The 71698-nt window shown below is 41.5% G+C and overlaps 3 protein-coding genes across 12 annotated transcripts; 1 reads left to right on the forward strand and 2 right to left on the reverse strand.

Moving 5' to 3' along the window:
* Positions 1 to 418: 418 nt before the first annotated feature.
* Positions 419 to 6928, reverse strand: ZFAND1 (zinc finger AN1-type containing 1). Its single transcript, XM_035125034.3, has 8 exons — positions 6866 to 6928; positions 5745 to 5787; positions 4495 to 4534; positions 3471 to 3598; positions 3293 to 3384; positions 2219 to 2340; positions 816 to 971; positions 419 to 714 (listed from the first exon to the last, which is right to left on the reverse strand). The coding sequence occupies exons 1-8, from the start codon at positions 6918 to 6920 to the stop codon at positions 544 to 546; spliced, it is 807 nt and encodes a 268-aa protein (XP_034980925.3). The 5' UTR covers positions 6921 to 6928; the 3' UTR covers positions 419 to 543.
* A 1927-nt stretch (positions 6929 to 8855) lies between these two features.
* On the forward strand, positions 8856 to 28271 carry CHMP4C (charged multivesicular body protein 4C). Its single transcript, XM_035125035.3, has 5 exons — positions 8856 to 9377; positions 23026 to 23203; positions 24688 to 24796; positions 25918 to 26026; positions 26436 to 28271. The coding sequence occupies exons 1-5, from the start codon at positions 9182 to 9184 to the stop codon at positions 26498 to 26500; spliced, it is 657 nt and encodes a 218-aa protein (XP_034980926.2). The 5' UTR covers positions 8856 to 9181; the 3' UTR covers positions 26501 to 28271.
* A 7088-nt stretch (positions 28272 to 35359) lies between these two features.
* SNX16 (sorting nexin 16) lies at positions 35360 to 59628 on the reverse strand. Of its 10 annotated transcripts, none has more exons than XM_035125813.3 (8): positions 59379 to 59628; positions 54242 to 54694; positions 49190 to 49276; positions 48155 to 48303; positions 41840 to 41909; positions 38712 to 38848; positions 37379 to 37498; positions 35360 to 36820 (listed from the first exon to the last, which is right to left on the reverse strand). In XM_035125813.3, the coding sequence occupies exons 2-8, from the start codon at positions 54611 to 54613 to the stop codon at positions 36712 to 36714; spliced, it is 1044 nt and encodes a 347-aa protein (XP_034981704.3). In that variant the 5' UTR covers positions 54614 to 54694; positions 59379 to 59628; the 3' UTR covers positions 35360 to 36711. The 10 variants fall into 10 exon arrangements, with proteins under 10 accessions (XP_034981704.3, XP_088531766.1, XP_034981703.3 ...); XM_088675640.1 differs by having other exon boundaries at positions 37379 to 37567; positions 59379 to 59615; XM_035125812.3 differs by lacking the exon at positions 59379 to 59628 and adding an exon at positions 58737 to 58838.
* Positions 59629 to 71698: the final 12070 nt, after the last annotated feature.

Genomic DNA, 71698 nt, shown 5'->3' on the forward strand with positions numbered 1-71698 from the left:
AGCCGACGTGTCCTATTGGCTCTTGCACGTCCTGATGTTTCTTGGGGGCGGGAGCTTATAGATTATGTCTTTAGACGCCAGCTGGGAGGGAGAGCGGGACAAACACCAGCTGCATCTGGAGTGCAGCCAAAGGCGATTGTGTGGCGGGTGGGTGTGTGTAGCTGTTTGTGGCACCAGTGCGAAAACCTGACTCTTATGACATTCTCTTTGCTTTTAGTGAGAATCTCGATATCCGAACGTACTGCCAGTGACATAACAGCTGTAATTAAAGCATCCTTTGACAATCTAGTGTCATTTCAGTAGTTTAATTCGGTTGGGGGGGGGGGCGGGCTTGCACAAGCTCTAGTTCACCCATTGCCCTAAAAGGCATCAGCTGAGGAGCATGCATTTATGAGTAATTCCTTGGACTACTTTGAAATGGACATAAACCAGAATTTATTAAATTTCTTCATGTAGGTGATAGAAATAACACATGATGAAACTATAAACAGACACCGTGTCTTTTGTTAGGCCTGACAATCACATGCAGAGTGTTTTTCACGACTACTCTATATATGAAGTTGCATTTTCTAGAAATTGGACTTCATTATCAAGATATTCCAAGATCACATTTCCACCATTATTTAGTGGGGATTCTCTGCTGCTTATCCAAGATTCTAGTGTCTGGTCCAAAGGCAAAGCTTCTCCAGATGTCGGGTGGCAGAGTCGTAATTTCTGAAAATCCAGAAAAAAAGGGGGGGGGAATACCCTGTTGTTATATCACAGCTCTCAAAAGAAACTAAAAATATTTGAACGATAAAAAATAGTTGATTTACCTTAGCTGTGGTTTTGTTGTTATCATTCTTAAGGTTTGCTAAGGAAGCTGCAAAATCTATCACTTTACCAATGCTCCAGTTACTACTAAAGAACATGGGTTTGCTTTTCTCCTTACTCTCTTTAGGTAAAAACACTTGGAAGTAGATTCTCTCTGTCTGCAATAGAAAATGGCATTGATGTGGCTTTAGAAAGGAACATACTCCTCAGAAAGGAACTCTACAAAGAATCAGGGTCAGGTAAACCAGAGAGAAAAGGTAAAAAAACGAAAAAACCCACATATCCTCCCAATTGTAAAAAAAGAAGAAGAAGCATACACAGAACGTCCCCTCCCCAGTGCCACTACCACCAGCTGTTCATGAGGCAGGCAGGCAAAGAAAACATCAAGTCCCTACTCTTGCTCTAGCTGGGATGGTTTCGTTTCATTTTTATTAGCTTTAAAAATGTGTTGTAGAAAGGGGGTTATTGGGATGTTTTTGTTTTTATTATGTATTTTCTGTTTTTTATATTGTGATTTTATGTTGCGAACCACCCTGAGATCTACAGGTATAGGGGTGTGTTAATAGGGATAATGCTTCTCTTTTCATTGTCCTATATGGAAATACTTTTGGCAGAAGGTAACTAACGATCAACAGAACTATACGGAACAACCTTACATTTACAGAGCAAAATATCCTCTTGAACCCAGCACATGGAACCTCACAAAAGGACAATACAAATGGACTCTCGGTGCAAAAAGACTGATACTAATGAATTGGAAAAATAAAAATGTGGCTCCCTTCTACGATTGGATCGAAGACTTACACAAACTCGTAACATATGAACAACTTGCATATAAACGCAGACTTGCCATGGGCAAATTCAATGATATTTGGAATCCATACTTACAAATACTGTACCGGTAATAGGTTAAGATCTGGTGAAATACAATAACAAACCTTGTAAAATATACAATTTTGGGTTCCCCCTTCCCCCCTTTGTTTTCTCTTCTGCAAGGATTCTGTTTCACTTTTTCTTTTTTGTTTGCGTTTCACCATGTTTAGTGCATGTATGGTTATGTAACTTTTGAACAATTCCAGGTGTTTCCATCCTATACCATATTTTACATTTGGACAGAGTTTAATATACAAAGTTGCTGCATGTACAGTCCCTGTGGGAAGAAGATTTTACTAATGGGGCTTCATTGCTCTTTCCTTCAGGTCCTGCAGTTATTTAAATTGCTCTACAAGGACAGTGTAGTAGACAACACTCTCCTACACTTGCATTCTATCGAGGGCAGGAGGTAACCCCTGCCCCCACTTTAGAAAACCCTGAACAAACACAATAGCAGAAGTACAGAAATCACGTTTGCTTCACTAAATATGGCAGGAACTACAATATTTGGAGACAAATGAATGTGACTTACCTGCACCAAGGACTTATCCCCAGATGCATGCATTTTCAGTTTCATTAGGGCCACCTTTGCTGCTGTTTCGCTGTTCTTTGCTCCTCTGCCTCTTTTACTCACTGTGGCTTTTTTCTTAGAATCTGAGATTTATGCATGGACTCATTTTAGTAGCTATCACCAGTCCCTCTCATTTTGCTAAAAATGAAATATGCACCAGCATGAATGTTAAAGCTTCTTCAGAACGCGTGCACTAGAGCAATGTGCAGCCTCCTCTTGCTTGTGTACATAGGATGGAACCTTTTCTCCGACTATATGCTTGCCAGTAATCAACATGTGTCACGGAGAATAGGCCGCACCAATATATAGAACTAGAGATGTTCAGGGGAGCTCAGATACGAAGGAACCAACTTGATCCCACAGGCCTGTCTGAGGGATAGTTTCACGCAATAAAAAAAATTACTTCTCAATTACAGTTGAGAACTTGTGGGAATGAAAGTGGTTCCGCTCCTTCATTATATCTTGCTAGCACTCAAGCTACAGTGTTTTAGCATTAGGAACGACTTATTCCTGCATAGGATTTCCACTTAAGTCTCATAGGAAGTAGACCCAGACATAGCTCAAGTACACAGAACAATAGGACAAGTCTATTGCTTTTAGGAATCGTAGAAAGGAGATGGAAGTTGCATAACCCAGCCTTACTTTCAGGAAACAATATGAAATATGAAAAACATAGCCTCTCTTATCCTCTTTCTGTATCAGAAACCTTATTCACAATCCTATGGCCCCTGAAAGGGCATCCTAGGGACCGTAGTAGATCTCTGCCTTGGCCATGGAGAGGGAGGTCCATGAACAAAGGAAGTCTGCTCTAAGAAGACTTACCACCGTGGGTGTGGAAATCTGTGCTCTCAGTGCTCCAATAGCAATAAAAGTGGGGGGGGGGGCATTCCAGGGGCACTTTATCTGCTGGAGCCAAAGCTACTGTTTCTCCAATATGTTCCCACAACAGGAAAGGAGGAGTACATCCTAGTCTACGTACAGTCACAAACATTATGCAGCAGAAAACTGTATTTTAGCAAGTCTTACTGTACCTACCTACAATATCTTTAACAAGCTGCTGGGTAACAGCCATGCGAGGTTTAGGGATTTCCAATTTTTCACATTCGTGGTCCAGCTCATGGCGGTGACTGAAAACAAAAGATGAAGAAACTCTCACTAGTTAGGCTACAGGCTAATGAAAAGTGAGGTTGCTTAGATTAATTAATTTGCTCACCGAAAGCAAAACTGCTTTTCACAGGAAGGGCACAGCACAGGTACAAGTTCTTTTCCATCGCAACCTTTATATGTGCACAAGAAAGATTTATGGTGATCTGGTTTCACCTCCCCACTTTTTAGATTAGCCTAAGACAATTTCAAAGGAAATTCATGTTACTTACAAATACACATCCTAAATTCTATTGAAACATAACCAGACATTTTCTCCATCATGCATCACAGCTATTTAGTAGCTCTCTCTTAATAAAGAGAGGATATTATGTTCTTAATACAAGACCACTTTTGCCAAATGCCAGGTAGAAAGAGACTGAGTAAAATAAAATATGTCCAGGAAGTTACTTCTAATGAACTAATAGAAGCCATTAATCTAAAAGAAGTGCTCATATACACTAAAATGCCTATGATTTACCAGTAACTTATAGGCAAGAAAAAGGACACCATAAAAGAAGAACAGCAACTTAAAGCAACCAATTCACAACTTAAGGTAAATAATAAATATTATCTAAGCAACCTAGGGGGGAAAGGGAGAGAGTGGTCTGGTTTGCATGACATGCTAAGACATATTATGGGTTAGGGTGAACATGAGAGCTTGCAGACTCTGGAAGAGATCACAGCTGCTTTGTTCCAACACACTTTGGTGCTGCCCTGCACTTAGATAAGCCATGTCTTGCCTTAGCATGCCATCTGAAACCAGGCTTGCAGTTTAGCTGTTTTCAGATGAACCACAAGCTGTAACCAAGGTTTGCCTTGTGCGTTATGACTTGTGGTTTGTCTGGGAGAGCTAAACCATGAACTCTGGCTTGAATGATGTGCTAAGCCAAGCCATTCACCTAAGTCTCAAGGTGATTTACAATCATACAATTAAAACATAATTTGGCAATAAGATAATGTGAATTGCTTAACGAAAACTTACAAAGCATTGCTTGCAAAATCATTCAGAATGAGCTTAAGGGAACTTGACTGTTAACTAAAACACTCCAGAGGTGTTGAATGCTACAGGTGATTAAAAATTATCTACTTACCTCAGAACAACCATGTTCAGCCCGACTTCTGTGCTGAAGACTTAAAATTACAAAAAATAAAGACCAGCACATCATTAGTGTGTGAATTAACGGAGAACAAAAAAAGATTTGGCACATTTTTTCTGAAAATTGGGTTAAACCACAGAGCCTAGGGCTTGCCGATCAGAAGGTCAGCGGTTTGAATCCCCGTGACGGAGTGAGCTCCCGTTGCTCGGTCCCAGCTCCTGCCAACCTAGCAGTTTAAAAGCACGTCAAAGTGCAAGTAGACAAATAGGTACCGCTCTGGCGGGAAGGTAAACGGTGTTTCTGTGTGCTGCTCTGGTTCGCCAGAAGCGGCTTTGTCATGCTGGCCACATGACCTGGAAGCTGTACGCCGGCTCCCTCAGCCAATAACGCAAGATGAGCGCCGCAACCCCAGAGTCGGTCATGACTGGACCTAATGGTCAGGGGTCCCTTTACCTTTACCTTTATGTTGTTTCCCAGCCCATCCATCCAAATGTCTGAATCAGGGATGGGGAACTCGTAGCCTTCCAGATGTACCCTAGATTATAACTTCCACCAGCCCTGACCAGAGGTCATGTTGGCTGGGCTGATGGGAGCTGAGAATCCAACAGCATCTCAAAGGTGACAGGTTCTCCATCCCTGGTTCCACTACAGATTTTAACCTCAGAGTTGGGACTATTTCACATATATATTATTGTTCTTCTGTTTCTTTTAAGCGCTACAAAAACTGATGGTGCTATACAAATAAGAAGAGCAGAGCAATCCTAAACAGACAGATATTCCAGAAGGCAGTTAAGCCAGTGTATTTCCTGCATCCTAACTGCTCCTGGCCTGTGGATCAAGACCAGATTGTGGGTGACAGTGTAAGCTTTTATTTTCTGCCCTTCCATTGTCTCCCATGGGGTGAATTTAGTTACACCTGCATTTTTTGATATGTTATATTGAGCTTTGTGGGCAGGACCAGTGAACAAAGTGAGTTAGGATGCAGTGCAACTTTGTCTATCCTTCTCACCCCACCCCACCACTCCCATTCTCACCCTTGACATGCCCTTTGGGGCATTTACTCTGACATTGCTTTTGCTGGTTTGACTTAAGCCAGCAGAGCTATCCCTCAGCACCCATAAATAAATATGGCTGGGTCAAATCATCTATGTCAGTTTAAAGTGTGGGGAAGGATATGCCTGCAGGGAGAGATTAGGATGTGGTATATCTGAGGAGTTGGGATTGCAGCATAAATTCTTTCTTACCAGAAGACTCCTGAGCAGCCATCACAGACAAAAGGGAGAAAATCTAAAATGAAAAAGATAACACTCAAGTGAATTTTTGATATTTTTACTTTTCTGTTTAGGTTACTTGTGTCATTTTAAACGTGGTTCTTTCATTTTTAATTTTTGTGCATGGGTATTTTGTAATATTTCATTTGCTCTTTTAAGAGAGGTTGTAGAGAGCTGTTTTTGGAAATGTAAAGCATTGTAGAAGTGATTTAAATGAGTTCATAGCCATATACATTTTACAGGTGCAATTACCAGTGAAAAAAATAAGATAGATAATCTCAAATGTCAATCAACACCTGTGCTGAACCGAAGCTGACCTGTTCTGGAAGCTTTGCTAATGCCATCTTGATAGTCACAATAACCCCACAGTTAACTGGTAGTTGTTGTAGTAATGAGCTCATATATGTTTATATTCACTTGCTTTTATATAAGCTAATTGGCTTGCTTTGCTGTTATCCTTATCTGTGGGCTTGGAGTGCTGGGCTCTGAGCCCAGAAAGGGGAGCTAAGTAAGTATCCAACTTTCTTTAATAAAGCACTAGAACTGGCCATTCTTGATTAAAGGGTTTTATATTGAGTGCAAGCTACGTTTTGTGATAAGACCATAAAATAAAACTTAAATAAAAGAGAACTACTCTCCTACACATATATGCACACACACTTGGCCTGGCAGACGTGAGATCTAGCGCATGTCCTTTTCTATCTAAGCAAATCAGCCTTAGGATAAACACCTTTTTGCCTTCAGTGATAACCAGAGTCCTGGCTAAACTCCACTGGCTACCAAGCAACAGTCCACGCCCACTTCTGGAAAGAGCCACGCCCCTTAATTTGGTTACTGTCAACTATCTCCTCCCCTTTGCCTTTGCCTTCCACACCTATAGAAGCAAAAAGTACAGAAGAGTACATTAGTCTACACTTCCGGAAGGGCAGGAGCAGGAAGCCGCTCTACCCTCGAATCTTCGTCCAATTCCAACTCGCCCAGTCGCCCCTCAGAACTTAAACCTGAGACTCAGAAGTGGTACCATGAAGGTGCACTTCCTCCTACCCCGCCACAAAGAGTCCCATGCTCTGCCCTGCCGCTCAAGGGCTCCTTACCAAGCTGCCCGCAGCCCTCCACTTCACAGTGCTGCCCAATCTCCAATTCCGCCATGTTGGCGTACGGCGCATGCGCGCGCCGCTACCATGTTCCGGCGGCTCTAGAAAGGATAAAATCGGCTCCTCCCGAGCCGCGGCATTCCAAAGACCGCCCATTGGGCGTCATCAAAGAGGACGAGCTTGAGAGATTGGTGGGCCGGGCTCTGTGTAGGAGGGGCGCCTACCCGCTGTCACGTGACGTCTGCCCTCTTTCTGATGCCGGTGTGTGTGTGTGCGCGCGCACAGCCCATTTATTCCTATTTAAGTCTTGCCCGTTTCCATGGAACTTACTCCCAGGTAAACGTGCGTAGATTTGCAACCGCATTTTTTAAAAAATGTTTTATATTCTACTTTTTATTTTATTTTAAAGTTCTTAAAAACTTCCAGAGACCTTAAAAAAAATCCAGAGACATACAAAAGTCATACAAATTCTAGAGCTTTCCCACTCGCCTAGACAGTATAAATTACTACTATTTCACTTACCCAGGAGTAAACAATGGGCTTTACCTCTGAGTAGGTATGTCTAGAGTTGCATTATTAGGCATTAAATCAGTTTACTAGAGAGTAAGAGCCCAATTATTTCATGAGGGTTGTTTCCTGTTAAGTAACTATAATTTACAGTCCATCTTAAACCCCACTGGATGTGAGGGATTTACTTCTGAGCAAGCATACTTTGCACTTTGCTGTCAATCATTGAAGGTACACGCGGTGACTCGTGTGCGGTTCATAACTGCTCTCATGATGACCACCGCTGATCAGTAGGAATCTTCCTTGCCATTACAATTTAAAATGACACATTAATCACCTAGGGATCTCTTTGATTTTTGAATCTATACATGTAAAGCGAAGGATTAATCAAAGCACGCTGTTTGGTAGTCACGCCTATTGTAAGCTTTATGACTAAAGCAAGATGTCATGGCACGAATGCTTAGCTCTCCGTATCTTGGTATCCTTAATAATGCTGGATATTTACGTTCATTTTCAGTTTTTTCAAACATAACGGTGGATTCTTTGTACCCCTCAACGAAGCAAGAATCGTGTAAACTAGGTATTCTGTATAAAGCAATATTAAACCATCATGCTGGATTTCCACCTCGGGTTCCCGAATCCAGATCCTTCCTAATACAACAATTTGGGGGGTTGGGTGGGGTCAAACCTTAAAAATCCGAAAAATGCGAGTAACATTGACCAGCCTCGATTCTGATGGATGGCAACCCATGAAAGCTTATCACAGAATTATAGAGTTGGGAGGAACCCTGAGGGTCCAGGAATATGCAATTGTCCCATATGGGGATTGAACCTACCTTGTCATTATCAGCACCACACTCTAACCAACTATCCAGACTAATAATAATAATAGTCTTATTTGCATTTAGGTACCACGAGGCCCTTAAGGTTTCCCAAGTTTTCAATCCGGCTCTGTAATAATAATAATAATTTATACCCCGCCCATCTGGCTGGGTTTCCCCAGTCACTCTGGGCTGCTTCCAACAAAAGATTAAAAATAAATACATTAAAACATCAGTCATTAAAAACTTCCCTATACAGGGCTGCCTTCAGATGTCTTGTAAACGTCAGATCGTTTATCGGGGTGGCCAACTCCCAAGAGACTGTGATCTACTCACAGAGTTAAAAACTGGCAGTGATCTACTCCATTTTGGAGGTTCAGGTCAAAGTTGTTGAGCTTCTTTTGGGGGAAAGGAAGGCCCGTTTTTTAGGGGTTCAGGTCAAAGTTGCTGAGTGTTTTTTAAGAGGAGTCAAAGCTGTTGAGCTTCTTTGGGGGGAGCCAGTGATCTACCACAGACGTCCAGTGATCTACCGGTAGATCACGATCTACCTGTTGGACATGCCTGGTTTATTTCTTTGACACCTGATAAAGCCCCAAACGAATCACTGCTCAACCCAGGAATGTAGGGAAGGGATGAGAACGAGGGCGCTGGCGAGCATGTGCAGAGTGCAGTGGCTGTCGCATCGGCGTAGATGGGAACCCCAACACCTCGGCTTGGCTGGCTCTTCCTGCTGGGGCTCCCGTTTGAGAACAGCCTCTCTGCTGGCGCCGCACGTTCCCCAGGTGGCAACACCTGTTGCAGGTACGTGTCGGTCACGTGGCTCGGCCGTCGGCCTCGGGAGCTGCCGCAGCAGTAGCCACTTCCTTCCCCTCCTGGCGCGTCTCTGGGCTTGTTTTCTAGGGAAGAGCTCCGCGGTTGGGGAGTTAGGGGCGTCGAGGAGACGCGATCGTATCCCTGGCAAAGGCAGCTGGTCCTCGGCGGGGCGAAGATGAGCAAGATCCACAAGTTTTTCAAGGGCGGAGGAGGCTCCAAGGGGAAAGGCAAAGGGGGCCCGAGCCCGCAGGAGGCTTTAGCCCGGCTGCGGGAGACCGAGGAGATGCTGACCAAGAAGCAGGAGTATCTGGAGGCGAGGATTCAAAAGGAGCTGGCGCTGGCCAAGAAACATGGCACCCGAGACAAGCGAGGTGAGCTTTGGACCGGCTCAGGCATGATTTGAGGGTCAAACTTTGTGGGGGAGGCGCTTTCAGGAAGCGGTGCCTCTGAACACGTGCAGACTGCAAACGCTTTCGCGTCGGACTACCCGCTGCTTTCGCCCCAAACATTGTCGCTTTGTCGGTTACGGCTCTCTCACTTCCCACTCTTTAGGAATGTAATTGTCGATTGTGTGTGGAGTGGAGAGACAAGAAGAAGGCAGCTGGCTGTGTCATAAAGTGTATTGCACCAGAGGCGGTTTCAGCTTGGTTACTGGAATGTACAGTACAATATTGCATTTCTTTAAAGGAACCTTCCCCAACCTGGTTCCCTCTTGAAGTTCTGGACTACACGTCCCATCATTCCTGACCATTTTCATGCTGCCTGGATCCCATGGGAGTTGTAGTCCAAAACAACTCTCTAAATTAGTACAGTATGTGCTAAATAATTCTGCACTTGTTTCTGCCTTTTACATTTTTCTGTTTATGTTGATATATGCTGCTGCTGCTGCATATTACTTGGTTTTTGGAATGTTGCAATTTAAATCTTTGTTTTATTTTGTTTTTGTAAGCTGTCTTGGAGAGGAGTTGTTTTGCCTTGAAAGGTGGGGTATGCATCTTAGTAACTAAATAGTGCATTGGGTTTTGACTCAGAAGGCATAATTGGCTGTTGCTCCCTGTGATTGTATCCAGTACAAGGTCCTTCCCATCCTTCTTTGCAATCATACCACGTGACAACTGAGTGCAGGATGTACACATACATTATTTCCTATACAAAAGTGATCTCCTTTCCTGTTGCTGAGCTAGTCTCTAAGGTGCTACTGGAAGGAATTGTTTTAAAGTGGTACCTCTACTTACGAATGACTCGACTTACGAATGTTTCTACTTACGAATGGAGCTCCATCCGCCATCTTGGATGCTGTTTAGATAGGATTTTTTTCTACTTACGAATTTTTAGATAGGGTTGCTTCGACTTACCATTTTTTTCTACTTACGAATATGCATTCGGAACACATTAAATTCGTAAGTAGAGGTACCACTGTATTTTGTTTCGACCCATTTCCTAGAAAGAGAACCCATTTCCACAATAATGACCCCCCTAAACTGTGTCTATATAATGCTATCTTTGTATACAACCTCTTATTTCCTAATCACACTGCATCACAATGTGAACTTTATACCCATTAGAAAGTTTGTTACTTTGATCTTTGTTCTTGTTTTATATTTACTTATTAAACTAACAACCATTAAAATTTGTTTTCAAAGGTCCGCACAAGCAGATTGTTTTTAAAGATACTTTTGTATCCAAAAATGATACCTTGCAATATGTATTATAAGGGACCATATAGATTTTGGGTTGTTAGTCCTGTACAGTGGTACCTCAGGTTAAGAACTTAATTCGTTCTGGAGGTACATTCTTAACCTGAAACTGTTCTTAACCTGAGGTACCACTTTAGCTAATGGGGGCTCCCGCTGCTGCCGCCGCATGATTTCTGTTCTCATCCTGAAGCAAAGTTCTTAACCTGAGGTACTATTTCTGGGTTAGCGGAGTCTGTAACCTGAAGAGTCTATAACCTGAAGCGCCTGTAACCCGAGGTACCACTGTATTTGGGCTGTAATCCTGCACACACTTGCCAGAGAGTAAATTTCATTATATGTAGCAGGACTTCCTTCTGAGTAAACAGCCTTTGAATTGCACATCACCATATACAAAGGAACTGAAGGCTAAGATTGCAGTGGCTCTAGAGCTCATTTGTAACTATCATATATAATTGTTCTAAGTTTCTAAAATATTCCAACACTATGAGTAGTCCTAGATTATGAAATTTTGCATATTTCTGTCTATCGTTATTGTATGGTATTGCACAACTAGGTTTTTTTTTAGTTGCTGCATAAACTGTTACAAAAATAAACTGAAGATCATTGTGTGGTCCATGCTGAAGTGAAGTATATTCTTAGATTTGTTGTTGGTTTTCATTGTTTGGCTAGAATCTAAGTTAGAATTAGAACTGTATGTGGTAATTTCAGTGCTTCTTTTGCCTGCATCTGTAGACCCACCCTAGCTAGCCAATAAAAATAGCTGGATGAAGTCATGTAGGTGTGTTCAAGATTTATATAACAGTACTTTGGAAGAATGGCTTTCTGGTTTGTGACAGTGCTCCCCTTTCAACCTTCAGTATAAAGGGAACTTTGGCAGGCCACTACATACTGTAGTTTCTTTGGAATTCACCTCATTGAACTCTGTGGGGTTTTACTTCTGAATAAGTATTGCTACATCAGAAACTGGCATGTGGCAATCATATGATTTCTATGATTTCCTTTAGGATCTTCCAAACATTTGTTGTCATAGAATCATAGAACTGTAGAGTTGGAAGGGACCACGAGGATTGTCTAGTGAAACCCCTTTCAATGCAGGAATCTTTTGCCCAACGTGGAGTTAGAGGTCAACCGTGGCAGGATGGAGGGTGAGGATGAGGATGAAGGGCAGTTGCAAAGCTGCCACCCACATCAGCGAATGCAATCTCTTACACAGATAGACTGACCTTCCAAGCTAACCACAAAAGCTATGTGCTTCCATTGGTTATGGTTACCTGGGTGAAACTGTTAGGCTGTAAATGTTTGTGGCTGGTGAATCAGAAAGCCTTGATTCTCAAATATCTTTTTTGACCACAGTCTTACAATGCAATCCTATACACTTCTACTCAAAACTATGAGTGCAATGGGTAAATGGCTATAGTACTGCAGCATCAATGAAAGGAGAGCAGCTTTTGGTGGTGTAATAGTCTGGTGACAATACAATTGTTTGAAGACCATGTTGTGGGCATGTTTGGTAGATCATAGTATAATTGCAAAGGAAAGGAAAGGGCAGTTGAATGGATTCAGGCAGCATACAAGCAACACTGAAAACCTAAGATTTATTATTGATTATGTAAAAGAAAAGTAACGATAACAACTACCCAATACGCTGCCTTATTTTGACCAAGAGTGCTATAATTTAGACTGATATCAAAGCAATGTTTGATTGTACCGTTGTTTTGTGAAACAAGAATATAAAAACGCAAAGCTTTCACAAAGGCTTTTAGCTAGGAAGTGGGTCAAGGAAATGATGTGTGAGCTGTAGATAAGAAAACTTTTGTTGTTCTTACAGAAAGGGAGCCAGGGAACAAAGGCAACGTTGGCACCTGCAGTTTTGTTGTTGTAACAGCCTTTAAAGTTATGGAGACATAGTCGTCTCCCAGAACTCAATAATATATAAACACTGGTTTTTCTACAGCTTTCCACACCATCTATCAAACCTTGGCCCATTAGGCTTTGTGTGATGCTTCCACAACTGCAATATGCTTCCATGTGTAATAGAGGAACATGGGGATGATAATTTTGTGATGAGAAACTGCTTAAGAACACATTGCAGATCAAAATATCTTTGAGTTAAAGAGTTAGCTATAGGGCTGGGGTGGGAAACCTAGGGCCACATTTCCTTCTGAGAAACCTTTATGGGAGCCAAATGTCAACAGAGGGCAGGGCCAGAGGCAAAAGTGGGGCAGAGCAGCGAGTGTGAATTTTACCTTTGTACAATAGGCTAGGTTCCACACACACACACACCCTCTCCCTCTCCCTCTCTATTCTCAAAAGTTGCAGAACCATAAATAACCCTGAGAAAACAGACTGCTTCCTCTAGGCTCCACCGTCTCATGGAGAACTTCAGGGGCTTAAAGGGCCTGGGCCTGGAGACGGGCATTCCTCTTCCATTCCCTAGCCTCCCTACTGAAGTCCTCCTTGTGTCTCTAGGAAGACTGTGCAGAGTGGTGGAGCAGCTGGGTACACTTGCCCCATGCCTTGGAGGGCTAAGCTGTTTGGGGGGCCCAGCCAGGGGCCTGCCGGACTTATGCTGTTATGCCAAGAACAAGACTCTGGCCCTGGACCTCAGACAAGCTCTTCACGGGGCTAGTCGCTGGACGGGTGTAATGGGAGGCATCTGGTTCCTCCGGGAAGGCACCTATGAGGGTCTGGGATTTGGTCCTGCTAGTTCTTCTGGGGGTTTCTATCTGCCACCCTCAATTGAAGAGTTCCCTGGATCTCCAGCAGCTTAGCTCAGAGCTCTGAATGTGATCTGGCTGCTTAGCTGATGCCTCTGCAGCCTCCAGCTCTGTGTTGTGATTGATGTTGGATTCAGGGGTTGTGGCAGTCATGGGGACATTGTGGTTCCCATTAATTTGTTTGTTTATTTGTATACAGTACTGCTCTTCATCTACAGATCTCGGGGTGGTTCACAACATAAAAATATAAGATATAAACACAAAATACATAAAAACAACAACAAAACAACAACAACTCCCACAAACCAATAACCCTACTCTTCTCATTCCCATCCCTCCCTCCCTCCCCTTGCAGTCCCTGCTTGTCCTCAACCTGCTGCAGAGGCTCCTCAAGTGCTCAAGGGGATTTCTGTACAAGCAGAAATCAATTGCACAAGCAAGACACCACAAGTGGTCATCACCCTTTGAATATAATTGCATTGTGTAAGTCTTTTGTAAGCCACTTGAATTTCCTCTTGAGGCCATAAAACCCAAACTTGGATAGCCTCTTGAGGCTATTTACTAAATAAATAAAGTAATCCAGAAAAATAAATCCTAAGCACAGGCTTAGGAGGATTGTTGTCACTAATTATATCAACTTATATATGGTAGGTGTCTATAACATCCAGATCATAGAATCATGGAATTGTAGAGTTGCATGGGATCCTGAGGATCAACTAGTCCAACCTCGTGTGATGCAGGAATCTCAACTAAAGCATCCATGACAGATGGCTATCCAATCTTTGCTTAACAACCTCCAAGGCAAGGAAGGAGAGTCTACCGCAGGCACCCCCAAACTTCGGCCCTCCAGATGTTTTGGACTACAATTCCCATCTTCCCCGACCACTGATCCTGTTAGCTAGGGATCATGGGAGTTGTAGGCCAAAACATCTGGAGGGCCAAAGGTTGGGGATGCCTGGTCTACTACCTCTCATGGGAGTCCATTCCACTGCCGAACAGCTCTTACTGTCAGAAAGGTCTGTTGTTTAAGCCGGAATCTCCTTTCTTGTTACTTGAATCTATTGGTTTAGGTCCTAGCCTCCAGAGCAGGAGAAAACAAGCTTGCTCCATCTTCCATGTGACAGATATTTGAAGTCCTTTAGGTTATTAGAAAATAATCACATTTGCACAAAGCAATGGGCATATTTTCCAACAATAAATTTTTCCTTGCACCAAATATTATTACGGTAGTTGATATTTGCTCAGAAAATGTAGCAACACTCTTGTCTGGAAGATGCATAGCAAGTTGTTGGCAAAGTCTAAGGAAGTATGGGATTAAAATAACAAGCCTAGGGGGGCTGGTAATAGATAATTAAAATGTATGTACTGCTGGTGGTGTTTTGCATGTCTCATGATGGTGATCCACATTCCATGTGTTTGACTTAGCCGTCTTGACTGTTGTTACTTGAGGTTGGGCAATGCAAGAGTCAGGCAATGATGCAAATGTTTCATGTTACCGTAGAACAAGCCTAGCAACATGTTATTAAGAACACCATAGCGAGCCTGACGTGCACCCATAAATATCCCAAATACCGCTTTGCTCCAGTCTTCTAGGAAGTCGCTTCGTAAGCTTAATTTGCAAACTACAAAATATAAAAAGAGGCCATAGCTTACTCATTTCTTATTATAAAATGCACAATTGGTTCTCCCCAAGATTTGATGCATTGGTGCATAAGAACCACATTCGATTTGAAGCAGGAGATCCATCATCAGGATTTGCTGTAGTCTGTAAAAGTCCAATTAGCAGCCCACTGGGAGGGAGGGGGACTTAAGAGTGAAACCATGATGGTCCTGGGGAAGGGGCATCAAGCCTTTCTTATTGATTGGTTTCCTGATTAAAATGCTGCTTCATTTCTTTCGTCAGGCAAAACACCGAAGTATTGAATGGGTATCTGGATTTTTTGTTGTTTCTTTGGAAGGGTGAGATTTTAGCTGGGAAAATGATATGAAGAAAAGAGTTTGAATCCATTCCTCCAGCACCATAGTTCTGCTGCAGTCTCTACCCCCTTGCCCATTGCCTGTCTTGCTCTGGACCAGAAATTCATTTAAGAGTGAACCTGTCTAATCCACACTTTCTGAAACAATGTGCAAAACCAAATGCAACCATCCCTCAAAATCCACACATTCCTGAATTTAGCAGTGCAGTTTCTCCAGACAAGTAAATGTGTGTATTAGGGGAAAGTTTCTCTAAAAAGCATATGCAGTTGTACCTCGGCTCCTGAACGCCTTGGGAGTCAAATGTTTCGGCTACCGAACGATCGAAAACCGGAAGTGAGTGCTCCCGTTTTTTAACATTCTTTCAGAAGCTGAACACCCAACGGGGTTTCTGCGGCTTCTGATTGGCTGCAGCCAATCAGGAGCCCCATTTTGGAAGTCAAACGTTTCGCGAGTCGAACGGACTTCCGGAGTGGATTCTTTTTGATTTCCTAGGTATGGCTGTACAGTATTAGTGAAAATACCATTACATTAGCGAAAATACTTTACAAAGATGTATAGAAAAGGCAGAAATGCATACAAAAATGTGCTCATTGGGGAAAAATTGTACTAAAATGTTGATGGATTTTCATGAGGCCTCCTTTTTTTTAATTGCAAACTGATGTGGAAATGTGAGGAACTGAACTTAAGATTGGAAAAATGAGAAATCATAATGGATGGATTCACCCACTGAGATAATTGTTTTGTAACTTCCAGAGACTTTTATAAGAAAAAAACACCTTATTCAGAACAGGAGTGGCTCAGATCTGCTCCTGCTATTCTTGTAAAACAGTAGGTTACCCTGTGCAATATCTTCAGCTGGGAAACTTTGTCTGAATTTCTAATCTCATGCCAAGAAAAAACAGGGCTTAGTTCCTTAGAGTTGTCCTTAAGCCACAACTCAGAGCCATAATCAGTTCTCCTTTAGTTAGTATGAATGTCTTTAAGCCATTAATCAACTCCAGCAGCAGCAGTCCACATGAAGTGTACAAAGTCGGCACCTCCTAGTCCTGACACATGAGTTAAGAGCCCTAAGGATAAATATTTGTCAAATGGTATGCAGTGGAGCTGATCTACTTCTTTTAAGTGTAAATATTGAGTTTATTGGAACTGTGGTAAAGGAAGCTCTGTGAGATTTGCTTAAAAACATATTATCTTTACTAGTATCATGAAGCCCGTTAAATTAACAGGTGCTAGAACATATGTGGTGAAACATTTGTAATAACAGCTGCTTTAAATTTGGAAAGTACGGCGCGCGATTCCCCCTCCCATTCCCGCTCTCTCTCCCCCCTCCCTTCTTTTCTCCACCCACACGCCTCCCTGCCTCCCTTTATGGCTGCTCTGTGCGTGTGCGTTCCTGCGACGCTCTTCCAGTCTTTCCCTGCGCTGTGGGAGGTAAGTGCTGGCTCCTGACGCGGGTGTGTGCGGCGCCCCCTCCCCCTCCCTTGCTTAGTCCCTCCGCTCGGCTGCTTCAACACTTCCGCCCGGCTGTCACCAAAGCAAGAGGGAAACCGAAGCCTACTGAAACCCTCTTTTTAATTTTATTTTTTGGGGTGCTATTCGATTGCTAAGACCCGCCACTCCCTCGATATATATACAGTATATATATTTTAAGCACCCATAGAGTCACGAAAGGGACCCTCCCTGTGGCAACATAAAGACACACACACACACACACACACACACGACTCACCGGTTCCTCACAGGGTCACTCCTCGCCGGCTTGCTGGTGCCTCCATCCATCTGCCCAGCGACGGCTGGGAGTAGTTATCTGCTGCCCCTTTCCCTCTTAAGGCGCTGCTCCGCTTTCCCGCTCCCCTCCATGTCCCCATCCCCCCGAAAAGCCCGTGAGGAGCAGCGGGGCGAGAAGGAGCCGCTCAACCTCCTCTTCCCCCCTCAGAGGTACGGAAAAGCGCCCCCCGCTCAAGACCTGAGCCGGGTGGCGATGAGAGAGGGGAGCGTGTGCATGCGCGAGCGAACACTCTGGGTTCCAAGTCCCAACGGCTGTCCGTGGGACACATGCGCAGTAGCGCAATCCCACTGACACAGGGACTGGACGCAGAGGCACTTGGACTTTATTATAGAGGATAGTGGGTTGACACCTTCTCATTTCATTGGTTACAAATGCCAGGGCTAACTTTCTCCCCTAAGTTTATACTGAACATGCTGGCATTGCTTCATTTTGTCTCATATGAGATGGGCTGTATCAGAAGTAGACATAGGAAGCTGCCTTAGGATCAGACCCTTGGTCCATCCAGCTCAGTATTGTCTCCTGACAATACTGGCAGCTGCTGTCTAAGATTTCAGGCAAAGGGTCTTTCCCTGCCCTACTTGGAGATGCTGGACTCTGAACCAGATGCAAAGCAGATGCTTTAACACAGAGCTACAGCCTTTCCCCAAACTGATAACTTGGTTATCAGTTTTTCTCCACTCATAAGTAGCCCTTGCCAACATGTAAGTGTAAACTGAATTGACAGACTATTTTTACCTGTTACTTTAAAAGAAAGAAAGAAAGAAAGAAAGAAAGAAAGAAAGAAAGAAAGAAAGAAAGAAAAGGAATATTGTCTAAGCCTGTTGATACTTTGTGGGAGCGGGTATTGTTTTTGTTTGTTACTATGTCATGTATTTTTGTGTTTTTGTTGTTCTTTATTTTAACATAACTTTATTGAAATTCATAAATAATGTACATAATATACAAAATAACCACACTCTTATTTTGACAAAAATGAAAACAACCATGTACTAATACTCTTCTTTGGATTCACAAAAAATAAACTTAGGGGAAAAAGAGATTGTATAAATTTAAACTACAGTATATTTTTACTGTGTTTTTATATTGTAAATGGCCCTGTGATTGTCAGATGAGAAGGGTGTTAATAGAAATTTAAACACCTCAGGTTACAAACACTTTGTGTTACAGACTCCGCTAACCTGGAAGTAGTACCTCGGGTTAAGAACTTTGCTTCAGGATGAGATCAGAAATCGTGCAGCAGAGGAGCAGCAGCAGTAGGAGGCCCCATTAGCTAAAGTGATGCTTCAGGTTAAGAACAGTTTCAGGTTAAGAACGGACCTCCGGAACGAATTAAGTTCGTAACCAGAGGTACCACTGTAAATGTATTAAAGTGAATCCTAACAAATCATGAGGAGAGCCCTATTCGTGTGAAAGAACTTTCTTTCCGTAGTTGTTTTTGTTCCTTACCCCCCCCCCCAAGAAACCCCCTCATTCCTGCTCCAGTAGATTGGGGAACCTCTGGTGTGTGTGTGTGTGTGTGTGTGCTGCAGCTAGTAAAAAATTGACAAATAGCTGCTGGGGAACAGAACTCTCTGGAATCCTGCCTGTTGTTACGCCATGATCATTGAGTTTTGTGGAAATAATTGTGGTTTAATGATTGGTGGAGAATTCATTGCATTTCCATTTGCTTCTACATTTTAGTTTGAAGGGTACAGTTTTGTGTCTGCAGCTGTAGCCTCTGCCTTACTAGACTGTACGCTTGCTGTACAGTGGAACCTTGGTTTATGAACACCTCGGTTTACAAATTTTCGGTTTGCGAACCCTACGGACCCATCTGGAACGGATTAATTCACTTTCCATTACTTTCAATGGGAAAGTTCGCTTCAGTTTATGAACGCTTCAGTTTAAGTACTCTGTGGACCGTCTGGAACAGATTAATCCACTTTCCATTACTTTCCATGGGAAAGTTCGCTTCAGTTTATGAACGCTTCAGTTTATGAACAGACTTCCAGAACCAATTGTGTTCATAAACCAAGGTACCACTGTATTTTCGTTCACTAAAGGAAGTTTTCTTTTTATTTTTTGAATACAACTGTTGTACCAAATGAATACTTCTGTAATTAGAGAAGTATCCAATATCAAACTCTACCCTTGATATTTCTCTTACTACTGCAATTTTGAAATTGTCACTCTTTAAAATTGCAGCACTCTTAAAGTAAAAAATAAATAACTAAAGATAAATCTATATACGGTAGTCTTGCGACCTGTGATGTTATGTTTCTTTCCTCAGATTACTCTCTGTTTCTTCTCTGGCTTTCTTCTGTTTCTGAAATCTTTGGAATGGGAACCTTCTTTTTCCGGTCTTTCAGAATATATTGTCTGTGAAGTAAGTTACTCTCCAATATTGTGAAACAATCAGGTTAGGTTATATTGACTGTACAGTAAACATCAAATGTGCATTTACCAATTAATAAATAAATGGTTGTACTGATAAGCAAAGCCAGATTCTTGAGCCTGTCTCAGGCCCGGCTCTAGGGGTAGTCTCGGTGGTGTGGGGCACCAGGGCGCCGGGCCGGCAGGAGGGCGCTACGCGGCAAAGCCGTGTGGAAGCCATGCTGCGCCCACCCACCAGGGCGGGGGCGCCGGAGCGATCTCCGCGCCACGGCGCCAGGGCACCCGACCGGCTTGAGACGGCCCTGGCCTGTCTTATCCACTATTGTGAAGCAGACAGACAGAGGCTTGGACGCTGACTTTCCAGGATGTCTTTCACACCTCTGCAATTGGCAGTCCTATGTCTACTTTTTATTTTCCTTTAATTCACCTGGGGCATTCCAACAACCAGTTATAAATGCACTATAATGTATTTTTTATTATTATTTTGGGGGATTACATTATATATTGCATATATATTCTGAAACTGTCTAGATTTCTGACTGGATGGGGCCATACAGTCTTTAGAAGGCTGAGAAGATTTCTTTTTTGGTATAACAGCATAATGGTTTCATATATTTATCTGTATATAATTCAGGGTCAGGCTGAAGGGAGTGGCCTCTGTTTTAGATTTCAAATTTCATGAGTTTTTAAAACACCTGTGGAGGCAAGAATGAGGAACCTATAGCTGTCCAGTCCTTGTTGGACTCCAACTGCTATCAGGCTCAGCCAGCATGGCTGTTGGTCAAGGATGATGAGAGTTGTAGTCTAGCAACATCTGGAGTGCCACAGGTTCCCCACTGGCTTAAGGAGGTTCATATGATCCAAATACATATATCTATATGTTTTTATTTGGATAAATCTACCCATTTGTAAAAATGACTGTACATATGCTAAAGCTAAAGGGAATGGATTCTGTCTTCCTAGAAATTCGTATTATAAAGGCACTAGCTGTTCAGATTCTTATGGAGGTTCCTGGCATGAACTCATTCCATGCTGCAGTTGTTGGACTGGTATAACTGGGTAGTTCTTGAAGCATGGAATCCTCTTATTTTGGCCACAATGAACCAAACAAATCCCTGTTCTGTTTATGCACACCTGCTGCTCAACAACTTCGGAGAGGAGGGGGAGGTGCATATTGTCCCTCGGCAAACCCCACAGCTCAGCCTCTCAGTGCTGCCAAGGCTGTGCTGCCTCCCACACCTGGAGCCTGGCAGTCCAGTCCTCAGAAGTGCCGGGAGAGGGTGTAAGGCAGCACAGCCCTGCTGGGCCAGGGGGACTTGCCCTGCCTGCTCTTTGCTTGCTTGGCTCCGGTCTCCCTCTGGTGCCTTTTTGGGGCGTGTTGGCAAACGCCTAGTATTCAAAAATTATAATCTTGCAGGAGTATAGGAGTATAGGAGCGACTGGGAGCAGCCGCCGAGACCACATAACACCGGTCTTGAAAGATCTACATTGGCTCCCAGTACGTTTCCGAGCACAGTTCAAAGTGTTGGTGCTCTAAACAGCCTTGGTCCAGTATACCTGAAGGAGTATCTCCACCTCCATCGTTTTGCCCGGACACTGAGGTCCAGCACCGAGGGCCTTCTTGGTAGTGGCGCCCGCCCTGTGGAACGCCCTCCCATCAAATGTCAAAGAGAAAAACAACTACCAGACTTTTAGAAGACATCTGAAGGCAGCCCTGTTTAGGGAGGCTTTTAATGTTTAATCCATTATTGTATTGTATTTTTCTGTTGGAAGCCGCCCAGAGTGGCTGGGGAAACCCAGCCAGATGGGCGGGGTATAAATAATAAATTATTATTATTATTATTATTAATGCAGCAGTTATTTTTCTCCCCCACCACTGACTTCACATTCCAGTGAAATCTCTAAGCATTTTATTGGCATTAGATCCCATTAAGGAAATGAATTAAGGCTGATCTTTTTCCTCATCAGCCTCCTTCACAAATACAACAGGAGAGCTGTATTATTCTGTGAGACACTCCCAGTTTCCTGAGTGGCAAGAAGTTCAAGGTACAATACTGCTCAGAGTTTCACTTTCTTTCGGAGAACAGATCAGTGGAGACTCAGGGTGTTTTTCTGGGGGTACATATACCCCTAAACATTTTGTGAATCTTTGTACTTTTGTCCGTTTACTGTATTTATTTTTCCCAAATTGAACTATAAAATGGTGACTTTCTTGAGTCAAAATGAGAGTACCCCTAAACATTTTTTTTAAGGAAAAAGGCACTGTCTAAAATATTTGCTCCCCCTCCACCACCATGGGTTTTTTTTAGGCTGCAGCCTCTTTCAGTCTTCCTGCTGATTTTCCAAATGTGTAATTTTGCAAATAACAAATTGGGGGCAGCAGGCCTGGGACAAATTTTAAAGAATTTCTAATTAGTTTTATTCCCTGGAATTATTTTGATCATAGTTCCATGGATTTGTCCTGCCAAGTTCCATTCTGGAAGCAATGCTAGAAATACAGAATTTGCAACATCTGTGGCAGATTCTGGTTAAAGCATAGTGTTCATACAATGACTTAATAGGGCTGCTGATACCTAGCTTTGCCAAAGCTGATGAACCAATTCCTACCACTCTGCTTGTGTTTTGATGTGACTATTGCATCCTTCATAAAAGGATGGGCCATTTAAGGCAGGGGACCTTGTCCAAGAAATACAGTGGAAGGAACCGCATGATCTCGGGAATCCTTAAATTGTGCCCTTGTGTAGAGACCCTAATACCTGATCTAAGTAAAGCTTTGGGGCAGAAACATTCACAAAGCAGAAAACAAATTCACAAGTCTTCCATTCATTCAAGGGGGTTTTCCCACTTCTCCCACCATTTATTTCTACCCTCCTCCTCCTCCTCCTTTGCTTTGTAACAAATTTCTATTGAGACAGATTTCGAGATGTGAATGCCAGAAAGCCCTCCTGGTAATGTGGAGTTAGTTGTAGTTTCTCTGGAATGTGCCTCTGCAGTAGAGGAGAAAGTATCCCAAGTGTGTGTGTTTTGTATCTTATCTCCGAAATATCAACATCTTGCTTTTATCTTGACAATATTTTATCCCTTAGAATGTTGTTGCCTCATTTTCCTCATACTGTATAGTGTTGCCTCTTGAAAGCTACGGAGGGACCCTGGGTTGTGTGTGTGTGTGTGTGTGTGTGTGTGTGTGTGTGTGTGTCCTGATGGATTCCTAAGCCCTCTTCCTTTCTTTATTTTTATCTGCTACTCTGCCTTATTTGGTGTGAAGCAGCTCCATTTGCACTGCATTAGGACAGGGGTAGGGAACCTGTGGCCTTTCACACATTGCTGCACTCCAGCTCCCATCAGTCCCAGCTAGTGGTCAGGGCTGTGCTGGGAGTTGCAGTCCAGCTGCATCTGGAGGACCACAGCTTTCCCACAGCTGCATCACAAAAAGCTCTCCCGCTAACCTCTCCTTGTTACGCCACAGCTGCACTGCAGGCACTGAAGAGGAAAAAGAGATACGAGAAACAGTTGACCCAAATTGATGGGATCCTTTCCACCATTGAATTCCAGCGCGAAGCCCTCGAAAATTCCTACACTAACACGGAAGTGTTCAAGAACATGGGCTATGCAGCACAAGCGATGAAAAAGGTGCATGAAAACATGTAAGTGGAAAACACACTGTCAACTGACCATTGGAAATATCCATCATTAAGGTTACCGTTGGGTTTATTTTTGCTTGTGCTATTGTTTTCGTTAGATCCTCAGAAGGCGCGGCAAGGTTTTATGGGTAGACATCAGGGGTAGAGTGCAGTATTTTTGACTCCTGTGGTATTTTTGCAGGCCCTGTGGCAGTCCAGCTTAACATGATTAGCTGCCCCCTGTAGTCTGTGCTATTTAGGCAGAGGACACGGGTGGCGCTGTGGGTTAAACCACAGAGCCTAAGGCTTGTCGATCAGGTCGGCGGTTCAAATCTCCGCGACGGGGTGAGCTCCTGTTGCTCGGTCCCAGCTCCTGCCAACCTAGCAGTTCGAAAGCACGTCAAAGTGCAAGTAGATAAATAGGTACCGTTCTGACGGGAAGGTAAACAACGTTTCTGTGCGCTGCTCTGGTTTGCCAGAAGCGGCTTAGTAATACTGGCCACATGACCTGGAAGCTGTACGCCGGCTCCCTCGGCCAGTAAAGCGAGGCGAGCACCGCAACCCCAGAGTTGTCCGCAACTGGACCTAACGGTCAGGGGTCCCGTTACCTTTTACCTACATCCTACATATAAGCTGCGCTGAGATTCCAGTGTGCAAAGCATGTGCTGAACTGGTGAGCTACAAGGGTGTCCTTCCTTTCCATTTTAGGTTATGGCCAATTTCTTGGTTTGGAGGGAGGGATGACTTTAAAACAGAACAAGTGAGCAAGTTCATGTTCTGGTGGTATTAGACTACTACAGTGTAATGTATGTGGGGCTGCCTTTGGAAACTGCCCAGCTACACTGGCTAGGATACTAACTGGTCATTGAAAACACATCTCTGTTGTGCTTAAAAAGCTCCAGTAGCTACCATTGTGTTTCAGAGCACACTTCAAAGTGCTGGTGCTTAGTCCTACATGGCTTGGGATGTGGGTTCTAGAAGGAACCTCCTCCCTCGCATCAACCTGCCTGTGTTCTGAAATTGGTCATGGTGACTAGGGTGAGGGTCTGGTGTTGTGGCAGCCCTTATGGCATTTTCTCACCAGGGAAGCTTGCCTTACACCTAAGCTGGAAGGCTGGGTGCACAGTGTCCCTTTTGCTAATTAAAGGGACTGAGATCCTGTGCCGTCTTTGATGCTGAACAGGATGGTCCTCCAGCAGCTCAGAAGAGATTTTTTTTTTTGTGCGGAAGTGGTGAGGGAAACAGGCTCTGCAGGGGAAAAGAGTAAAGGCAAAAATCATCTTGCCCCTTCCTCCATAGTGAATGGAACTCTGATGAGCCCCTTTCAACTCCACAGTTCTATAATTCTGTAATTTTATGCTTGTTTTCATTGGTGCTCTTTATTCTGCTGTTCTTTGGTGCTTCATGATGCTTCTGTGGTTTTTTCTGTTTTCTGTCCCACCCTGGAAACTTTATAAAATGTTCACGCGTGGTATACAGGTTCATTAAACCAACGTTTGTCTCTTCAGGGACTTGGACAAAATTGACGACATGATGCAAGATATCACTGAACAGCAAGATATCGCTCAGGAAATCACAGAAGCTCTTACCAGAAAAGTTGGTGATGACTTTGATGAGGTTGGTAATGAAATTAAGGACATAAACTAGATGCAGACTAAATATCACTGCTTAATTTTATGCTCGATAAAATCTTGTCAGGCTGGTTGCCAAGCACTTAACACCTGTCTTTAAGTGCACTTCAGTTCTCAGTTGACTGAGGAGATAACTGTTTAAATGGTGGGAAATTGGACTCAGTACTGCCCTGAAGAAAATTTTCAGAACTATATGTGAGACATGTTAATACATACACCCAGTGAAGTTTAATGGTCCTTGAATCATAGAATTGTAGTGTTGGAAAGGGACCCTGAGAATCATCTAGTCCAGTCCCCTGCAATGCAGGAATCTTAACTTAAGCAAAGCCTCTACTACAAAAAAAGGCTCTGTATGTACATGTGGGTGTGGTGCATTAATTTGTAATTGTAGAGTTCTGAAGATAAGTCTACAATCAAAAATAATACTAGTCCATTTCCCACATACAGTGGAATCTTGGTTCTTGAATGCCTTGGTACTTGAACATTTCAGCTCCCGAACGCCGAAAACCCGGAAGTAAGTGTTCCGGTTTTCAAATGTTTTTCGGAAGCCGAATGTCTGATGTGGTTGTGGGCTATTGTTTCCGGGGTGCCTGCACCAATCGGAAGCTGCGCCTTGGTTTTTGAACGTTTCGGAAATTGAACGGACTTTCACAATGCATTACGTTTGAGAACCAAGGTACCACTGTATATCAGCTGACATGTGGTGCCATAAATCATACTTCCTGCTTGGATCAGTTGCATGAGCAGCCAATCCAGTTGCCTCTCCCCCTGCCCCACTCCTGCTATGACATCAGGTGTGCAGCAGGTGGGCGAGATGTGGAGACAGTGGCCCTGTGAGCCAAATAATGATGACTGACAGACCAGATTTGGCCCCTGGCTCAGAGTCCCCCCCCCCGACCTATGACAATCATGACATGACAACAACCCATTTTCCAGTTTAAGAAAGCTTCCCTGCCTGCTTGCCTGGTCCAGATACTTACTTGCTACTTGCTACTGGCAACTAGGCGAGTGGCTGTTTACATGGCTGCCATTATTTGTCTCTTGAGATAGTGGACCCTGTTTCTCAAAACATAACCTGCCATTTTATTTTTTTTAAAAAACTTTCAGGATGAGCTGTTGGCAGAACTGGAAGAACTGGAGCAAGAAGAACTCAATAATAAAATGGCAAATGTTCGACTACCAAGCGTACCAGCTACGCCGCTGCCTTCCCATCCTGGTAAACTTCCCCCCCTTATGTTAAGCTGTCTGTTAATGATACATGATATAGAATGATTCAGGTGAAATAAATTTTGGTATATATATCCTGAAACTGTCAAGATTTCTGACTGGATGAGCGGGAAGAATTGAGACACTAAGCCGACCACAGCTTCAGCCATCTAGGTTTTTTTGGCACTGTGGTTCAAGACCGAAGACCTGGGTCTTACCTGGCACTCTGTGAGCAGTTCTAGTGTGTACCTTCTATTGACATCCTCCATGATGATGATGATGATGATGATGAGTCTTGTATTTCAAGTGATATAATTAGAATTTGGATCGGGTGCATGATGGCCATGCACTTCCCATTGAGTCATCATGTTTGTACCTTGTTTTTATTCTAACAGTTCTTGCACATCTCTTTGTTACAGCATCTTCAAGGAAGAGAGTGGAGGATGAAGATGATATGCAGCAGCTTGCAGCATGGGCTTCTTAACAGCAATCTGCAGGGCTATGGGAAACGCCATGGAATAAATTTATGGAACAGTGTTTTGTTTTATACAGAGCATGGCTGTGTTTGATACAGTCCGGCATTAGTCCCTGGTGGGATTTTATGTCTGTATGTATGTGTATATGTACACATGTATGTATGTATGTATGTATATATATATATGTGTGTATGTGTGTGTATTTTAAGAGAGCCAGGATTACTTAAGACCTGTACTTGAAGTGTGCTTTCTTCAGATGCAGCCTCATATGAATTTCTTTTTTCATACAGAAGAAACCTGATTTTTTAATATATATTACCGGTGAAAATTGACTGGGGTAGTCTTTTACTACTACACAGTATTATCCTTTGAAAGCTCTGTGTATAGGTACAGGCATGCATGCTTATTACCTGAATTAAGTGGTTCTGTTCCATAGAAACATTCAAAGCTGAGAGCTGATATATGCAGCTCTCCCAGGCTGTTGCTTTTTGTCTTTTGTATGTACTGACTTTTGCTTGTACAGGCTGCAAACCCTGTTTGCTGCAGAGGATGGTGTGAGCAAGCATGTTTCTAATATAGAGCAACATCCTTTGTAGAGTTTGGAGTTGTTGGAATACATGGTCCATTTTGTCCCACTAGGTAGAGATGAAGGAGAAATTTGATTTTGTTTGCATTTTAATGCACACCTCCCCAAACAACACACAAGCTGAATGCACTTATCCTTCAAAATTTGCACTTTTCTGAATTTTGCAATGCAGTTTTCCAACTAAAACGTGTAAAAATGTGTCTGTTAAGAGAGTTTGCATTAAAATGTGTTACATTAGGAGAAGTTGCCTTCATAAATATGTATAACAGAAGAACCTCACAAACCGATTTGGAAATATGGTGAACCGATTTTAAAACCTGACAAACCAACAACTGGGAGACACCAAAACTGGCAGATTCATCTACCCCTACAGGGTGTTGTGAAAATATTTGTCTAACTCCTGCCAGAGTTTTGTGCTGTTGGATTTCTTTGCTTTCTATGGGAGTTTCCTTCCATGTAGCTACTTGTTCACTCAAGGTCCTATATGGAAGAGTCAAAGACTGATGTGGCACCTTAACGACTAGCACACTATCTTTGTCAAGCGTATATATAGAAAGACAACTTGGGTCTTGTATAGGCACATAACATAGGCAGTCTAAAATGCTGGATACAATTTGGCTTGCTATAAGTGGCTAAATTCCACAGAGTTTTCATGTGTTTTAGACTGCTAAAATGGAGTTAATGTTAGCCAACAAAGGTAGTTGAGTGGAGCATGTTTGTTGGGGTGTGGGGGGGGGCGCTGAGAAACCAGTTTATAATGGGTGTTTGGTTTTGTGACCAGCCGACTTAAAAACTGATTTTATCAAACCATTTTAACATGGAGGTTGCAGTCCACTAAATCAAAGGGCTGACTTCATGCTGGAAAATAGTGGACAGAGAATGGCCGAGAATCTTCTGTTCCCCTCTTCCCACTTAGCTTTCTTTTAACATTGAACCTTTCATATTGCCATGCCTATTATCAAATGGAGAATCTTAATAGATTTTTAAGGTTGTGGCTTTTGAAATGTCCTTCTTATACTTGTTCAGTTTCTTTTTTCCTTTTTGCCTGAATGAAACACTTTACATTGGAATAATTTATATAACATGAAGTACCAAATTTCAAATGGGGTCATTTTTTTTTACCTGGGGGACACAGAACTGGGTTTCAGATGATTGGATAATGAAGGTGCAAATAAATATATTGTCTGAAAGTATTTGTATTTGACTTGGCAATTGTTTTTCCTATCTTACTGTAAAGCAGGGGTGGGAAACCTTTGGCCCCTTCAAATATTGTAATTATTATTATTATTAATAATAATATTTATACCCCCAGCCACTCTGGACAACTTCCAGCAAAATATTAAAATACAACAATTACGGTAATCAAATATTAAAAGCTTCCCTAAACAGGGCTGCCTTCAGATGTCTTCTAAAAGTCAGATAGTTGTTTATTTCTTTGACATCTGATGGGAGGGCGCCACTCAGTCCTACCCAGCTTGGCCAATGGTAACACAAATTATTTTTAATGGATGCGGTATTGATCTGGCTTAATACTCTTATGCTTTTGTTCATCGTTATTGGGGATGAGTTACACATATTTTCTTCACCCTGATGACTGATGCTTAATCATGTAATACCCTGGAAAATGTGACACTCATACCCAACATCAAGTAATAATTCTTGCATGGATCAGGAGGTAGGTAGATCTCTAGGTGATTTGAAACAGATTTGGCAAAGATTTCTGGTTTTAAGTTGTTCAATAATAGAAAATTTGACTGCTTAAGTGAAAGCAGCTTGGATAAAAATTGTGAGCCGAGGTTTATTCTGGTACAGTACGCAAAACAAATCTCTGTGCTCAGCAGCATCTCAGAGCCACTGTAAATTATTGTAAAGATGTATATTTTTAGTACCTGGCTCTAGGTGGTGGATGTCCAGGTTCAAACACAAGCAGATTCTGTAGGCTGAAAACCTGCTCCCTCTGCTGTAAATGATCATTTGGCTCTATGTATTTGTGTGTATGTGCATGTATGTAGGGAGGGGGGGGGCTGCATTCAGGAGAGCCTAAAAAGCTTTTATGTGTACAGCTGACCAGCATCCTGACCAGCATCTATGACAAGTATATTTATATAGATTTTGGATGTAGAAAGCATGAGCTGTTGAAATCCTTTGATAAAATGATTTTTAAAATTATTGCAAGTTAAAATGCTATTGGTACAAATTATTTTTCTGTAGTTTATATATAGAGTCATGGCACATTCTGGCATCTTCTCTCTCTGTCTCCGATTTCTTCTTTAAATGTTTTTTTTTTTAAAAAAAAAAAACCAACAACACCAAAACTAGCTAAAAGTTGCTTGGTAATGTTGTTTCTCCTGATAGGTGCAAACAAAGCAAGCTGAGGCTGAAGTCTTATTAACTAGGAATTGCATCATAGTGGATCAGGTGTTGCTTTTCTTTAGGTAGAGTCAAAATATACAGTCCTAAAGGTAAAGGGACCCCTGACTATTAGGTCCAGTCGTGACCAACTCTGGGGTTGCGGTGCTCATCTCGCTTTATTGGCCGAGGGAGCCGGCGTACAGCTTCCAGGTCATGTGGCCAGCATGACAAAGCCGCTTCTGGTGAAACAGAGCAGTACATGGAAATGCTGTTTACCTTCCCGCTGTAGCGGTTCCTATTTATCTACTTGCACTTTGATGTGCTTTTGAACTGCTAGGTTGGCAGAAGCTGGGACTGAGCAACAGGAGCTCAACCCGTTGCGGGGATTCGAATCCCCATCCTTCCGATTGGCAAGCCCAAGGCTCTGTGGTTTACACCACAGCGCCACCCGCGCCCCAATAATGCTAGATTGAAGCAAGCAATTATTATAATAACTTTTAGACCCACTCACCTGCATCATGGTAACGGCCTTTGGACCAAGTTAATATGAATGAGAGAGATGCATGTGAAAAGTCTTTTTTAAAAATAAACAGGTTGGGAGGTATTTTGCTGGCCTGTAGGTGGCACTCTGAATTCAATAACAAATGTTAAACTTGCTTGACCACTTTTGCTTGAAGATCTGCTCATGCTAGGCTCCCTTACATGAGGAAATCTGCATAACCTGTTTTTGAGGATATGTAAATATTGCTTAGTTTTATATAAAGAAATGGATTGGTCCAAAGGGATAGCTTTTTAAATCTGCTGCAGAAATGCAAGAAGACATATAGTGCTGGATTTAGTTCAGGGGAATGAAGCCTACATTTCCTCCCCTTCCCACCCCTTGTTTGTTAAGGTTTATAGGCCACATGTTATGAGAATAGCTTATGTCAGACTAGTGCCACTATATTAAGATACTTTGTCAAGATGGATGGACATGGCTCAGTTTTTATTATTACCCCTCTCTTCCAGCCAGCATGCACACTTGCCCTTCCTTTATTCTTAAAACATGCTTGAGAGCCTAGTTAGACTGACTGGTCCAATGCCACCCATTGAGATGAATGGCCTAGTGGGGATTTGAATTCGGATCTTTTTAGTTCTCCAAACTACTATGCTGCATTGTTTTTGGTTCACTTTTATTCAAAAGTAAAAAGCTGCTTTTTATAAGTTAGGAAACGAGTGTCCCACCAAACGTATGGTAGAGACGATTCTCATCTTTACATCACCCTCTCGGTCACAAATAAATGGCCAACCGGCACACCCCAGGCAGCTGTGGTTTGTGGAAGACCTGAACATGTTCCAGTAGAGTCCAGCTCATACTGCTTGTCTCCATATCTTTGCTTCTACTAGCTTCCCACTACAGCAGACTAAAGGTAAAACCATTCCAAAATAGTGTACAGTATCTCTGTCGTTGGGGAATAACAGCTGGAGTGGGATAAGAAGCCTACCTAACAATTTTTGTGTGAAGTTAAGATGAGGGAGGGGACAAACCTTGAACTCTTTGAAGGAAATGCAGGGTAGACATAAATGAAACCATATGGCACCATGTCCTGCTTGTGAACTTTGTACAGGCATCGAGTTTGCCACTGTGAAAGCAGGATGCTGGATTAGACACACCTTTGGTCTACTTCAGCAGAGCTCTCTCCTCGTGTTCCTATTCATTACATGCTTGCTCCTACTTGGACTTGACTTCCAGGACACTTCCCAAAAGATTGGTGGCCTCTGTCCCATGCTGAAGAATACCAGCCCTCTCTGCCCAGTAGCTCCTATACTGTTGGCACTGAATAAAAGTTAACTATTTGTCTTTGAACAAACTAGCAGCTCTTCCCAAACTTGGCTGCAGCTAAAGGTTTAGCCGGTTTCTGCATTAACAACAGCAGCAAAAATATAAGACACCACTGGAGATCTGGAAACAATGAGTCATGGAACACCATGCCCAGGTTTTGCAATAAATGGCACTTATTTAAACGCCAAGTTCTAAATTATGTTTCATGCATGGAAGCATTTTCATTAAGAGTTACAACACAACTTACTGTGCTTTATCAGGCATTTGAAATGGCAGGCTAGATATTTCTCAGCACCTGCTAGCTGATCCTGATTTGTTGCTTACAGAAGGGACCTCGGTTGCAATCCTACAAACAGCATTCAGGCAGATGGGCTATAGAAAGAGGCATTAAGTACAAGTACCACCCAGCCAGTGAAATGGCATCGGTGCACCTAGTGCATTCTCAATGGACACAGGTGTTCTGCCAGTGGTGCTCCATCAGCTGTGGGGCTACAGTGGCCCATTGTTGGTGGGGGGTGACTGAGGACCCACAGGCTCCTTAGCCTCATTTCTCCAACCCCTAGCCCCATGGATTGTTCTGTCCAAAATATTAGTGGAAGTATTACTAACGGAGTGAGACTGGTGGAATGGCCATGCCCTATCATCCTCATATATATTAATTTCAACCAATTATTTAGGGAAGTTTTGGGAACAATTGAATACAGTGATTATGATTTAAGATCAAGACAAATATAGGGAGGTTATAGAGAGCTGGAATGTCATAAGCTAATAAATAAAACCAGAATTAGGAATGTTGGGGAACAGAATAAATGTGGGTTTTTAGAGTAAAAAAAAATAACACGAGCCTGTCCTCCTAGTTCTAGTGGTTGAAACTTATTAATTTAAAACTTCAATATTTTATAACAGCGGATTTGTGTATAAGTAATATTTATTTATAATTCATTATGAAGCAAAGTGCTGGTTAAAGCATATGTATAGAAATATTTGCTTTCCCCCTTTTAAACCAAGGTTTTCGATATGTATTTTCATCATGGAATTTATATTTAATTTTGAATAACATTTAAAAAAAAACCAGAATTCAAGCAATTACTATTTTGGGCTTTAAATTGAAAGGCAGTCAAGAGTTGTAAACTGCACAATAAGCACATAAGCTACAGTGCTCCCCCAAATTGCATGTAAATTAAAAAAAGAAAATGTTTCCAAAGTTCCTTAACTCAGTTTAATGAGTGCAGGCCTACTAGTGCTCACTTGTTCCAAACTAAGTGTGTCTTTTTAACACCATGAATGTTAAGTAGCAAGTAAATTTCATTGTATTTGATAAAGTCTCACCTGTGCCACTAAAGCTTGTGCCATAATAAATAATGTGTTAAGTCTTCCAGGTACTACGCGACTCTTTGTTGTAAATGGCATAAAACGGTATTGAATAAGCTATTCAAAAAACAACAAACAAAAAAACAGAAGGAGATTTATACAGTAGCTACACTTTTAGATCCAATTCAGAGATAGGAAAAAGTTAAATGACCTGCTTATGGTCACACACAATATGCATGTTTCTAGCCTTGAATGTCAGCCCTTAATTATCCTGAAGAACAGTGTGCAAAGAAGGCTCTCTACTTAAAAAGCATTGACAATAATATAAAACCAGTATATAAGACAATATCCAACAAAGCAGCAGTGTTTTGATCAAAACATTTCCTGTCCAGGGATGATTGTTCTGGAAAGCAAATAAAGGAGCTATTTAATGCATGTTTGCCAGGGTTAACACACAACTGATTCCCTTGTTCTCTTGACAGCTGATTAGGGTTTCCCCCCTTTTCTTCTCCACAGCTTCTTCAAAGCAACCCCAGATTACCAGAAATCAAATTCCTTTTCATGTTCCTATTCCAGTCAATCTGAAACCGCATCACCAAAACACTTCCCACTAGGTTCAGTCATTCACTGCTCCCACTTCATACTTTCCCCTCCCATCCATTTTCAAGGTCTGCATCTAGTTTTCAGTAGCCAGGGGAGGAGATTGTGAGGGACTTGCTGAGCCATGCATCACAGGTCTTCCACAGTTTCCTACATTCCCTCTTGAGAAAAACATCACTGACTGAAGTAGGAAAATGGCACCAGTTTCTGGGAGGATCTTATACTCTGGTCAGAACTTGAAATACATGGCTATTCTAGAGTCCAAAGAGTCATTAGACTCCTATTCCCCTCCTATTCCTAGTATTCCCCTCCTATAGACCAATTCCCAGAGTGATTTAACCATCAAACGCCTTTCTCTTGGAATTGTAGCTCTGTGAGAGGAACAGAGGTCGCCTAACAAACCAGCTCCCAGAATTATTTGGAGGAATTGATAACGACTGTTTAAAGTGGTGGTGTAGAGCTTTAAATGCAAGGTTTGAATGTGACCACCATCTAGCCGTGGTTCTTCAGAATAGTTAGTGAATTATATTTAATATTTTTTTGAGTCAATTTAAACCTGTCAGCAAACCAATAGCCCGGGGGCATGGGGAGGAATAGTTTAGAATTGATCTGAATTGAACTTGACTGCAGCTGTTGAAGAGGCCATCCAGAACTAAACTGGGTATGGAAGGATGCCATTACACTGGTATGTTTTATATATGCTGAAAGGGGAAAAGGTAAAGGACCCCTGGACAGTTAAGTCCAGGCAAAGGTGACTATGGGGTTGAGGCACTCATCTCACTTTTCAGGCCGATGGAGCCGGCGTTTGTCCACAGACGGCTTTCTGGGTCATGTGGCCAGCATGACTAAACTGCTTCTGGCACAACGGAACATTGTGACGGAAACCAGAGTGCATGGAAACATCGTTTACCTTCTCGCTGCAGGTATATATGTTGGAAGCTGCCCATGGTAGCTGGAGAAACCCAGCCAGATGGGCGGAGTATGAATAAAATTATTATTATTATTATAAAGCCGAGAGAAATTCTCATATAGAGCTTTTCTAAACAGATGCATTAAACAAAAACTGTTTTTACTTTTTTAAGCTTCAGTGACTGAGAATTATGCAAAATTTCAAACACAATGAGGTATTTCGGTACAAATCATATTCTGAGTATACAGTAGTATACTCAAACTTACCTTCATATTTAATTAGTGAAGGATTTAACCGTAATTTATTACAGTGAAATAAGGGTGGGACATGGGGGCATACATGCCAAGTCCGGGTTGTGAATATCCGGGATTGGCAGCGCGCGCATGACCGGAAGTTGCGTGACGCAACTTCTGGTGGCGCTTTGCCCTTCTATGGGTACCAGAAAATGGCGGCGCCAGCGCCGGAAGTCGCTTCCGCGAATGACCGGAAACACGTAAAAGCGACTTCCGGCGCCAGCGGCGCCATTTTCTGATGCCCATAGAAGGGCAAAGCGCCACCGGAAGTCGCGTCACGCAACTTCTGGTCATGCGCGGAAGCGGCTTCCGGCGCCGCCATTTTCTGGTGCCCATAGAAGGGCAAGCAATCAGAGAGAGGCAAGGTGAGAATAACAGTTACCTTCCAACCTAACTTACCTGTTTTCATAGAATCATAGAATTGTAGAGTTGGAAGGAACCTCGAGAGTCATTTAGTCCACCTCCCTGCAATGTAAGAATCCTGCCCACAGCTGTCCGTGGGCGGGCTCGAACCACCAACCTTCTGGTTAACGCACTGGCTACGGAGACCTGTCATTGTATACTCCCCATGTTAAGCGCATAAGAAGTGCCTGCTGGATGAGGCCAACAGTCTAGCATCCTGTTCTCACAGTGGTGAACCAGTTGCCTATGGGGAGCATGCAAGCACCCCTCTGCCCATCTGCGACTCCCAGAAACTGGCATCCAGGGAGCTACTGCCTCTGACAATGAAGACGGAACAGGGCACCCATGACTAGTAAGTGTGTTTGTACAGTTGAAAGCAGAAGAAGCAGAGTGGCCTCCAGAATGGTGCTAATATACAAAAACCTCCTGCAATAAAATGCAGAGAAAATGCATTCCAAGCCAACATTAAAATTTCACACACCGTGCCAAAACATGGAATGTAGATTTTAAAAAGCCAAGGAGCAAGTTAGCCATACTCCAGACTCTCTTAAACCCAGCATTATTTTGCAACAGACGACAAAAAAAAAGATGTTGTCATGTCCAAAGGTTTATTAGCCCCAGATGGTTTCATACAGTTCTGCAGAGATCTTTATCCTCACACCCTAAAACACAAAGCGGCCATTGAAAATTCCGGCACATGAGACTGTGTGTTAACAGCATTAAACAAAGAAGTAGGTGGCACAGAGAAGAACAAAAGAAGCATTCTTCCTACTGAAAGAGCAGACAAAACAAGGCACTTCCAGCAAGTAACTGCTGAGCAGAATGTTTCTGAAGATTCCATAAAGCTGACACACTATTATAACATCTGTAACAAGCAAAATACAAAAAGGCATTACTGTACAAACCAATTGCACCTTCCCTCAGTCCAAAGGTCGAACAAAAAGCACAGAGCCAATGAACTTGGCACAATATTTTCTTTGTTATAAAGTGCATTATTAGGTTCAACACAAATTTTAAAATGAGAGTGAAGCTTATAGTGTGTTCCTGGGTGTACAATATTTTATAAACACACGCAAACATAAACTGCAATTAGATTTAGTTATTTAACTGTGCAGAAGTATGGCTTTAATGACTCAAATATCTGTTTATAATATACATACTTTTAACAGCGCAATTATGCATTAGCAACAAAAGAAAGAGGTAGTGTTCTTTATATAAGGCAAATTTGTTGATTCGGTGATTATGTGGCTGAGTGGCAAAAGTGTCAGGACATTTAAAGAAAAACAGTTAAAAGACAGCTTTTATATTGTTTTCAAGTGCAGGTGAATGCCCACAGTGCGATATTTCTTTCCGCATTATGAAAACAAATCATATTCCCATTACTGAAAGATTTTGGTACTGCAAGCTTTCCTAGATCATTGCATTAAAATGTACATATCACTTATTTACATTTATGACTTTAAAAACCACAAGAAATCATATACATTTTCCAAGTCCAGATGGCAGAATTATATTTCCCAGAAGTTTCATGCCTATATAAAGAATCTGAAAATCCAAATACCAAAAAAAGCTGTCCATACAAAATGTGAGATATTAATAGCAAGCACGTGATATACAACATGCTACATGATTGGTATATCTACATATGTGGCATTTATCCTTTACATATGGGTACATACATCACTTAGGATTCCATGAACAACTTGACCTGCCTTTAATCAGAGCTTTTTATATATTAATATATATATCTCGTAAGGCTAGATAAAGGCTGAGACAAAGCAGCACTTATATCCTTCCTATGCCATAGGTTTCTCTAGATTGGTTTATGTAAACATTCAAGCTTCTGCCATCTCAACTTCTGCTTGACAGCTACTATATACTTCTGATCAATGCAATCCAGACATTGACTTTTTTTACACTACTGTAAAGGCAGCTGGTAGTATTTACATCTCTTCATCGGTGGTATACGCTACCTCAGCAACTTCGATTTCTGGCACGTGATTTTCAGCCAATGAACCGCTCCAATATGTTGCCTGATTCTCTTTCTCAGAGCTGTAGGAACAGATCAATATGTTTGACACACTTTTTTTTTTTTGGGGGGGGGAATCATTTCATATCTATCTCACGGTTTTGATCAGCACACTTGGAAAACTAATCTCTTTTACAAAGAGTTTATAGAGGTAGGCCCTTGCCCCCCAAAATCTGCTAAGCCAGGTTGCTGGTTTTGTGATTTATCCGTTGTTTTTTTCATTGTTTACATTATTAGTCATGGATATCTAGACCTCTGGGTTAAGGTGGATCACAGATGCATGCCTATCAGATCACTGTTCAAGCAGCATTACCCACATGCAGCTTCTTCAGCATACCTCATACTGAAGAGGTACAGCCCTCAACTATTATCCTTTTAACCTCAGTTTGGGGCAAGGACTTTTTGAAGAGGAGAAAAGGGCAGGAAACCACAAGTAACATAAATATATTTAACATTTCTGGAGTGTGGATTGCATTTGGAATGTGAATGGCACATCTACAACAACGTATCACAGGAGACTGTAGAAGTGAAAGGCTTTCCTGAAAATAACCTTAAATAAAGCAGAGAATTTTAAATTGTACCTGTTGTCTTCTTCTAGGGCTCCTTGATCTGCCTCTATTGCAGAGGATTCCACTTCTCCACTGCACTCACTCTCTTGTCCCGACAACTTACGATACTTCACTTTTCCTAAATTTAAATCCCTGTGTAACGAATTCAAGATACAGCTGATTGGATCCAGAATATCACTTTCACAAATGTAAGGAGATTTTCTATTTATAGAAAGAAGAGAATACACTTTTTTTGCTAACTCTCCCTTTCCCCCAGTGTTTTCTAGGAGCATAAGGGGAAAAGGAGGAATTGGTGAAAACTGCCCCCTCTGCTTCTTCAAATGTAATTGTGGCTCCTGCTAAACATTAGTTTAGATCCAATCCAATATAGTTAAGCTAGGAAATAATGAAAAAGCACCTAAGCAGAACTTCTTTTAGAAGACTTTTCTACACATAATTATATTTTCATTCCTTTATTAGGTTTAAGACATAATATTGAAATGACACTGATACTAATTAGCAAAGAACTTTCATTACAAATTGTATCTATTTTGTATTGATGCTTCAGCGTACTGTTTATCCATTATGTACTGGAAATATAATTATATTAGATGTTGGAAAAGTATTTTAGATACTAGACTACAAAATAGGATGCTCATCTACAAAATATTTTGGAAAGTATTTTGTTTGCTATGCATTTGGACAGCTCTTAAGGTTTCATAATCAGATTGCATAGAGGTTCTTGAGATGAAGGAGCAGTTTTTCTCTCTGTTTGGATAAGATTGGACGGTCCTTTCAATCAAGATGGCGAACCTTTCAAAACTGCACTGAACCTTTCAAAATGGCACCAATTTTAACTCTGCATTCATTCCCACCCTCCTTAGAATTCCCGGGCAATGTCAGATACAAGGCTGCTAGTAAGCAATAACTATAAAGTTAGTAGTATTATTTATTTCACCAGATTTCAGGTTCAGAATGACAGTAAAACAGAAGTCCTCATCCTCAGGATTTCCTCTTTGTGAGATTGCTACTTGGAAACTGCTCTCCCTCCCCTCATTCCTATCCAAAGAAATGCGTAGTTAAACTGTCAGGCTATATGTGGCCTGCACCAACCTCAATTGTGTCAGAAAGGCTCACATACATATTCAAGTGCTTTACTTCACAAAAGACTTTTGATTTCCTTTTTAAACTGAAGTTTAAAATTATATGCAAGAGTTACTCCAGTGGTTATCTCCTGTCTTTCAGGAGAGAATTGAGGGTATGGGTTGCAACAAAAGAAGTTTTCAGAAGTGCATGAAAAGTGCTCAATGTTTTGGGATTAATTTTTAAACTGCAGTCTAGTTTCAAGAATTTTCTGTCCACTTACCCCAATTGTTTCTCTATGGCGTCTATGTACACTTCTTTTTCATTTAGCATTTTTTTCAGAGCTTCCACCTCTTTTTGTTTTTCAGCAAGTTCCTTTTGCAGACGGTAGTTTGTTTCTTCTAGGGTCTCGCAGAAAGCCTAGAAGAAAATTAATTTTTTGATTTTTTGAAGGCAATAGTTTTGTGTGAGAAATGCAAAGACTTGAGACTGATGATGTTCTCCTCTTATGCATGGTTCCCCTACTGGAATACTTTTAATTTTTAATATGCATAAAAGCACACAACCTCAATTTGATTTCATTGCAATGAACATTTTTATGTGGCAGTAATGAGGTCAAACTGTACCAAGCTGCCATTTTTTATGCAAGACAAAACAACAACAACAAGACAATGGCTCACATAGGGACTGTCCTAACCCATATTTCAAAATATTTTCAGAATGACAAGCTGTGACCTACACATGCGGCTGAGAAAATCTGCGTGACCAGCCACCACAGCTCTGTAGACATGCATCCTGTAGCAACTTTACTATTTATTGTACTGGCACATTAAAACAGAACTAGGAAAATGTAAGGGACCTACTGTGCCATAATAGAAAAGCATTACATCTATTGCAGAATCTTATAGTAACAGCATAATCATGATGAAACACAAAACAACACATTTTAGTTTGAATGTGGCTACTGAGAAAGTGCACCAGAAGTTGACATTTTCTGCTAAAGCTAGATAAAAAAGCATAGGTGAAGCTCAGTGTAATTACTTGAGATTACATCTTGGCACACATGATGCTGTCTTGTTGCCACGCCACATAATTCTACAAATCCCCTCATGGGTCTCAGAAGGTCAACTACAGATCCCCCCCCCCAGTCCCTTGTGACATAAATAAACATTGCAACTACTGTGGATCCCCCTCTCCCTCAAATAGGTTATCAGATGTTAAAAGATTTTATTGCAGAACTCAAGATCCCAAGATTGAACTGCAGCAAAGAGATCAGTACGGTTGCAGTAACAACACCCACTCCTAAATACACTTATTTGGAAGTAAATTCCACTGATTTTAATGGGGTTTATGTCTCAGTAAGTATGTTTAGGATTGAGCCCAATTGGGTTTTTGAGGTAGGAGCTTTTGTAGACATGAGTCCAATGAAAGAGGAAGTTCTCTTCAAAAGCTCATGAGCCACTAAGCTAGTTCATCTCCAAGGTGCCACACAGGTGATATGTCCAATGATAACTTGCCGAGTTTCTAAGGTTAATAGTTATCTGAAAAGCAAACATCCTGCAAAATTGTTAATTAATATTTTGTAGAGCCCTGACTGATGTCACAAGGAGTCATTCAAAGTTACTTCCCTTTCTTTAAATGGAACCACTTTTCCAATCTTTTCCAGTGTGTGTGTTTAAAGGTATAAAGGTAAAGGGACCCCTGACCATTAGGTCCAGTCGTGACTGACACTGGGGTTGCGGCGCTCATCTTGCTTTATTGGCCAAGGGAGCCGGCGTACAGCTTCCAGGTCATGTGGCCAACATGACCAAGCCGCTTCTGGCGAACCAGAGCAGCACACGGAAACGCCGTTTACCTTCCCGCTGTAGTGGTCCCTATTTATCTACTTGCACTTTGACGTGCTTTCGAACTGCTAGGTTGGCAGGAGGTTTAAAGGTATAGGGTAAAGGAAAAACTAAACCAATATACACACTGCATTTTAACATTTTTGGGGTGAAATGCTAATAGCTTGCCGGAGGAAATAATATTTGATTCAATGCTTGGGTACATTGCACATGCTATTGAGACTGTCTCTATAAGCAGTGGATATATTTTTCTTCTTGACTTCCTCTATATTTTTGATAGATATAAGAAGTTCTGTAGCTGTGAGCTTCCCTTTACCTATGCAAACAAAACCATTTGATGCAGAAAATCTCAAAGCATGGACTGAGGGCTTACAATTCTTTCTCTTTAAGAGAAAGCCTGCAATTAACATTAAAAAGTTTACATTTCATAATTTGTTGCTATCTTCACTAGCAAAACTGCCTATTATGTAATTTGGCAGTGATCTCATTTGGTTGTGTAGCACATTCAGTTAACCAGGCATCCACCAGGAGCCTCTACAGATATAATGCTGCCAATCCCTTAAAAAACTATGGGACAGTTGTGAAGGGACCAGCCATTTTACTAGAGCCAAAATTAACAGGAATTAAAATACATCAATGGCATTATACCTTGACTGAAACCAAGTTAAAATAGTTACAGTTGTTCTCTAAAAAAAAGCCAAATTCAACACACACACACACAAGAGCATCTGTATATATTTCGGAATGCTAACAACATTCCAAATGTCTTAACTTAAAAGTAATTTTACCAAGTATTTGAACTGGACATATTAACATAATGTGTTAAGCTGGTTCATATCTGCTAGATGTGAGCCAAAAAAATCTTTTTCTTTGTTCTTCTGCATGTATTCAGCAAATGGTATTATTCTAATTCAGAAAGCCTTTTGGATGGGTTCTGCAATATTTGAAAAATCAGATGCCCAAGGAAAACAAATAAAAAGAATGACATACAATCCAAATAAAACATCCCATTTCAGGTAGGAGGAAATAGCAGTGAGACTGAGCAGTGTAACTGATAAATCATGAAGATACACGTATTAAAAATATGTGAGAAAATACTTTATGCTAAATATAATTAAACCAGTGAAGGAAAACCCTAAAGTATGATATATGCACAACTGATAAAGCAAAAGGATCAGATCGCAGAGATAGATTTAAAACAATGCATCAAATATGAGTCATCCATAATTATATACCGGGCAGAAGAATAAAACAATATTCAACCTTTGGAGATTGAGGAAAAACTGCAGGAAGAATATAGTCAAAAGAAACTGTGGAATTATTTCCTACAACTTCTGCATTCTTTTCCCACCCTCACCTCCCCAGGTTTCCATGATCTCTGCTCCAATGCTGCCCTGTCTTCCTGCATTTGGGCTGCTTGTTGTGTAAACGTACAGTCCATAGAGTATTCATTCCATGCCTTTTTCTATGCGGCAGATATATATATTTTATGTCCGCCTCAAAGAGAACAGATGCTTGTCCTATTATAAAGGCACCACATGACAAACGTCATATGGAACATACTTACCCTACTCTCTTCAAGGCTATCAAATGGTCCTGGTGGATCATCCAAACAAAGGAACTCCCTCACTGCAAGACTGTGAAATAAGGAAAAGAAAGAAAGAAAGAAGTTGGTCTCCAAACAGAACAGCCTAAAGTCAGTGAGAAACAACACAAAACAAAACATTTTTCCGAAAATGAGCAAATTTGTTTTTATTATAACAAATGTGTAATGTTTCAGTTGTTGTTGTTGTTGTTTAGTCGTTTAGTCGTGTCCGACTCTTCGTGACCCCATGGACCATAGCACGCCAGGGACTCCTGTCTTGCACTGCCTCCCGCAGTTTGGTCAAACTCATGTTCGTGGCTTCGAGAACACTGTCCAACCATCTCGTCCTCTGTCGTCCCCTTCTCCTTGTGCCCTCAATCTTTCCCAACATCAGTAAGCAGGTATAAATAAATGTTTTCCATAACATTTTCACCCTCCCCAGCAATGGATGCTTGCCTAGTATAAAATGTAATTGTTTTAAAAGAAAGACATTCAGGGTAAGGATGTTTTTTTTAAACAAAGTTTAATTTATCCTGGATTTTAAAATCCGATTAACTCCCCAGAAATAAATAAATAAATCTGAATTAAAATACAGAATGACAACAGCCAGGAGTAAGGAAACTGCTAACTAATCACATGTCCCAGTGGAGGCTTAGAATTTGCATTTCCCAAATAGCAGATTTCTCTATACTGTACTACAGAAGCAAATTGCCTTTGGAAACATGAAAACCTTGCTTTTCAAATCAAATGTAAGAAAATAATAGTTGCTTTATGCATACCAAACAGGATCTCTCCCACACTCAAACTGAAGGTTAATAATGATTGGCAATAAGCCTTCAGCCAGGATTATCGCCTTATCTGAACACTAGACATAACTGTCTGCCTACTTGTTTGGGGTCAATAAAGACTGTTCAAAGAGGAGACGATAGAGAGGCTTGTATAAACAGCAAGAATGACTTGCACTGCCATATTCTGGAAGATGGCTTCGATTTTTTTCTCAAGCCATGCCTAGCCCATGTAACTACAGTCATACCTCAGTTTAAGTACACTTTCAGTTTAAGTACTCTGCGGACCCGTCTGGAACAGATTAATCCACTTTCCATTACTTTCAATGGGAAAGTTCGCTTCAGGTTAAGTACAGAGTTCCGGAACCAATTGTGTACTTAAACCGAGGTACCACTGTACTCCTAAACTGTCTCTTTTCCAGCATACTTTTGACTAGCAGAAGTTTGTTTGTTTATTAAATTTGTACAATGCCCTTCTTTTGAGGATCACAGGGCAGTTCACAACATAAAAATACAAAATGAGAACGCAAAACATTTAACAACGCAAAAACAAACCAAGTTGTATGTGTCAATCGTGTGTAAGCATCTCTTTTGAGAAGATTAGACCAAGACAGGGGTCAGCAAGGCTTACCAGGCATGGGCCGGATCACTACCACAGAGATCCTCTGTGGGCCAGACCGGCACAGTGCAGTGCTGGAAATCACGCCTGCGCAGAAGTGATTTCCGGCGTCTGGGCATGCGCAGAAGTGATTTCCGGAGCTGTGGGAGTCCTCGCACTGTGCTGCGCTGGTGTAGTCCAGCGCGTGGGGACTCACCGAGCGGGTGGCTCAGTTCGGGGGCAGCTCATGGGCGGGTTAAGCAACCCTCATGGGCCTCTTCCGGTCCATGGGCCTTAGGTTGCCGACCTCTGGACTAAGGCTTCAAGCAAACATGTGTGCCTGCTGCTTTAAATACCATAAAAATGGAGAACACTTCACATTGCAAATAATTTGCATGAAGGAATTGCTCTCATAGATTTGCCAGTTTACATATGCAAAGTTTGTTTGTTTTGAAGAAAACAACAACAAGGGACATTGAGCTGCTGGAAATTCTGGAGCAGCATTCCACACGGGTTGGGACTCAAGAAGCTTTTATTATAAAACATGAAGAAAGCTTGCAGAAAACTGTTCTAACATCACATCTGTAGAATTTCCAGGTTCATCAGCGAGTTTGTAAGCGAGTGAGAATGTGTAGTTTCCCTCTCATAACATTTATTCAGTCAAATGAACTGTCTAAAAGAGAGAGAGAGAGAAACAATGCTTCTTTGCTTCATTTGACAGTTATATCACACCGTTTCCAAACACAGTTTTATTTACAGTAGAGCTTCTCTTCATGGTTGAACTGCTGTTTTGAAAAGATGTGGAATGAGATTGCAAATGGCCATCTCAGAACAGCTTATTATATGAAAGCATTGTTGCCTTCTCCAACCATGACTTCACTTGTTCTGTACCTCTTTTAGACCCCGTTATTGAGATTAAGGACAATTTTGGCAATATTAAACTACAAAATGTGAAAAATACTACAAAATGTGTATCTTGTGACTAATGCTATAAAGCTTTTACATGGAAGAATGATGATAAAAAAACATAATAATAAACCTTTATTGTGACTACACCACCTGTGTGCAGTGAAATTAAAGGACCCCCCCTACACTCAGTCTTGTTCGCACTCTGTGTGCTTGTCGGAAGTCAATTGCACCACTATTTTTTCCCATTCAGCATATAACCACTGAATCCAAGCACTTAATAAGATAAATATCAGTTCGTTTTGGGTAGCCTTGGGTAGGGCTTTTTTTTGCTATGCCGCCTTTGGCAGCTCTAATAGACAAGTACTATATGTGGTTGCAGTTAAGAAACGAAGTTCTTTGTGCACTAGTGGAAAAGGGGGGTTTCAAGTGTAGGGTTTTGCTAAGTATATTCTCAACTGAGGTTGTAATAAGCTAGAAATATATATTGATATACAGAGGCAGTACACCAGGCATCTCCAACCTTCAGCCCTCCAGATGTTTTGGACTACAATTCCCATCATCCCTGACCACTGGTCCTGTTAGCTAGGGATCATGGGAGTTGTAGGCCAAAACATCTGGAGGGCTGCAGGTTCGGGATGCCTGCAGTACACCTTTCTGAATACCAGATGTTGGAGACAAAATGCAGTACAAAACAGAAGACTGCTGCCTTCGTGCCATATTTGAGAGTTTATTAGAATCAGTTGACTGACTGGCAGTTGTTGGAAACAGAATGCTGGTTGTCTGTTAAATGCAACCTAGAGCAAGTCATTTCTTACGCTCCTATGTGATATTTATATGATTAGGATTGTGATGCAAAAGTTCATTCAAATGCATTTAGAACTTTAATGGAAGCAACAGCAATATTGGTTTTCCTCTCCTCCTTCCAAACCGTAATGCGGTGATGCATGTGGGGAAGGGAATTCTACCTTTAACTTACAGTTTTTGATTGAGCAAAGCTGTTTACACAGACTCAACTAAGCATTACTATTTTAGCTCTATTGCACTAAGATGGGCAATACTGATAGAAGCAGAAAGTAATCTTCTTCTACAGAAAGCTGAAACTAGAACAGCAGAAAACGCACGCACGCGCACGCGCGCACACACACACACACACACACAATTGCCTTTTATGAACAGCAGAGCACTGAATCCCATTTTTAGATTCTCCTCCAGGATAGGGTGGAGTCACAAGTGACTCCGGCCCAGCCTGTCAGAAGAATAAGTAATCCAAGCATCTGTTTTACAGGTTTAACACCTTTCTCCAGTTTCCACAATATGCAAAAAGAAATACTCCTGAGCAAATAAAAGGGAAAACTCTCTTGAGCAAGTCTATTAATGTCTCCAATACACAGCTTGCACAATGTGTATTTCTGATATTCATTGTGAACTTATATCCCTATTAAAAAAATTATTCCAATGAGGGTGTTACTTTCGGATGCACAGTTTTAATGTAAGCTTATTCATGGCATTATAAAGTGAAGAATCTCACTAACAAAATTCTGTTTAATATTGGGGCAAGAGAACTGGTACACAGAGTCTTGAACGAGTGTCGCTGCTTTGCATGTCAGGAAGAAACCATTAATGAGAACATTGATTCTGGCATAAGAAGCTCAAGACATCTTGAAAGAATTTGGAAAACTCTACATAATCGTCTATTAGCACTGCAGTGCCGAAGTTAGAAGAGACAGAAAAAGATGAGTTTATTTGTTGCGTCTCAGGACGTTTTAGGTTGTAATATATATATATATATGTATATATATATATATATATATATATATATATATATATATATATATATATGTATAATCACACACAAACACCATTGCATCAACACTATGCAGTACAAGCTCTTAGCTGAACATTGGGTCTACAACCTATTGTGGAGGAGTTCTGTATAGTTGCTGCTGTCACAGCTGCAGCACAGAAGGCTACAATTTCTGTGAAAGACTCCCAACATGCTATCAGATGGCACAAATCTCTAAAGGACAAAAGTTCAAGAAGTTCATATACAGTACAGTGTAACAGAGTTGATAGGAACTGAAAGTACCTGCCAAGAGGCACTTCTGTCACTACTTTTCAGCTGTTATATTGAAGAAGTGGCTAACCTGTGTGTTTAAGATTATGCCCACACCCTATCAACAATAACCATTGGCAATAACTGGAGAACAACTGCTTAGCCACTCAACAATAGTGTTCAACAATAGTGGCAAAGACAAATTTCACCCCGACCAATTTCTGATACATTGAGAAACTGTCACGACTTGCAGTCTAGCCCACCCAACCATTCAGGTTTCTACTATAATTACCCATCCATAACCAACAACCATTAACACAAACAAACACACTGAAATGGAACATTTCAGTTTCAAGGTTGGCATTTAGAATTCAATGTACTGCCAAATAGCACACTGCTCATAACATATGTGGTTCAAGATTGCATAGAACTAGAGATTCTATAATTAAAAACAACACATGGTTTTGATTGCAATGCCAAGCTCTAAAGCATTCATAAAAGTATCTTCAAAATGACCCATCTTAGAAAGCATATAATAAATACAGGCAGAATAAAAGGCATTCCATTCAAATCTGCATTTTAGAGGGTTTTTAAAAAAAATCTTCTTATATATATTTTTAGAAACTGAAAAATAATGAATAATCCCTATATTGTAACTCCACATGCTGAATACACAATGCCAAGCAGCCAACAGCAGATATTTTTGTATATTTAAAGACTTTAACAACCACCTTCCAAATACATTGCTCTCACAGTGTGATGTATAAGGATAATAAATACAACATAATACTACATAAAACTAGAAAATTCAGACAGTTAAAGTACGCATCAACAATTAAAGCACAGCAAACTAATCAAAAGTGAAATGAAATAAAAGCATCTCAAAAGTTATCTTAAGAGTTATGTATTTCTTGGATGAGGCAATTTCATCAATGTGGAGCCACTACTCATAAGGCCTTGTCTCTGATATCTGTCCATCTTTTTGATGGGCCAAAGACCTGGGTCTCAGAACTTGGTCTCAAAGCTTGAGGTGTCTCATACAGGTGCAGACAGTCCTTTAAATAACTTTGATTGACACCATTTAGGGTATCTTCTTATCTACACAAATACATTCCTGACTTCCTTTGGCCCTTTCTCTGCATCCCAAATGTGGCAAATCCTGTAATTTAGCAGCCCTGCTAGTTGCTAGAATGTAGCAGTCTGAAATATTTTTAAAAACCTTCTCTCAAAACTCCCTTTTCAATTTCCAGTCTTAAACACATTTGCCCTTTTGTAACCTAAAATAATGTATGTTCCTACACTTTTACTAATTTTCAGTTTCAACAAATTATATATTGCTTGACTTTGTTGTCTCAGCAGTGCACAGTAAAGTCAAAGTTAAAAAGATACAATAAGCTAGATAGGTTAGATACAAAAAGACAGAGAAGTTAAAACTGATTACAAAACTTACTTAAAATGCCTACTGACGTATAAAGGCCTCCACTAGGTGTAAGAAGTTCAAAAGGGAAAAGACCTATTTCATCTCACCTGGGAGGAAGTTCCACAAAATTGGACCCACAATGCTGAAAATGTGGCTGTGCTTTTGAGCCATTGACAACTAACAGCTACTCCTGCAAGGGCTTCAGTGATTAGGCATGGATATAAGGAATTAGGTGGTTGTTAATATTTCCTGGACCACCGTTGTTAAAGTCCTTGTGAATTGATACAAGAATCCTGAACCTGGCCCAGCAGCATATGTGCTGGTGTTAGTCTGGGGGTGGGTTTCTTTATTCACAGAAAGCAATTTAACTATTCATTAGTCTAATTCTGGAAAAGCAGGAGTACAATTTAGAATAGTGAGCAGCAGAGCTCAAACCAAGTATTACCAAAAAAGAGGGTCTAAGGAGGGTCTTATTCTTTTGTTACCATGTTAAAATAATCCAAGTGATAGATGGTGAGAATCACATACGTACCAGTTAGCAATGTCTTTGTGAGCTACTAAGTTCTGTAAGAATGCTTGGAGTCCCAGCTGTCTGTCTTCCAGAAAATCAGGATTGTAATTATCCTTGAACCAGCGCTTTGGTGGTAGTGCTAATCGGAAACCAGGAAACATATCTTTGAGCTGAAAAAGTAAACCAAGCAGATAGTAAGGAATTACGCTTTCTGCATAGAGTTATCACTAAGGTGTTTGTTTTTTTTCCTTTGCTTTTTATCCATTTCTCTCCCTTTGCCTCAGACTAATGTGCAATGGGTTCTTTTGCTGAGATTTTCTCAGCAAAGGCTGGTAGGTCAAGCTGGTATGAAGAGTAGCAACAACATATCAAATGCCATACCAGTGTGCCAATACCTGAAAACAACCACTATCTATTAATTCACGTATAGTGAAAATTTGGTGCTTTTTCCAAAAAGCAAAAAAAATGTGAAAATTTGAGCCATGCCACTGCACTATTCCTCTGTCTTCTGTGGTACAAACAAATGGCTAGTCAAGAAACACATTATAGAAATGCATCTTGTTAGAAGAATGTTTACAACAATAGGCAGAGGTATATGAATCTTAGCAAACTAGCCTTCTCTTGATTAAGCAAGGGGTAGCATTCAACATTAATGAGCATGGAAGTTAGGCCTGTTCGTTTTAATGGGTGTACTCTGAGTAAAACTTAGTTGAGTGCCATCTAAGATTTTGCAGACCAAACATTTTTTTTTGGGGGGGGGGGGAAGGTAACCTGAAAAAGTTAAAGGGCTTGCAGGTATTATTTTCAGGTGTCAAATATACAAATTACCCTGTGATCTTCAGGTGAAGGGTGGTATAACAATTCAATAAAAAATGTAACTACCGTAAATACGGCTCTGGAATGGCTTTCCAAATACCATTTAAAAGTGGTGCTTCTCAGTGAACTTACTAGTTCTATGGCAAACCAATTGCTTGTTTTTCTCATTCTAACTTTTCAAAGTTAGAAGCAAGAATGTTAATCTGGTACATTAATAGCTGGAGATGAAGAATTATATACCTTGTCATTAAGCCTGGAGAAGTCCGCATACCTTCTAAAAACTACCCAGTTTTCCTCTGGATTTTTCTTTACAAGGATTTTGTAAACCTGTTAAATAAAAAACAAACACTATTCAAGCAGTTTCAATAAGTTATTTGAGCTGTTTACTCATACTGTATTACACTATAATTACTGGAACGCTGACATAACGCTTGCTTCCTTTCTGAAAGAATAGTTATCAAAGTTTGCTAATGTATATATACTAAAGTATAAAAAATGAACAAGTATTTTATGCAAATATAGAACTGGTATTGTTTTACTGCTCCCAGGAGGAACCAATTCATGGAATTTGGATTTTCTATTTTAAACTATTTTCACAAACACAGTGTATTTCAACAAGATACCCTGATCCTACCTACATTTAGTCACTCATCCCAACTCAGGCAGAACTGGGTAAGGGGGAGACTTGCCTCTGTTCCAAATTGCAGTTGCCTCAGTCACATGACCTACCAATCGAGTGGAAGTTAGACTGGCAGAAAGGGTAGTGCAAGTCACACTGTTATAAAATATTGTTTTCCCTCTGCCAGGCTTGGGCTAGCTCTGCTCCTGGATTGAGTTTGGAATGGGGTAATTTATGCCATCCTAATTTATGTTGGGTTCCTATAGTTTGGCTTGCACTGTTAATCAGAATCAAGTCCCAAAGATCTGAATATTGCTTCCCAGTAATTAAGGTTAGGATTTAAAATCTAATGCATATTCAATATATAACCAATTAAAGTAATTTCTACTGAAACATTATGGTACATTGCAATAATCTGCAATATTAATTTATGACTCAGATGAAAAGGAGAACTCGTTGGACTATACCCACCTATTTGGTATCTAAACTACTGATGCCTGCATACGTCGTCTTCTCCCTTTGTGACTTCAGTGCAGTCCTATACATCTCCATCCAGAAGTGTCCCACCGAGTTCAATGGGTCTTACTTCCAAATAAGGAAGTATATAGGACTGCCGCCTAAATTACCATAAAAATTCCTTTTCTGTGTTTTATTTTTTTAAAGTGTTGTTTACACAGAACAACCACTTCAAAAACACAGCATTGGTTATCCTCAATTGTTGAATCCAGCTCAGACTGCAAAAAGTAATTAACACGGCTTTATGTAATTCCAGTCATGTTGAAGCTACCCATGTAGCTGAGCAAGGTTAAAATTTGCAGAACTGAAAGCATTTATTGTTTTTAGTAGATCAACAGTACTGGAATCAGCAACTTTTACACAAGTACAGATGGCTTAATGAATGAATTAATTTCAAGTATTTATATTCCACTTTTCAATAGAAAAGATCACCAAGCAGTTTAGCGGCTTATAAACAAACAAACGACAACAACAACGGTAAAACAATATAAAAAAATTCCTTCAGTAGCACCTTAAAGACCAACTAAGTTTTAATTTTGGTATGAGCTTTCGTGTGCATGCACACGAAAGCTCATACCAAAATTAAAACTTAGTTGGTCTTTAAGGTGCTACTGAAGGAATTTTTTTAGTTGGTAAAACAATAGAAATACTGTATGGAAATTATCAGAACCCATAAATTATACAATATGTAAAACATCAAAACCTGTGACACAGAATTCCACTCACTCAATACACTTATACCTGCTCAACTTCTAAGTCTACTCACACATTTGTACCTCAATCTATCTAATACACCTGCACACATTCACCCACACTCACACACTCCACAACTGCAGATCCCAGTAATCCCGAGTACATACACAAAGGTCAGATCACAACACTAGTAGCCAGATATATGAGGCAGTCAAAAACAAGATAGGAATGGGGGTGAGGAATCACATAGTATGGAAACAGCATCTAGCAGGCAATTCAAGAGCCATTTAAGAAAACCAATGACATCAGACCCCCTTGAACACAGCAATCTCCCTGACCAGAGAACTCAACACATTTGCAGCGGTGTCAGGCCTACAAGTAAACTTTGCAAAATCAGAAGCCATGTGCTTCAACACCCCCCCCCCCTCACACCCAAAAAGAACTTACTAATATCACCAAGATAAAACTTTGTCACACCAAGTTCAGATACCTAGGGGTACGGATAACCAAAAACCTCAACAAATTATACTTTCATAATTACAAACCCCTGTGGCGGCAAATAAACGAAGACCTAAAGAGATGGAACAATATGAATTTCACTCTCTCAGACAAAATGGCCATGATCAAAATGGTCACCCTCCCCAAACTAACTTACCTATTCCAAACCCTCCCAATCTGGATCCCTCCAACCCAACTTCGCAGATGGCAGGGAAAATTACCAGGGTGGATTTGATTTAAATCAAACTGATTTAAATCATGATTTAAATCACTAGTCAGTAAGGCTTGATTTAAATCATAGTTTTCTACATAAAGACTAATTCTTGCTGGTATAACTTTAATATGCAAGTAGATGAAGATTTTTAGAATAACAACTTTTCATATTAGTTTTTTATCCCCAGTTTAATGGGTTATTCATATTTGGACAACTTTACTGTTGTACTTAGGAAGGAGAAAAATAATCATTACCTTAATAATAACAATTTAAATAGATTTATTCAACTGAAACAATAACATTACAGCATATGTTATTTGCTTAAACAAACATCCATGTTTGTTAACTAATTTGGCTAAACAAAAACAAAATATATATATTTTAAGAAACTTAGACTGTCAGCCCAGCCTACACATGAAAAACCTAAATACTGTCCACTCCAAACAATCAGAAAAATATTTTTCTATTCTATTCACTGAACTTCTTGAAACTTAGCACTGAAGGGGTTGCTTCTGTATTCATAGGTTTGTAGAACAATAGGATTAAGGTCTTTTTCTCAACTCTGTTCATGTTATAACATTTCTGCTGTGAAGAAGAGGCATGTGATCTCTGCTGAGTCAAATTCAGTTTTGAGAACTGCAAAAGTAAACCAAGCATCTGTGATAATATCTTGTAGGCAGAGAAACTGCCCAATAATCTTACAAAAACCTCTGGAAGAGCATGACATTGTGAATGGATTAATGGAATTTATTTACCCAAAAAATTAAACATATACAACCTTATTCTACATAATTAAAAAACTAATCTTTATTTCATGATGGAATAACCTTTGGATGCTAATATATTTTCCTCAAAAAGCATTTTATTTAAAAAAAACCAATTTAAATCAAAAAAATCGATTTAAATCAAAAAATCTGATTTAAATAAAAAAAACCGATTTTTTTGATTTTTTTAAAAAAATCATTGATTTTTATCCACCCTGAAAATTACACTCTTTTATCTTCTCACATAAAAAACCAAGAATAAGTGCCAATTACCTTCACCTCCCCCACCTCAGCAGGAGGATGGGGCACCCCCAGCATAGAAACATATTACAGAGCCAACCAAATACACCATATAATCCCATACATACTGGAAGATGAGACAAAACAATGGATACACCTGGAGAGGGCCTCAATCGAAAATATCTGTACCACAGCATACCCATTTCTCCTGAACAAACTAAGGTATCTACACTTAGTAGATACATACAAACCATGCTCAAAGTATGGAAAGCAGAAACAGGCAAACTACCCCCAACCCCATCCCCACTAATCCCCTTGGCCTCCCACCCATTATTCCACCATGCAGCACAAAACCTCCAGATAAAAACCTGGCAATCCAAAGGCTTATATCGCCTAACAGACTTTTATCACAATAACAAACCTCTGTCAACACAAGAAATACAGTACAGGATAAACTAGAAAACACTCAAATACCCTGGGTTAGTACAACACCAACTACATGCCCTCTTCAACAATCCAGCAGTAAAATCAGCAGCAACTCGGCCTCTGACAACCTTCGAAAACCTTCTCCTAACGACAAAGGGACACGACAAGGGGATGGTATCTGCAATATATAGAATACTACTACAAAATCCCACGAGTCCCCCAGACACAATCAAAAGACAATGGGAAGATGACATAGGCTATGAGATTAATCCCACTCAATGGACCAAAATGTGGTCTAAACCCCCCTTTAAATCCATATCAACAAAAAGGAAAGAACTCACTCTGAAACTCACCTACAGGTGGTACCTAACACCAAGAAAACTAGCGCTAATACGCCCAGGAACCTCACAAAAATGCTGGAGAGGGTGTACCTTAACAGGCACATATTTCCACATGTGGTGGGAGTGCCCCAAAATTCAACTATTCTGGACAACAACCATATGGGAAATAAGTAAAATAACCAAGCAAACTTTAGAAATGACCCCAGAATTGGCCTTACTAAACATTTTCCAAGACAATAATGCCCAACTACAAAACAAAGAAATCATAACCCACTTACTCTCTGCAACCAGAAGCACCATAACCAGACACTGGAAATACCTATCAGGAGTAAGCATGGACCAACGGTACCAAATAGTATGGGAAACAGCTCTGCTAGAAAAATTAACCAATAAGCTGAAACTGACATGGGGACAAATAGAAGAAGACGACTTCCCCTTTATCACATACACAGCTCAACAGGACAATGACAAAAATCCACCAACAGTATACAAATCAATATGGCTAACCTGATCCAAAACACCCACCCACCCCACTCACACACGAAACAAAAACCACTACAGCCAACCACAAATGAACAACCATACCCTAGGCCGACCCCAACGTCTCTCAACACCAAAGGAACACAAAGGGAACAACAGAGAACCTGCACAAGCGACGCTGACAACCTCCCCCCCCCCACGTATATTAAGTAAAATAGAAACACCGTCACCTGACCCCCTATCTCCCCCCATCTCCTTCTATCCCCCTCTTTCTTCCCAATGTCTCAACAAATGAAACCGATTTGTAAAAATGTTACGAGAGACATTGCATATATTTATGTAAATCAAGAAAACCTTTAATAATAATAAAAAAGAAAGCCAACAAAGAATCCCATTTATTGTACTTACTGTGCAGCATGATTAGTATTTTTTAATGATTCTATGAATCTTTAAATGATGTGTTACTAGTCAAAATTCCTGAAGAAAAAAAGGAGAACTTACAGTGAATTTTGCCCTCTCTTCCATCACCTCATAACCTAGTATCGTAGGCGTAGCAGGCCGATCTTCCCAGCTCCCAGAGTTTATGTTTTGTTCACTGTCTTCTGATGTTTGAGAGCAATGTTCCATAGATGTGTTCGTACCTATAAATTTAGTCCTAACAAGTGGACTATTGCAAGGAGATGAAGTGGCACCAATTGCATCGGGGACACTCCTCTTTTTAAAACTACTGATAGAAGATTCCTCTAGTTGTGCTTTTGAAGAATCTGAACATATTGAAATGCTCCCAAGAGATGATCTTCTTTGGTTTCTATTTGTGGTAAAACTAGTAGAACTTCCTATAGGTATTGGAACAGGAACATATGGAGTAGCCATACTTCATTAGCAGCCGTAAGAAAGCTTATACTTCTTGATTGTAGAATTTATGGAACTCTCATTCACTTTCCCTTCAATTATCTGGAAATAAGAGAAAGCAGGTTTTCAAAAACCAAAACTGTTTATAGAGACATCCTCATAACCTTATTTAAAACATGGGGATTCCCCTCAATGTCTGTATTAAGCAACAACCAAGTGTGAATGGCTTTATATAGAAATGAAATCTGGAAAATAATTTCACACTATCAGAACGTAACTTAGGGTTGCTAGATGTCACAAAGTCTTATAAAATGCTTCAGTAAGTTCACATACCAGATGTTGACCTAATCCCGCCTGATACATCCTTTTTAACTATGAGGTCATCTTCTGCTTCATCCAATTCAAATTATTTTAAATTCCTGCTACTGTCCTCATTTTTCACATGGTCTAGTCCTTCCCCTGCCTACCCCCTAATATTCTTAAGAGGGTCTCTTCTGCAGTCTTCAGAGAGTAGTTGGAAGTGGGGAGGCAGAAAAAGGTCCTCCTTTCCTTCCACTCTGCAGTTTGAATCTGAAATTTTAGAAGCAGTACTATGCCCAGAGCTCACACTAACGAAATTGCCTGTCGCAAAATGCGCCTAGAACAATTGAGTTTTGAACACTGACTAGCATATGCAAATGCAAAAAGCAAAATCATCCAGCGTAGATATTTTGATAAGATGTTGAGTAAAGCGGAAGTGTGTTCATTTTAAATGAGCTGGCTATCTGATGCATTATTTACTATAGTTCTACCACATTTCACTGCAAGACTCATTCCATCCAGTGAAACGAGAAAACAACTGAACCTGAGTTTTTGAAGAATAGTTTAACATTTTAATTTTATCCACACCTTTGGCTTCATGCTTTTTGGGAAAAGCAGAAGTTGTATAATTAAACAGTATGATTAGCAAATGTAAAGAATAAGCAGCCACTGTTCTTCTCCAAAGTGATTATCTCCTTACAATCATGCTACAGAGACTGGATTCCAGGATCTCTGAATCATCAAATGATATTCAACAGCATAAATTATATCAACCAAAATTCCCACTTAAAACTGGAAACACCTGTAATCCAACTACTGCATGGACTCACAAATCAAACAATTTGAAGGTTCACTTTTATAATTTTCCCAACTCAAGAACTGCATTGACTTAACTGCAGGAAGTAACCTTCTTTATATTATTTTTATTACATTAATTAGTTGCTTTTTCTTGCCAAAGGTAATTCAAAGTAACTTATGATCAAATGAGCAAACAAACAAAACTCTGATAGATACATTTAAACCAAACCAAACAAACATTAAAATAATACATTAAAATACATTTTAAACGCCTACAAAAGGCCCCAGACAGAGGCCAAAAGACTGGTTAAAGAGGAAAGCTTTTGCCTGGCACCTAAAAATCCATGATGATGGCATCAGGTAAGCCTCCTTGCGGAGAGCATTCCACAAACGGAGAGCCACCACTGAAAAGGCCTGTTCTTGTGTTGTCACATGAAGAAGGGCCTCAGATGATGATTGCAGGGTTTGGATTGGTTGAGATGGGGAGAGGTGGTCCTTAAGGCATTGAGAGCCTGTGCCACAGAAGGCTTTACGCACTGTATAGGTCAAAGCCAGCACTTTGAATTGGGTTCGGAAAGTAAGTGGCAGCCAGTGCAGTCAGGCCAGGCTTGGTATTATATGTTGAAACTGTCTTGCCCCAGTGAGCAACTTAGCCATTGAATTTTGCACCGGCTGAAGTTTCTGAACCATTTTCAAAAGCAGCCCCCAGTATGATGCATTGCAGTAATCTAACCCAAAGGCTACCAGAGCAAAGACAGCAGAAGTTTTGCTATCCCTGTCCAGATAGGAGCATAGCTGAGCCACCAGCTGAAGCTGATGGAAGGCACTCCATGCGACTGAGACAACCTCAGCCTCAAGCAACAGCAATGGATCCAGAAGTATCCCCAAGTTATATACCTGCTCCTTCACAGGAAGTGTAACACCATCAAGAGCAGGCAGTATTTTCTTTACTACAGTCATACCTTGTTTTGCAGCCAGGATCCATTCAGTGCTAGCGTGATCTAGCACTTCTGCGCATGCGGCAAACCCAGAAGTAACCCGTTCCAGTACTTCCGGGTTTGCTGCGGATGTTCGCCGGAACGGACGCTAGACAAGGAGGACTTTCGCGGAGGAATTACTGTATTTCAATCTAGTTATCTCTTTTTAACTCATTCTCTCTCAGCTATGCTTTCTCTTTTCACCACCATTTTAGTGCAGAGATTAATATGGAAGCAATTCGCTGCTGTAACTGTAGATGAAACTCAGTAGCAGCAAGCAGGAAAAGGTGCGCTCTGCACCTGACAACCCACTGCAGTGTAGTCGCTGCTCCTTACCGGGAGGGAGAGGGGATGTTGGCACTGTGGGGCACAGCAGCAGAGCAGCAGAGCAGCTCCACCAGTGCACTTTCACAATGTTGATGCCCCTGTCAACTTGCCTCCTCCCGCCCTGGAAGCAGCACTGACTCCACTACAGGGATGTTATGAGCACAGTGCTTCCCTTTGGCAAATACGGAGTTCCACCTACAGCATTTACTCCCACACTAATTTCTGCAGTAAAGTACTTTAATCCCTACTGAAATAACCATAGGAAAGAACAGAGCAGAAGGAGGTATTGCAGTCCCTCTTTGCTTTGTTCACATTCTGGAAAGGCATGTAAAGACTATCCTACAGTACAAATTTCTTGCTGTGAGGGAGGGAGTATTATGAATGATGATACTTAGCTCAACTATTCCTGCCCAGAAGAAAAGAAAAGAGTTATACTCTGTGTGGTTTACATCTGACAACAGTATTTCTACTGCTGTACAGTAGAAATTGTCTTTAAAAACACAATGCTAGCAGCATGTCCAACAGTAATTCTAGCACTAGGCTACCAGTCCTGGTGCACCCAAATCAACAGCAATGGTTACTAAGATCTGCAGGTGAAATCCTTCTTGTGGTTCTGTCACTACAGGAGGCCTGCAGTGGGGCATGACAGAGCCTTCTCCACTTTGGCCCTTCAGTTATGGAATTCCATCCCCCTTGAGATAAGGCAGACGCCATCCCTGTAAATTGGCACTGCCTAAAGTATACCTTTTTGCCACAGCTTTTGTGGAAAGTTTAGTGACTATTTCACTGGCTATTTAGTAATATTTCAAACTATTATTAACTCTTGTGTTTCAGTTGATGTTTTAATCAACTGTGCTGTTTCATGGCATTTAATGATGTATGGTTATAAATGAATGAAGCCTAAGCTTTCACGGACAAAAATCCATTTCATTTGATCCCTGAAATGTTAACCTAGACTGGCAAAGATAAAGACATAACTATAAAGAAAATAAAGAAAAACCCTACATAGGGCAAAAGGCCAATGAAAATCAAGAGACCGTCTGTCTGTTAGATTTATATCCCGCCCTTCAACCTGGTGAAGGGTAGGGTGAAACCCTAACAAGTAAATAAGCCAAATCATTACTCAAGATGTTTACCAGTTTTTGCATATTCAGTTGCCAGTCCCGTGCATCTGACGAGGCCCCAAAGACCACAAAATTGTAGACCACAATAAAGCCCTTTCGAGGTGCCACAAAACTCTCTCGCTCCCCCTCTTAACTTTGGCTGTGGCCATTAGTTATTACTGGGGCGCTGAAGCCGATTCCTCGAACCGCAGGGAGCAGCAGCCTGCAAACTATCAGCGAGCGAAGGGAGGGAGATTACGAAGGAAGATTTGTGAGCAGCATTCTCCCAGGCCCACCTTCCTTTCCTTGGGGTGCAGTCGACGTGTGAGCCCCTCAACCAGGGGCTCGGGACCACCGTCCCCTCCGCTCCACAGCTCAGCCGGTGAAGGAGACTCGCGATCTCAGAGTCGTGGGTTCGAGTCCTACGTTGAGCAAAATATCCCTGCACCGCAAGGGGCTGGACTAGATGACCCTCGCGGACCCTTCCCACTCGACGATCTTCGGTCTGGGCATTTACTCACGCGACGCCTCCTGCCCTCCGCCGGCCGCACCGGCCCCTTGGTCCTCCTTTCCCCGCACTCCGCTTGGCCGGGCGAGGCCAAGGCGCTACAAGGACGCGCTCGCGGCGGCGTCGCCTACCTGTTGCGCGCGGGAGGCACCCTCGCCGGCTGCCCCTGCGGAGTCCCAAGAGGTACGAGCCACCACAAGCCGCCGCCACGGTTCGTCAGCCCGCCTCCGACTACAGCTCCCGGGGTGCACCGCGGCCAGACCTGCTCTGCCCCCTCCGCGGACAAAACACCGCCGCTTGGAAGAGGAAAAAAAACTGCAAGTCCCGACAAGCAGCGCGGCCAAGCGCGCGGCCCGTGAATCGGCGTATTCTGGCAAAGCTGACTGAAAACATCCCACCTTCCTTCCGCCACCTGTTCCCGCATAGCCTGCTGGGATTTGTAGTTCTGTGGGGGAGAGAAATGTGTTTCGCTGCTTCAGGAACAGGTGGCGAGAAAAGACTCGCTGCGTAGTTCAGACTGGTCCAATGCGGTGATGTTTAACCAAGGGAAGCAGATCCAGATTTAAAGTTCGCGCGGCTGGCGGCTGTGCCCTAAATTCCCTTGTCCGCTGGGGAATGCCAGGAAAAGTGTCGCGTCTCCATGTTTTCCTGCCTGCCAATCAACTGCCGCCCCCGCAAAACAAAAACAAAAACAAAAAAAACCCCATACAAACAAGCCAATCCTCGTGATATTTACTTAAAAGTTTCCCGACTTCAATCCTAAATGCACTTACCTGGGCGCGAGTTCCATTGATACCCAACGGGACTTAGTTCTGCGTAGGCAAGTACAGGATTGTACTGTTGGGTTTTTCTTATTAAATAAAAAAAATCACTACCTAGGTTCTTTTTAAGTCCACCCCTTTAAAAAATAAATAAACCAAGAAGCTAGAAAACAAATGGATTTATTTAATATTGGTGCGTATTTTCTTAATTAAGTTGAAGTAACATGCATGCATGCAGCAGGTTCCCATTATTCAGAAGCTTTGGCTTTTCAGTTCCCATTGGCTTAGGCTGTTGGCCTTGCCAGCTGGGATTGCTGGGAGATGTAGTTCAGCAACTTCTGGAGGACCAAGGGTTCCTCATACCTGCCAAGGAAGGAGCCACTCCACCCTAAGATACTTAGCCTTCAGACAACTCACAATGCTCTCGGTTTTTGGTGTCTCCAAAAGTGAAACTGCCATACTTTTTTCTTTCCCCTCTCCTGCCCCCTCTCCCGCCCTGAAATGTGATTTCAGAACTTCCTTTTGAACTGAATTTCCTAATTGCCTATTCAGGGAACTGTGCAGTTTGTGCCTGCAGTTCTTTATACACATCCTTGGGGTCCTTCCCTGGCATCCATAATGTCTTTCTGCCGCTCCACCCACTGAAATTTGGCTTCAAGAAGCATTGTGTTGTAGCCAATAGAATAGATTGTGGTGTGTGTGTTTGTCATGCCCACAAGTTTTTCTCTGGCTTGCACATATGCCCACAGGCTCCAAAAGGTTGGCAAACCCTAGTATACTTCCAACCAGGCATGTAAGGGTTGCACTGTAAGAAAACTAGCTCTTAGGTCATTGGCACTCATTCCCAGCAGTCAAACTGGCACAACTCATAATGCTATATTTTTTCCTGTTCTGCTTTTGGTCTTCATTGATTTTTATTTATGGCAGGCTTTCTGTGAAAGCAGCTTCATTCACAGCTGAGTTGCGCTGTGAAAATGTTTTGCTAGAGCTGTTAACGTAAACACAGAAGGACAAACAGAAAATTAAAACAGAGCTTGCTTTTCCCTGGAAAGCAAGATGGAGCCACCTTGTGGTGATGACATTCATTTTGCAATTATTATGAGCAATGCTTGAGCTGTGATCTGATTTTGCAGGGTTCCATCTCAGTAACATTCATCAGGTGATCTTAGCTACAAAAAAATGATTTGGTTCAATTTGTTTCTTTGTTCTGCATTTCATGTCTCTACTGTTCATCTTCCAAAACACAGTCGGTATATTGTTGACACCTCTAGCTTTTCAATTCTTTTGTCCACAAATATAAATGTTGGTGTTCCTATACAACAAGGGTAACCAAACTCCAGATATTGTTATACTACAACTCCCATCACAGCTGACCATTGGCCATGCTGGCTGGAGGTTATGGGAGTTGTAGTCGAAAAACCAAGATCATGGCCACTGGTCCCATCACCTCCTGGCAAATAGAAGGGGAAGAAATGGAGGCGGTGAGAGATTTTACTTTCTTGGGCTCCTTGATCACTGCAGATGGTGACAGCAGTCACGAAATTAAAAGACGCCTGATTCTTGGGAGAAAAGCAATGACAAACCTAGACAGCATCTTAAAAAGCAGAGACATCACCTTGCCTACAAAGGTCCGTATAATTAAAGCTATGGTTTTCCCAGTAGTGATGTATGGAAGTGAGAGCTGGACCATAAAGAAGGCTGATCACCGAAGAATTGATGCTTTTGAATTATGGTGCTGGAGGAGACTCTTGAGAGTCCCATGGACTGCAAGAAGATCAAACCTCTCCATTCTGAAGGAAATCAACCCTGGGTGCTCACTGGAAGGACAGATCGTGAAGCTGAGGCTCCAATACTTTGGCCACCTCATGAGAAGAGAAGAATCCTTGGAAAAGACCCTGATGTTGGGAAAGATTGAGGGCACTAGGAGAAGGGGACAACAGAGGACGAGATGGTTGGACAGTGTTCTCGAAGCTACGAACATGAGTTTGACCAAACTGCGGGAGGCAGTGCAAGACAGGAGTGCCTGGCGTGCCATGGTCCATGGGGTCACGAAGAGTCGGACACGACTAAACGACTAAACAACAGTCGAAAATATCTAGAGGGCATCATGTTGGCTATCCTTGCTATGCTACCTTGCATTCTGCCCATCCCCTGCATCCATAGAAAAAAGAAGCAACAACAAATGCTATGGTAGATAATTGTCGGAATACCGAAAAGGCAGCATCCCATTAGGTCCAAGCCCCTTATGTTCTTAAGAGATGCCCCTGGATGGAAGGCCTGCTCTATGTTAGCCTGGAGCTGGAGTAGCTAATTCCTGCCACTGCAGGAATTTCATCTTCACCCCCATTATTCACCCCCTCCTAGTCCCTGACCTGGCTGACATGAACCAACAGGATTTGGACCTTGCAGTCAATCTACTTCTTCATGTCCTTTCCCTCCCCCACTTAAGACTGCATTGTGAGATAGAAATGGCAATAGCATAGATAAGAAGGAAGTCAGCAGAAATGTAGTTAATTAACAGTGCACAGCAAAAAGAAACACCTCCACAGTTCGAAGAGATTCACCATAAATTAAAACAGAGACACTGAATTGCAAAGCAGAGGAAGCAAATATTTTTTTTTAGACTGAAAATGCAACAATCCATTTTTCCTATTGGAATGCTGTCCAGGTAAATTCCTTAATAATCTTTTTTTAAAAAATTTGAGAAAAATAATTTTCAGTTTAGAGAATGTGGGATGCAAAAGAAAAATCTAAAACTGTTCCTCTTCTCTGAGACAGCTGCTTTACATCGGTCACTATAGGTAGGTACTGGATTTAAGACTTGTTCCTTTAAGGTTAGGGAAAACAGGACTAACTCCTTTTTTATAATGCTTTTTATTAACTTTTTATTGCAACACATAAACACATAACAAACATATACTGTAACCATAAACTGAAAGCTCTTACTTACGTTACCATATTTTCTATTTTTATTCTACAGTATTCTAATAGACTTCCTTCCTCCTCAAAGCGGGTCTAATTTCTTGTTTGATAAACTGTTTCTTTCTCATTTCATCATTTCTACCCTTCTCATATACTATAATATACTTGTAGACCATATTTTGTTTTGCAAAAATTACTCAGAGCAAGTCCAGGTTTTGATTTGAGCACACTGTTTTTTTTTAAAGGCAACCTAACTCCTATAGGATTCCTATTGTGTCAGAATTGTTGCAAAAAAATGTGCTGTAATAAACTTTTCTCTCAAGTTGTGTTCAGCTCATGGTAGGTAAACATTATTTTGTAGCACCTGGTGTTCCTTCCCTTGTTTTGCCCACTAGTGGTGCTACCTCATTTCCAGTTAATTTCCCACCATACCTTTTATACAGTGGTACCTTGGGTTACAGACGCTTCATATAATGAAATTTACTCTCTGGCAAGTGTGTGCAGGATTACAGCCCAAATACAGTGGTACCTTGGGTTACAGGCGCTTCAGGTTATAGACGCTTCAGGTTACAGACTCCGCTAACCCAGAAATAGTACCTCGGGTTAAGAACTTTGCTTCAGGATGAGAACAGAAATTGCGCAGTAGCGGTGGCGCAGTGGCAGCAGGAGGCCCCATTAGCTAAAGTGGTACCTCAGGTTAAGAACAGTTTCAGGTTAAGAACAGACCTCCAGAATGAATTAAGTTCAGAACCTGAGGTACCACTGTACAAAACCCGTGCCCTAGCCGTGGTACCCTGCAATTTGTATTACATTTCTTTATTTGTCACTGGACTGTTTCAGTAATTTGAACGGAATGGGTGAAAACTCCCTGTTGACTTATTTCTGCAGATGTTTTTTAGGTGTGATTTCCCCCCTCATTCTATTCTAACTCATAACCTTTAGCATCAGTTTTGAGGCAGAACTCATTCCTTTGATGTATAATAATTTGTTGCATGATGGGAGCTTCCAAAGACAAGAAAACCTTCATTATTCAGCATGGAGCATGGATTGGACTTGATGAGCTCTGTGTCAGAAGGAAAAGGGAAGGAATTATTTATGCTGCTTCTCCCCAACATTTATTGTGCACTGAAGTCAGACTGTAACCATTTAAAGTGTAATTCTGGATTTATTTGACTGGAAATATTCCATTATGTTTAGGGCCAATGAAGGACTGGTGGGAGCTGGCCATTCTACGTACAAGAGATATTGTATCTGTTCTTTTGTAATGTCCTAATAAGATTGGAACAACATGGGAAATGGGATGTGTCTCGGTGGGCATGAAAATATGCATCATTGTAAGCATTCCATACTGTCTTACACTATCAAAGTCTAGAATAAAAATATTTTATTTGCTTATCTGTAAAATTCCAATTTCACTGTTGTCTTAAGGTCAATATTGCCTATTCTGGGTTGTTTATAGGTGGCATCTAATTATGTGAGGCATAGAAAATGTGACATTATAAAATATTGTAAGATAAGAATATTTCCCCCATTTAGATTAGTTCCTCTGGAATGGACTGATTAGTAGAATTAATAAAAAAACACAGCCATTCGTCAGCTAGCGGAAGGAGAGACAATATGCAAACACATCTTATGAATTGAGACTTTGCTAATGTATCAGTTTACAGTGCTAGTCTTTAGGAATCCCTTTTGGAATTTACCACCAATAGCTAATTAATACACTTCAACAAAGCATATACCTAAAATTGTTTAGCTGGTGGGTTCAATTTTGGCTTTACATAAAGGAGAGGAGAATCTTTGAGTACATTTTCTATTTTTATTAATAAACATATCATTCTGGTATCACATAAATATCCAAATATAAAACATACATACTCTAGAAGTGGTTATTATTACAGTGGTACCTCGGGTTAAGAACTTAATTCGTTCTGGAGGTCCGTTCTTAACCTGAAGAAGTGTGCATGCACACGAAAGCTCATACCAAAATAAAAACTTAGTTGGTCTTTAAGGTGCTACTGAAGGAATTTTTTTATTTTACTTCGATCCAGACCAACACGGCTACCTACCTGTAACCGTTCTTAACCTGAAACTGTTCTTAACCTGAGACACTACTTTAGCTAATGAAGCCTCCCGCTGCTGCCGCACTGCCGCTGTGCGATTTCTGCTGTGCGATTACAGACGCTTCAGGTTACAGACTCCTCTAACCCAGAAATAGTACCTCAGGTTAAGAACTTTGCTTCAGGATGAGAACAGAAATCGTGTGGCGGTGGCAGCAGGAGGCCCCATTAGCTAAAGTGGTACCTCAGGTTAAGAACAGTTTCAGTTTAAGAACGGACCTCCAGAACAAATTAAGTTCTTAACCCGAGGTACCACTGTATTTGTTTCTCACGCTAGGAGGAAAATGGCTCCTTTTTCAAATATTAATTCACTCAATAGTACTTGTGGCATACCCTTTAGCAGACTTACTACAGTATGTATATAGTCACATGGTTATCCAGTAACATACTGCCCTGTAATGAAAATTCAACCAAGAGTCAATTGATGATCTTGCAGCTGGTTCTACTGCTTTGTGAACAGATGTTGATGTAGATAAGACCTGATGATACGTGATAATTCTGACAAAGTACATGATGCACTCATTTACTCCACCTGTCGCTGAGCTAACGAGCATTTTCTGCAATGGCACAGGTGTGCTTGTTGCAGAAGGACAATGAGCTTTTACAAAAGGCATTTGAGAGAGCAGTTAATCTAGCTTTTTAGGGAGCACACTGATTCATCATTTGCAGCCACTCTTCACAGGGAAGCATATTGACTAACTGCACCTCATAAAAGCCACGAAAATGAAAAGGCCACGGGCTACTTATGACTGCATTCTTTGGCCATAGATTTGTGACTGAAGTCTAGAAAACAAATGGTTACCTTGTCCAGTTGCCTGTCCATATGTGCATTCCAGGTGTTCACTCCACAGGCAAGCCAGCTAGAAAGGAAAATGACTAACTATAACAGGTTTGATTTCTGTGTCATGTTAAACTTACACAGATGTGCTATGCTTGGGATTTTTCTTCTTGCAGAGTACACTGTTGACCTTTTGTTTACACTGGAGTTAGCGGAGGTGTGATGGCCTGGGAAAATAGTGTGCGGGGAGGAACTGTTCCACCCTCAAACATCATCCCATTCTTTTAAATTTTTCAGAATATTGGGGAGGGGAGTTTAAGACTCCTAGGAAACATTTTCTATTTTTTTTTGAAACAGTAAAATGTGTGTGTGTGTGTGTGTGTGTGTGTGTAATCACACATAAAACAATACTTTGTGATCTCTGATATTCAGACACCTGCAAATTTAGAAGACTGGTCTGATATATACCTGAATTTAAAAGAACACTATCCTGAATAACTTATCCCATAGACAGTGTCATTTAAGAAGGATGCAGTGGTACCCAGAATGGGGATGAGGTGGGTCTTCTACCTGCAGGATGCTGCCACTGCCATCATATAGGTACCTTGCGGCTGCCACAGTCCACCCCAGTAAACACCGCACTGTTGTTTGGAGTCTGCCACTGCCCCTACCTGCCCATTTTGTTGCTGCACATGGATCCGCTTTTAGCTACTGGGGGAGGAAGTCAAACACTGGAAACAAATCCTCCCCAATTTTCAGCTCTTTCCTAGTCAATTGCAAGGGTTTGTAGGAAGACAAGCAGTAGGAAACCTCCCGCAGCAACCATCCTTTGTGTTTCTACTTTTCAGTGTTACGACTAACGGGCTCTAGTGCGACGAGGATATATTCATAAGGACGTGGAGTACCCTCTTCACGCAAGGCTTTCTGCTTTGGTTTGTTTTATAACACCAAGGTAGCTTGTTTATTTCTAGGTTGGAAAATATCCTGTTGAGAGCTTTATTGTCATCAGACTTGGAGACAACCCTCTCCTGCAGTGTACTTCAAGGACATCTGGAGAGAGGAAAAACACAATCGAGCACGAGTACCCCACCTTCTCACCTCAGCAGTCCTGTTGGTTTATAAAATATCTGTGCTATGGAGTGAATAGCCAAGGACTCTGTTTGTAGCTTCCCAGCGCAGTGCTCTGGGGTGTGCCTCATACTCCGCGCTTCAGCAAGTGAGGTACACCTTTATGCTTTGATGGCAGTTTTGCCTTAGAAACCTCAGGTGGCATCTAATGGCGCATGAGTGAATTTTGGCTCACATAATGGGCTCTCCCTGTCTCTGCTGCAACCTGCAGCTCCCCCCCCCCGCCCTATCACATGCAGCAACCATCTGGAGCAGATTTTGAAGATGCATGGCAGGGGGCTGCAGGAAGGGAGAGGAAGAGGAACTCCTCTTGTGGAAGCAGAAATCTGCTCTGCTCACACAGCAGCAGCTTCTCAATTACAGTTGCTGGAAATCACAGGAGGGGAGAGTGCTGGATTTTCGCTTGGTCATTTCCCACAGGCAAGTGTTCAGTCACTGTGAGAACAGGACACAGGACTAAAGGGGCTATTGGTTTGATCCCTCAGGCTTGTCTTATCTTCTTAACACACACCATACACATGCTTACACATGGGACGCAGGTGGCGCTGTGGTGGTCTAAACCTCAGAGCCTAGGGCTTGCCGATCAGAAGGTCGGCGGTTCGAATCCCCGCGACGGGATGAGCTCCTGTTGCTTGGTCCCTGCTCCTGCCAACCTAGCAGCTCGGAAGCACGTCAAAGTGCAAGTAGATAAATAGGTACCGCTCTGGTGGGAAGGTAAACGGCATTTCCACGTGCTGCTCTGGTTCGCCAGAAGCGGTTTAGTCATGCTGGCCACATGACCTGGAAGCTATACGCCGGCTCCCTTGGCCAGTAAAGCGAGATGAGCGCTGCAACCCAAGAGTCGTCCGCGACTGGACTTAACGGTCAGGGGTCTCTTTATCTTTACACCATATATTTTGAGTACATTTAAAGCATCTTCCCCATTTCAAGAATCCTGGGAACTCTAACTTACCATTCACAGAGCTGCAATTTCCAGCATCTTTCACAAATTACAGTTCCCAGCAGGAGCTTTCAACTTATAATATGTACACAGTATTAAGGGCCAAATGTATGCTTGGTCTGTGAATGGAACTTCTAACATGTTCATTTTTACTCTAAAGGAACCACAGAAGCTTCTTCCCCTGCCTTACCTATTTTCCTGGTTTAAACCTCACCCGGTTGTTATTTAGATCCACAGTGGGAATTTTAAAAGAAGACAGATGCAATACAGAAATGTGCATTTATCAACCACAGAGCTATTTGCACTTCAGGTTTGTGTGTGATTTAGATCAGGAAAAGAAAGAATGGTTAGTCCTTTGCCCAAATACTGCTCTTCCAATCACATCGGTCTCATATCGTTGCCTGTCTGGACAAGTGGGCATATTTTGAGAATGTGCTGGGAACACCAGTCACAAAATGGCTGCCAGGGAGTGGGTGTGGCATAGCACAAAATGGGAGAGACAACTACTCCCAACAACCATGGGAAATCAGCTATGTTGTGCAGGTCCTGATTAGGGAGATCTCTCTCTCTCTCTCTCTCTCTCTCTCTCTCTCTCTCTCTCTCTCTCTCACACACACACACACACACACACACACTGGTGTTGCTGCTGTCTAGTAACAACAGGAAGCCTTCTGCAATACCAGAATAAATATACAAGGTAGTCACACCACTCATTTCATGTACATTGTTTTGAAGGTACCTGGCATTTTGCCCCATAACTTTATTCTAGGAGGGCTAGAGATTTAAAAGGAAGCTATCTCAGAGTCTCTGTTGCTAGAAACGTGGGTTCATATTAAATTATTCTGCAAAAAGTTCTCTGCATTTTAAGTAGTTGCATATTTACTGAACTATGACAGAACCAAATATTGTTTCATCTTGGTAGAGATTGCAATGTTCCCTGCTGCTAATTAACTTTGTCAAATGGATCGTTGTATTTGTGATACAGTGATGAAGTAGGAAAGACTTGATTTGCCAGTATGTGTACTTGTGATTCATTTTTGTCTCTGTTCTCCTTCATCCTCCAAATGAGTGGCTTCACACCTCAGAGACACTCTCATCTTGCCATACTTTAGATGATTTGAAACGATGTAGGATTTACCTTTGTCAGCATTTTTCAGAAACACGGGAAGACGTCAGTTGCTGCTGGCAGATACTTCACCAACTAAAAAAGAAACAATGGCTGTGAACTTCTTTGTGGCTTTAATAGCTTCAAAGTAGCTGGGTGTCATGACCCTGGGGTCAGACTCCCTTTCTTAAAGACTTAAGGAGAGCCCTGCTGGTTCAGAGCAAAGGCTCAATCTAGTCCAACATCTGACAGTAGCCACCCAGATGGTTATGGGAAGCCAGCAAGCAAGACCTGAGGGCAGCAACACTCTCCCCACTTGTAATTCTTAGCAGTGGTTATTCAGAGGCATATTACCTCCACCTATGGAGATACAACTTACCCATCATGGCTATTAGCCATCAATTGTCTAATCCTCTTTTAAAGGTAAAGGGACCCCTGACCATTGGGTCCAGTCGTGACCGACTCTGGGGTTGCGCGCTCATCTCGCATTATTGGCCGAGGGAGCCGGCGTATAGCTTCCAGGTCATGTGGCCAGCATGACAAAGCCGCTTCTGGCAAACCAGAGCAGCACATGGAAACGCCGTTTACCTTCCCGCTGTAGCGGTTCCTATTTATCTACTTGCATTTTGACGTGCTTTCGAACTGCTAGGTTGGCAGGAGCTGGGACCAAGCAACGGGAGCTCACCCCGTCACAGGGATTCGAACCGCCGACCTTCTGATCAGCAAGCCCTAGGCTCAGTGGTTTAACCACAGCACCACCTGGGTCCCTAATCCTCTTTTAAAGCTGTTCAATTTGGTGGTCATAACAACATCCCATGGATGCTCTAAGTTGTGTCATCGCAGAAGCTGTATAGCCAGTGGAGAATTCTTCGCACATTAGTGTTTAGACAGCTGGTGAAGAGTCATAGAATTAAGTAGTACCAGCTACACCAGTACAGCTAGGAATGCCGTATATTTACATTTTGGAAATATTCTTGTGTTGAATAATTGCATGCAGGCCATGTTGTACCTTGCTGATTTGCCAACATGTCAATGCATATTTCAGTTGTGATGCACATTTTTGTTGTTGTTGTTGTTGTTGTTGTTGTTGTTGTTGTTGTTGTTGAGAATCAATATTATGTGGTAGAACATGCAGAAGAGCCCAGTTTCAATCCCTGGTCTCTTTAATAAAATTATATTGGGTGTCAGGGCTGAGGAAAAACTTCAGTCTGTGATCCAACTGCTGGAAGGATCAATGGCCTGATTTGGCACAAGGAACTTCCATATGTTAATATAACATACTATGTGCAGGATAATGATGGAATTTGAGCACGGGGGGCTATTTTAGAACTCCCCATACCTGCGTCTAGTAAAAACAAGCAGCCATTAATAAAGGGGTTGAACTTTCAAATGCTGCATGCATATATATTGGGAGGGTGTGCAAGGTTGACCCTACCTATGTCTAGAGAAAAACAAAACCTTAAATAATATGGCTTAGCATATATAAATATAGGCAAAATTCCTCACCTATGCAAACTCTATTCTGTTCTTTGCTTCACGTTTTGTTTAAATTGGCTTCGCTGTTGCTTTCTTGCTATACATTCTCTCTCTATATAGAACAGCTTTGAGAATTATAAATGAGCCCACAGTTCTGAGGTGCATTTCACTAATTGGATGATTACAGGGTAGCATAATTGAAGTAGCTGACATTTAATTGTTCTACTAGCTATCAGATGTAGAAATAACAAGTAGCTGGGGCTGCAAAACCACAAATGGAGAGTTTGGTTGAGATTGGCTACTTGGATTGACCCTGAACTGTGTTTCCTGACCTTTGGACTTTGCTTGTGTGGATTGACCCTCTGACTTTGAACTTTAGACTTGACATACTCATTTGTTGCCAGGTAGGTCAGGGGTTCAGGTCACAAATTGTACCAGGGGTCCTCACATACCTACGGTACAGAAGAAGTTGGAAGAAAGATGGGTTATTTCAACATTTCTGTGTAAGACTCTTCAGGCTGACAGCTCCAGCTATTTCCTTTCCTCTCTGAATTTGCCGAGGGATCTGAAATCCCAATTATAATCACATTTCAAATTGGAGATAACAAAAGAATTTACAGCCCCTTGTGTCTGAACAATTGTGAATTCATGCATTTTCTCTACATACATTTCTTTAAAGGAGCATTTGAAATCTCCACTGGAGTATTCAGTTAATTTCTGGCTATAACGCTCACACCACCAACCAGGGAATTGGATCCAAGCTTGCCTGAAGAGGCAGGCCTTTCCTTGGGGACGGGCCTGACAGAGCATGTAGACTCCCCTCCGGTCTGCTCCTGGGACATATAAGGCATCTTCTATCTTGGAAGCATTATTTTAGTTAATATACCATTCATAAACAGCCGGTTCATCTTCTGTTTCTTTGTTTTCATTTCATGTTTCTTCATTCTTTAGCTTGTATGTAGGGAGGGCTTGTTTTAACAGAAGTGGTTTCCACCCTGTCACGCCTGTCAAACCAGCAGGGCTGCAGTGTATTCCTCCTTTAAAAAAACAAAACAGAAATGCGCTTAACAATCTGCTGCATGCAAACTCAGCATTATGAATCGTTAATCAAACCCCTGCTGCTTCTAGTGGAAGATTTTTCCCTATCATAGAAATGATTCCCTGTGCCCATCGATGCAATTCTTGCTGCATCACTTGCAGTATCTACCATCAATTGCAAATCTACTTTTTTTTATGACTAGTGTACCAAAAGCTTTTGGTGGCTTGCAATAAAATGAGAGGTGTGCATCTGCATGGCAATCAGCTGTGTTTTGGGAGGCACTGCTTTAAGTACATCTTTCCTGGGTGTGATAAACCAACCCTGCAATATAGCGCTTCTTAAAATTTATCATAAAGTAGTACAAATAAAGGAATTGTTGAGGCAATTTCCTTTATAGCCGGGCAGTCACACTCTAGCTGCAAGAGACGGAACAGAGAGTAAAAATGGCAAGATTTAAAGTTAATGGACTCAGCCTTCTCAGCTGAGGCACTGTTCTTGAAAATAAAGATTTAGCTTTGAATACAGTGACAGCTGTGCTGGTACAATGTCACAAGTTGTGAGCTGGCATCACAAGCGACTCCAGGAAAGCTCACAGCTATGGTGGGATGGATCATCCCCCAATACCCCCAAAGGCAGGGCATGCACACCCTAGTAATACCAGTTTGTTAAAAGTAAATAAATAACCTGAGTTCTTAATATTTCCAGTCTCTGTCCAGAACTGATTTGCACAGCACTTCTTATTTAATGCATTTCTATTCTACGCTCAAAACAAAAACTTTCCTAGTGTGGCTTGCAATAAAATAAAACCACAAGAATTAACCATGAAA

Source organism: Zootoca vivipara, chromosome 8 (genome assembly GCF_965207765.1).
Source record: "Zootoca vivipara chromosome 8, rZooViv2.hap1.1, whole genome shotgun sequence".
Lineage (NCBI taxonomy): Eukaryota > Metazoa > Chordata > Lepidosauria > Squamata > Lacertidae > Zootoca > Zootoca vivipara.

What these genes read in the sequence shown, in the direction of transcription:
- ZFAND1 (XM_035125034.3), bottom strand. Translation starts at nt 6,920, where the DNA reads ATGGCGGAATTGGAGATTGGGCAGCACTGTGAAGTGGAGGGCTGCGGG. An exon ending in GGCTGCTCAGGAGTCTTCTG is followed by an intron (nt 4,535 to 5,744) that starts GTAAGAAAGAAT and finishes TGTAATTTTAAG; the next exon opens with TCTTCAGCACAGAAGTCGGG. An exon ending in GCTTGTTAAAGATATTGTAG is followed by an intron (nt 2,341 to 3,292) that starts GTAGGTACAGTA and finishes CATAAATCTCAG; the next exon opens with ATTCTAAGAAAAAAGCCACA.
- CHMP4C (XM_035125035.3), top strand. Translation starts at nt 9,182, where the DNA reads ATGAGCAAGATCCACAAGTTTTTCAAGGGCGGAGGAGGCTCCAAGGGG. An exon ending in TGGCACCCGAGACAAGCGAG is followed by an intron (nt 9,378 to 23,025) that starts GTGAGCTTTGGA and finishes GTTACGCCACAG; the next exon opens with CTGCACTGCAGGCACTGAAG. An exon ending in AAAAAGGTGCATGAAAACAT is followed by an intron (nt 23,204 to 24,687) that starts GTAAGTGGAAAA and finishes TTGTCTCTTCAG; the next exon opens with GGACTTGGACAAAATTGACG.
- SNX16 (XM_088675640.1), bottom strand. Translation starts at nt 54,613, where the DNA reads ATGGCTACTCCATATGTTCCTGTTCCAATACCTATAGGAAGTTCTACT. An exon ending in GCCATAGAGAAACAATTGGG is followed by an intron (nt 37,568 to 38,711) that starts GTAAGTGGACAG and finishes TTCTATAAATAG; the next exon opens with AAAATCTCCTTACATTTGTG. An exon ending in GCCCTAGAAGAAGACAACAG is followed by an intron (nt 36,821 to 37,378) that starts GTACAATTTAAA and finishes CTGTTCCTACAG; the next exon opens with CTCTGAGAAAGAGAATCAGG.